This window comes from Arctopsyche grandis, chromosome 6 (assembly GCF_051622035.1).
Source record: "Arctopsyche grandis isolate Sample6627 chromosome 6, ASM5162203v2, whole genome shotgun sequence".
Taxonomy (NCBI): Eukaryota; Metazoa; Arthropoda; class Insecta; order Trichoptera; family Hydropsychidae; genus Arctopsyche; species Arctopsyche grandis.
Genome location: NC_135360.1, coordinates 6448464 through 6506272, shown reverse-complemented (window position 1 = coordinate 6506272; position 57809 = coordinate 6448464). Strand labels below are relative to the sequence as shown.

Below are 57809 nucleotides of genomic sequence, written 5' to 3'. Positions count from 1 at the left end.
TAATTTACTTTTTATCGTACACATCGCGGGCGTTATTAAATTAGTATAAATGTCAGGGGTTCTCAACCGTATCCAATATTTTCTTATTTAAATTGAAAAAAAAAACTTTCTGAGCGTATGAACTGCAGATTACATTGCATTAGTTTATATGGCAGGGCTTCTCAACCGTCTCCAAAATTTTCTTTATTTCAAATGAATAATTTACTTTTTATCGTACACATCGCGGGCGTTATTAAATTAGTATAAATGACAGGGGTTCTCAACCGTATCCAATATTTACGTATTTAAATTGAAAAAAAAAAACTTTCCGAGCGTATGAACTGCAGATTACATTGCATTAGTTTATATGGCAGGGCTTCTCAACCGTCTCCAAACAGTTCCCAGCCAGCGGTCACGTGTACTTCGAGTTTTAACATTGAATGTGACCTTTACGGCGTCTCTAAATCAAATTCACATAATTTTTTTCCAAAATTTTGTTTAAAAATGCAATTATTTTATTTCTTCTGCAAATAAGTCTTCTAGTGTACATTCGCAAGCTATATGTAAAATGAAAGTTTTTTTTAAACTTAATATTTCATTATACAATTATAAGGCAAGAATATCAAATATTAATTTAGATAAATTTAATGTATTATTTTACAATCAAGTCTCGAATTACGACTATTAGGATTTATGATGGAGAGATTTTACTTAGTGTTTAACAAAAAACAAATGTATGAATCGGACATTGTATTGGAGAAAAAAGGAGGTATGTAAAAAAGGCAGACATTAGAAATTTACAATAGTCAACCTTTTTTTTTGGGCAACGGGTTCCTTAATCCCCAGCTAAAATTATTTTTACATACCTCCTTTATGTTTCACATTAATATTGCATCATTTACAACTAACTATTATGCGTAAGAGTTGCATACAAAATTTCATTTTGACATGTAAAAGACACACGATTGATGTAAAATGCAATTAAAATGTAAATGTAAAAAAAATCACGCGCGTTGAATAGAGATGGCAAAACAATAATATATTTTGAAATTAGTTCTATGATTGACAGATGAATTGTCTACACAAATGGACGAAAATATGTAAAAAGACAAATGGGTTATAAAATTTTACTACCCTCATGTTAGAGGCTATTGAATGCATTTTTTTCTTTGCGTAAAACCCTAGGACAATAGGCAAATGGTGGGTTCGAAATCTCTTCAATGTCCTCTTCAACTTCGGTTTGTAGCATTAGAATAATAATTTTTAGCTATTCACAGTTGATAAGCTCGATCACATTTATTATAGAAAAATATACATATATCTATGTAATAAATTTATAATTTCTCTGGTATTATAAAGTTCTAATAAGGTTATCAAGTTAACAATACTTGTTCACCATCCCACCGCAAAATGCCTGTGTTGAACGTGTGTTCTCATTAATTACATAAAGCTCACTGAACAGATGAGCGCAATTCGCATTATATTGACACAGTGAAAAGCGTGTTATAAAAAAGTGTATGTATTATAAAATGTCGTGCATTTAACTATATAATTATATAAAAGGGGAAAAAGAGCTGCTCCAAAAAACGAAAACATGAAGTCGCCCAATTCAAAGAAGAGTAAAGGCGAGAGAAGAACGTATGAATTAAAATGTTAAGGTAAGGTTCTATTTGGTTTTATTAAATTGAATCGCCTATTAATCTATATTGTTTGATTTTAGATTTGGTACAGATGCATTGTTTTAAAAGATTGCACAATTTTTTATAACAAAGCTATGAATTTCGAGTGTATAAAGCTATGAAAGCTATGAGTGTTTTTTTTTTTTTTTGGGGGGGGAAGTCCCCTTCGGTGGTCCGACAATTATGGCAACCCTAAGATACGTACGTACATACATAAAAAGTAGTAATTAGTCACAGTCAATATTGTGTGCACTACAGCCCTTTACGCAAAAAACAGCTTTGTCTGTTTATTTATGAATGGCATATGTCGTTTCAAATGAGTATTTATTTCTTAAACTTACCCGGAAATATTGCGGCTGTTGGTTGTAACTTTCTCGAAAACAACAAAGAGTCAAGTTTTATTGTTATTGTTAAGAAATATTTTGTTGTTATTGTTTTATTGTTATGACTAGAAATTTTAATAATATAACTTTTAAATCAAATCGCCACCCTGGCACTTTGATTGATATAAACATTGTTTTTCGAGTACAATTAAAAAATATTTTGACTAAAATTTCACATAAAATTTTGTATTCCAAATATTGTGAGCAGAATCTCGTTCTAACACTCGAATAGTAATCTGAGCACATTCAAAACTTAAAAGACGTTTAGTGAAATTTATTGGCTTTTTTATCTAAAACCACCCAAAACTTCGAAAGAAAACATTCTTTGAACCATTGACCATACACACTTGAGGATACATAAAATGAGGGAAATCAGCTTAAATGAATAGTGATCTCTAAATTCACATGTTAAAATTTGATAGTTTTTTGACATACATATGTACATGGATTTAGAATTGCTAAAAGGAAATGTTGCTGTTGACACACGAACACGGGTTTTGCAAAATCAAGGTGTTGAAGAGGATGCATTATGGAAGTTTTTATAAAATATAAGAGAATACATCATAATTTCAACAAGTGAGAATATTTATTATTATTTGATTTTTTTAATAAATATTTGAACTACCAATATTAGGATACAACTTATTTTTAGTAAGGAAAAAAGCGAGGGGGGGGGGGATCGTAAAAATTAAACACCGACCTGGTTCTTTTTAATTTACCACTAACAGCACCACTGATAATACCTGAGCTTCAATGAATATAGTAAAAACCTTATCTTGCAATATGCAAACCGTACTTGACCAGTTTACGAAAAATTATTTTATGGGCTTTAAAATTATGGCAAATAAGCTAGAACCACAATATTTATCAAGAAGACTATCTTTCAAGCAATGTATTATAATTTTCAACCATAATTAATTATGTTTTTAAAGTCATTCCGTAGTCCGGTTTGGTGTTACATCGGCATTTTAGGATGGACTGTGGATATGTTAATAGACAATTAATATATCAATAATTTATATGAATATTAAAACATGGAAATGTCTACTGTCTTCTTTTTTATTATATACTGATAATGATGAATTTTTAAATAATTACATTTATTATTTATTACGTATTCACTCTTTTGTAAATCAAATTCAACTTTTTGCTAATCAAATTCACACGTTGAGAAAAAAAATGCATGGTTAAAATGAAATGATTGTAAATCGAATTTTATTTTTCAGCTGAAAATAACCTATTGTCTTCGAAGTATTGAAACGCATATGCTTCGACCAAATCTTTTTCTAGGAATCTTAACATTTTTTATGTAGTTAGGGTTGGTTAATGAATTTTGTATTTGTACAAAGAGTTTAGTTGCATTTTTGCAGTTGAACGAGTAACTTGTACAGTTTCTCGACTTCGAATTCTTTCGGACAAAATCATTTTTCCAGTGTTTTACTGATTAACGCGTGGTGTTTTCAAGTGACAGAAAGGTATGTAAATTGATTTAAATATATTATTGTACATAAGCTTAAACTAGCTCTTAGAAAGAAAAAACTGTATGAATATAAATTTTTAAGTTTCAACACCATTTAAATTTTTTGTCATTATTTATAAAAAAGTTATTAATTAGTTTTATATTTATGCAAAATCATTTAGTAATTTAGTATATTTGATGCGTATCTTTTGATTGCTTTTAGATTATTTCTTATCAAAGATTTCAAATTCAAGTCCGTGTGGCCTTTTTTAATTTTGCCACCAATTATAAAATGTTATTTTTATATTTAACTTGAAATCATTTGAATTCTACATTTATTACTTTCCTTTCCCAAAATATCAATTGAAATGGATTTTTACGACACTAACGGCTCACAACGGCATATATGTATGTACATATGTAAATGGCTCATGTATTAAGAAATCTATGACTTTGTATGAAAATTATATAAAAAAAAAATTTTTTCGTACGCATAATTCCGTACTCATGGAATAGATCAGGGATGACGAACATTTTTGGGTCCGCGTGCTAAATATCATCAAATATTATTTCATCGGTCATCCTATTTCTTAAACTACATTTTTTGAAATTCATTTCTGAAAAAAATGACTCACAAGCATATGTAGAAAAGAAAATTAATAATATTGCCCTCGCTAGTTTTTTTAAATCGCTAAAGATTTCTGGAACGGCGTTCCAAGTTCTCATTATTTCTTCTTCTGCATTTTTATTAATCATGTTCGTTAATCGATCACTTTCAATTATTTCCAAATCATTTCTCAAATCAACAAATTTATATTTCCATATCGAACTCGATTGGAATTGCATTTCGATGACTTCCAGATTGAGCCATTCGAAAATCTCCAAATTTCCACCAGCCATGTTAAATAAAACTTGATCAAAAATCTAATTAACTTTTGACGTGACAACGTATTTTTTTGTAATGTCACAAATAATTTTAATTATGCTTTAATTAAATTTCTTTTATAGTTCACACATTAAGCAAAAGTTCGAGCAAAAACCAAGCAGCTCATTTTATCACATCGTTTTTTGGTGAAAAATTATTCAAAGGCGATGTTGTTCTTTTTCACTTGTGTCTGAAACGGCGTATCATTGTACATATACATATGTATACATATGTAAACATGGTCAATGTTAACCACTCCACTATCAGCGAGATGTTACAGATCGACGAACTCGTAAATAGCTTCACAGTAAAGCCTAATTTAACTAAAGCCAAACTTATAAATTTAAGTTATGTTTAGCGTTCATTATTTCAATTATAGATTCATTTTTAAAACCTAAAAAAAAACAATAAGAAGGATATCTATTTTTCATTTTGTCAAAAATCTTGGTTATTATTGTAGATTATCTACGAGGGAAAAAATAATAAAATAGCGCAACTCGTATGCGCGCGCGATATTTGCCAAAAATGGGCTCGATCGGCCTTAAAGTGAAATAATAATTATATTATAATTTCTCTAGTTAGTAAAATTATTTATAATTTATTTATTTCTTTATACAGATGCAGGATATGACATTTGAAAGGACGCAAAAGAATGGAGTTTTATTAATATGCGATGGATTCTGCTACACGCGTCATCGATCGGGTATAGATACTGAAACGGAGTATTGGGTTTGCGAAAACCGAAAAATATGCAATGGACGTGCAATCACAAAATCTAACAGACGCGAGTTTCGGCAAACTAAGGAGCACAGCCACTTGCCCGATAGGCTAAGGCGTGAGATACGCCAAATTCAAGGCTTTATGCAGCAAGCGGCATCGAACGCTATCGGTGCCAGCACCACCACTAGCATAGTGCAAAGATCGTTAATGGCAGCGACTGATGTAGCCAAGGCAAGATTGCCTTCGATAAATCATTTGAAGAGAAATGTACAAAGGCAGAGGAATAAAGCACAAGTACCACTTCCTCTGCCAATAACAAGGAGCGACATAGATGTACCTACAGAGTATCAAATAACAGGTAGCACAACTACACCGGAGCAATTTTTATTTTGAGATTCAGGCTCTGGTTCTGAAGAAAGAATTTTAATGTTCACAACGAGAAAGAATTTAGAATTTTTAAAAAGTTGCCAGAGCATACTAATGGACGGTACATTCAAAACTGCTCCACCACTATTCACGCAGCTATATTCTATACATGGCACGCGACTGGAGGGCACTGACCAAAAGCCGGGGAAGGCGGTTACCTTAATATTTTGTCTGCTTCCAGATAAAAGTGGAACCACATTCAATAGACTCTTAAGTCAATTAAAAATGTATATTCAAGATTGGGAACCTAATAGGGTAATGATGGATTTCGAGAGGGCAGTCATCAATGCCGTTCAAAACCAATGGCCAAATGCGCAAGTAACGGGTTGCTTTTTCCATCTGTCCCAAAGTATCTATAGAAAAATCCAGGAATTGGGATTAACGGAATTTTATGATAATCAGGAAAATGCAATTAAATTTAAAATGGTGTTGGCTTTAGCATTCGTTCCTTCAGAAAATGTAGTCGAAAGCTGGGAGGAACTCCTCCAAATTCTCAACCCTTGGCTATTGGAACAAGAGCGAGAAATCCAACAAAAGGTCGATGATTTCCTCATTTATTTTGAGGTAAATTATATTGGGAAAATCATAGCGAATGTAAGGCGTGAACCTCGGGTAGCTTCCATAGACATATGGAATGTTCGAGACCGAATAATACATAATTATGGAAAAACAGATAACGAAGTGGAAGGCTTCCATATGAAAGTTGGCTATACAATTGGAGCCCAATTTCCAAACCTCTGGAAATTTTTGAAAGCCCTTCAAGGTCTCCAAGCCGAGACCGAGAAGTTAGTAGAAGAACTAAACTCCGGAGTTATGGGAAGACAACAGCGGCCGAAATACGTACAATTGGCAGAGAGGATAAAAAACGTCACAGCCAATTGGGCTAATCGACAAAGTTTGGAGACATACCTAAGAGGAATATGGTATAATTTTTAAACACGTTAGTTTTTATTCTAAAATATTATTTCGTTAAAATTTTGTATATAAAATAATATATAACATTCATTTTCAGGTGCGTACACAGGATATTTTTCTCGCAGCAGTCAAGTCAAGGGCGAACAGGGTTCTAGTTTATATATCTAGTCACATTCTTATGTATATTATATTTAGTTATTAATTTTAAATCCTTGTATTTTAAAACTAAACTAAACTTATTTAATATGAAAAATATTAAATTCCTTTTAATGTACATATGTATGTATGTATCTACATTATTTAAATACTGTCATACCATTTTTTAATCTTACTAATTATGGATTTTTAATATTATATACAATATTTTTATTTCCTTTTAGTACATTTTTTGTATCTTTTTTTTATAAAAGCTTCCTCTTATTATCGATATTCCATCAAATGCACAACTTTTTGCTTATTTATTTCTTATTATTTAAGAATGTATAAATTAAGTCATAATATACTCAAATTTTTTAAATGACATCAATATTTTTTATGCAGCGGTAGCTGTTGATAAGCAATTATATTATAACTAAATTTGTCACTGATGTTAGGTATTTTAAATTTTTAATTTAACAATTATTGTTTTAATCTGAAAATTGATAAATTTTGTGTTTTAATGTTTTAAATTTAATGACATGTGCATTTCAACAGTTCGAACTATGATGATTCCATTATTTGAGAGCAGATCACTTTTAATCTTACAATTAATGATGTATTATTTTAATTGAATATTGTTTATTTATTAAAATAAATATTATTACAAAATTAAGTAATAAATTTAAAAATGATTTTAAAAATACATGTCAAATGATGATCTTTTTTCTTTATCTATTTTGTATGCTCATATTATGTTTAAATAATTTTTCTTTTGTTTTCAACTGAATACAACTTATTTCATATGAAGAAAAGATTTGTAATTTTGGCTTTTATTTATTTATTTTCATTATAAGATTTTATATTACGGTTGAGAAGCCCTGCCATATAAACTAATGCAATGTAATCTGCAGTTCATACGCTCAGAAAGTTTTTTTTTTCAATTTAAATAAGAAAATATTGGATACGGTTGAGAACCCCTGACATTTATACTAATTTAATAACGCCCGCGATGTGTACGATAAAAAGTAAATTATTCATTTGAAATAAAGTAAATTTTGGAGACGGTTGAGAAGCCCTGCCATATAAACTAATGCAATGTAATCTGCAGTTCATACGCTCAGAAAGTTTTTTTTTTCAATTTAAATACGTAAATATTGGATACGGTTGAGAACCCCTGTCATTTATACTAATTTAATAACGCCCGCGATGTGTACGATAAAAAGTAAATTATTCATTTGAAATAAAGAAAATTTTGGAGACGGTTGAGAAGCCCTGCCATATAAACTAATGCAATGTAATCTGCAGTTCATACGCTCAGAAAGTTTTTTTTTTTCAATTTAAATAAGAAAATATTGGATACGGTTGAGAACCCCTGACATTTATACTAATTTAATAACGCCCGCGATGTGTACGATAAAAAGTAAATTATTCATTTGAAATAAAGTAAATTTTGGAGACGGTTGAGAAGCCCTGCCATATAAACTAATGCAATGTAATCTGCAGTTCACACGCTCAGAAAGTTTTTTTTTTCAATTTAAATAAGAAAATATTGGATACGGTTGAACATTTTGAACATTTTTGAACATTTTGTCGCTTAAACATTTTGTCGCGGGTACATTTTGTCGCGGGTACATTTTGTCGCGGGTACATTTTGTCAGTGCACTAATTTTCGGGTACATTTTGTCGTTGAACATTTTGGACTTGCACCAATTGTCGTGTAACCCATTTTCTCCCCTCGAAAAATGTATATACTCAATATATGTATGTATATGTAAGTTTTTAAAATTATTGAACACTAATACAATTTCAATTTATCAATATCTATTTCATATACATTTAAATCCTTAATAATAAAAAAAGGACCTGTGTGAAATGAAAACACTACATTTTTAAAGGGAAAAAGTGAGACATGAACACTTACAAACAGCGGCTTTAATTTATAGAATAACCAATAAAGAAGAATTTCTCTTAAAAAAAGATGGCCACTCTTATATATCATACACATTTCCACAGTTAATTATAATTATCTTAAAATATTATCTACAATTCAATATAGGAAAAGTAATAGTAGTAAATTCAATATTTATTATTATTTTTTTTATCGATTGTTGTAAAATTATAATTGCATTATCGATCTATATATAAAAATCTTTTGCAGGGTAGCTTACGTTTACATATCAATTTTTGAGTTTATAAAAATATTTTACACTTCCACTTCTTGATAAAATTCTTTGAATGGCATTGATTAGGAACCTTGTCATTTTGTAAATGTATGAACTATCTACTATCTACATATGTATGAACAATTTGAAAATTTGTACTCCATTAATTTAATTTGTCCGATTTTGTCCAAGAAACAGTCATTAAATTTATATTCAAATATAATTGGTGGTTTGTGATATTACTGTTTATTAAAATATAAGAAATGGTATCTTGCAAAGATCTCATTTTCCGTGAAAATTAAATTAGCGAACATTTGTATAGCTTATAGATTGATGTGTATATGATGCATATAAGATATATTTCATAAATTAAATAAACCATTGGGAATCCCTGAAATCGTAGTTATAAGAGACCTTCGACGAAAGATAAACCTTCAAACAGCATGATTCTTCAGGCTACAACATATTCAACTGATTTTTGTTAACCAAATTTTGACGATTTTTACATGAATTGTTATAATTTTTTCTAACGTTAAATTGATAATTTTTTGTGAAAATTATGAGGACTTGCATGTTTTTATTAATTTTTATGATAAAAGGTGAGTGTTTCAAATATTCATTTTAAACTTCATTTAGAATATTAATAATTCAATTTATGCAATATTGAATAAATTTTCAGGATTCCTCTTGGTAACGGCCTTCAATGATTACAATTATTGTGGAGAACAATGCAGAGACCGTTTTGGGACAAAGAAATATAAAACTTGTTGCTTTGAGATGATAAGAGTATCGATTATTTCTGCGGTAATGAAAAAATAAGCATTTTATTTACTTACGAAAAATATCACAGAACCTCAATTGAATAATACATTTGTGGGTGAATGATTGTATGTTTGTCTGGTATGATATGGTTTTAACTTAGAACCACTACATTTGGTATATTCTTACGTAAGTTACATAAATAATATTTAGCCGCGCCTAGGATTTCAGCCGCCTGTGTGCAAACTTAAATCGGCCGCTCTTTAATATTATCAGCATTTGTATCATATTGATAAATAAAAAAATTAAGTGCATGCAAGTAATGCAAAAATCTTACATTGTGAGAAATATAGTGTTGAAAATTTTAACCACAAGAAAAATTAACCAGGAAAACACAAAAAACCCAAAACGTTTAGTTCTGAATAGGATCAGACGATAAAAGAGACTGAACGCTTTCAAGTTCATTCATGAAAATATAGTGTTTTTACTCGCAATCCCATGTCTAAGACATTGTTCTTGAAGAATAATGTCCTAGATGTGGACATCCTTAATGAAATACATCTGGCAGTCGCAGATATAATAGAACATAAAATACCTAACTCTATGCGGACCGAAGCTATACCTGCTATCCCGTTATTTCCCCGAATTATAGTTCGGGTGTGTTACAAGTTGTAGCTTTCAACAGCAATCCACACGTATACAACAAGACAACCTAAATGCATTTTAAAATATACTATGGCCGCCTTTATATTTCCACCGCCTGTGTGCGTTGCACACATTTGTACATATAGTATGCGCGGCCCTGTATTTAGTGAAACCTCAAAGTTCCAAATTTGCATCAACTTTTTAAATTCATCAAATTACTTTTACTCAAACTGTCGAAAATAATGCACTCAATTCTTTAAAAATTAATTAACATTAGCACTGTTTTTCTTTTATTTACTTTAAGGTAAGGTTTGAATTAATTTTTTTTACACATTTTTTGTAGATAAATTCTTTTTATGGCTTTTATACGACAAATTGAAAACCAACTGATGGAAATTCCTGCTCCCATCAATGATAGAATTATAAGTTAAACTTAGCGAGATTTAGAAGAATTCAATGAATCATGTCAAAACAAATACTTTTTTAAAAATTGAATACTAAATTAGGGCAATTTCAAAATTTGTTTATTAATGAATATGTTTATTAAATAATATGTAGTATTTCATATCGAGCTAGTAGTGATGTTAATGTAATAATATATCATATAATAAAGTGTATTTTAATGTAATATTTTTACTTTATATTTCCTTCTGTAACAATCAATGTCAAATTTAAAAACTATTTGTATGCAAAGGTAATGCATAAATATAAAGATTAATAGTAAAAGAAATTTTATTGATTTAAAATTCTTCAACTACTCATTGTTTTCAATGTTCATTATTATCAACCAGCAGAATAGACTAGAAGTTAGCATATAATGCTTTTCAAATCCCACTGGCTTCTGCTGGCCAGTCCTTGGATTTGTGACTCCAGGTCGATTGTTTCATATCCAGAGTTTGCCAACTTATGACCTTCCCATTTTCTCGCAAAATCTCGAGTTTTCGACAATCTCGAATTTCACTGAATTGTATAAAATGCTGCAAATTTACAAATTTGACCATATATGTCTTTGTGGATATTAATTGATATGTATTTGTGTACTCTGTATAATACTAATAATATTTGTATCAAATGTACAATGTTTCTGGCCAGGAAGGTGCATTAAAGTTACCTGTTAGACCTTCCTGGTATAAATTAAAAGGTTGTGGCTATTTGCAGGTACTATATCGGCAAATTATTGGCTATTTTCAGGTACTATATCTGTGAATTATTGGCTATTTGCAGGTACTATATCTGCGAATTATTGGCTATTTGCAGGTACTATATCTGCGACAGGAGCAAAGCCTTCTGCGCATGCGCGTGAACTGTCACTGTCAGCGTGTTTACTGATAAAACTTTGTTTTAAACCTCTTAAAATTTAGTTCGAACTCGTAAAGTGACGCAGTATGAACGATTGAAGATTAAAATAATGAACGATTGATTAAACAAGTCTAGCATACATTAAATGTAAGAAATTATAATCGGATTAAAAGTTCACGCGCATGCGCAGAAGGCTTTGCGCCTGTCGCAGATATAGTACCTGCAAATAGCCACAACCAAATTAAAAAGATAAAATGAAATTATATACATATAAGTCCAAGAAAGAGTATTTGATTGTATAATTTCAAGTGTAAATAATAACATATGCACACATTTTGCTCAAATGTACGTTTATTAATCTCTTTATAATACAAACATGTAATAGATGTAGGTATAATATAATTTGTTGTAAACGGTTAAAACAATTGCAAAGTCAAGTAATGCACCTAAACATTACAGAGTTTGCTACGTTAACCGATTACATCCTATTATTACATATATATATATTGATATGAAAACTTCAATTAATTATTTCCAACTCGTATATTATAATAATTTTTTTTACATTTATAACTGCAATATAATTTTACATTGAATTAATGATATCCAGGTTGTATTAAGTCTTTGGTAACGGCAAACATTTTTTTTGCTATGAATGCGGACATTCACTGTGCATTCATAGACACTGGATATAAATTGTTAGATTTGGTCATTTGCTTCCTCCTCATCAGCTCAGCGCCGGCTTCCTGGATCGCTTCCCACATCTTCGCCTCGGACATGATCTGCCTCGACAAGTCTTCAACGGCCGGCTCCGACGACAAGTCCAACAACGACTCCATAGAATCTTCCATTGGAAGCTAGCAATTAGAAATGAATCATGTCATCAAATGGCTTAATTATATGTAATATTGTACAGGTTGAAAATAAAACCTTTCGGATGTTGTTCCTGGATTGTTCCTGCATGAGTTGCTCGATAGGTGGCGAGGACCTCTTGCGTCCACAGCCTGTAAATTTCATTTCAGAATTATAGAATCAGCTAATATTGCATTATAAATCTGCTAATATTGCAAACGATCAACAAGCCCCAGACAGACTGAACCACATAGATTAACGACACGTGTACCTTATGCGTGCGCACTGCTCGCACTTACACTAAGCGAAATCTACCCGAAGTCCCGACATACCTACCCTGTATACGTTCTGCGCTCCCGATACTTCAGTTCCGAATTTTGCCTTATTAAACTCGCCAGAAAGATCCAAATCAATTTGAATAATTACCATTTTTAATAATTGCATCTGTGCACATCGAAAGGTTACTCGTCATCTGATGTGCAATCTATCATTCGTGAAGTCGAGAATTGCGTTTAAAGCAGCCATCCAGTTAATCTGTGGTTCAGTCTGTCTGGCGCTTGTCGATCGTTTGCACCAAACCCAATTATACGACATTGCACGTTGAATATCAAATCACCAACCAAACAGTGTTTTCATCTCACGAAGATGTCTCACATATCTTTATGCACATCGGGGGAAATGATCACAAGACTTCTTACGTCGGCGGGAGAAAATACACCCCCTCGAGATAAAAACACTACATGCAATGGGCTAACTATTCACCCCCTCTCTTCATCTGATTTGCAATCTATCATTCGTGAAGTCGAGAATTGCGTTTAAAGCAGCCATCCAGTTAATCTGTGGTTCAGTCTGTCTGGCGCTTGTCGATCGTTTGCACCAAACCCATCATAACTGATATCTCCCGCTTGACTCAAGCAATTTTGATTAATTAAACCCACTTAAGGACAATGGGTTGGCTTCCATCGAACCGATGAATCAGTGAATCACCACAACACAATATTCAGACCAAAGTTCTGTTCATCAACCGATATGATTAGCGCTCCACCAATGAACACATAAAGTTGGTCTGATTGGACTTGACTACTTGTCGTTACATTCAAATAAAATACAAACCTGTGAAAGCATTACAGAAAGGTCTCTTGCGTGGCTCAGCTAAAATTTCTGTCGGTAAATCTTCCATTCTTTCGTAGTTTCTGTCGATCTGTAAAGCAAAATTCAACGATGAACATTCCAAAAGTATTTGATTAATAATTACGATATTTGCATTAACGGTACGAACAGGTCGTTGACTTGAGACGAATTTGGGCAGGATGGCGACACATGTCAGCACGAGGAAAGCGAACAACAGGGTTTTGAAAGCCATGTCGTTTGGTTCTGAAAATGTAATTAAAATTTGAACTTTGTACACGTAAAATTTTTCAATAAGACATAGGTGTATGTATTTATTACTTATTGTTCCATTTTTTATGGAGATGAAGATTTTAAGTTAACCGCTTAGACGCCCAGCCGACGCGCTGAGCGTATAATAGATACGGCTGTTTGCGCCTTAAGGCGCTTTGGGCAGCTAAGCGGTTAAGTAAGTCTGCTTTAGATCATCGACTTTAGAAAGTCCTTAATTAATATTATGTATTAGATGTATTATGAGCATTTATAAGAATTGTAAATAGGTTTTTGAGCTCATTTTCCTATTACGCTGTACATATTAACATTATAATAATATAATACTATGATTACTAACAAAATTAATTTAAAATTGCAAAATAGAAAATGATCAATAGATCAGTAGCTATTAAAATATATATACATAAGATGTATTGTGAATAAAATTTCGTAATAATAAAAAGCATTTAAAAATCAAAATCAAGTTAAGTAAGACGTCCATCAGAATTTTAATTATTTAATGAAACCAATGAAAACCTTGTGAAACTTGATTAATGGCGTGAATTCCTACACATAATCTCTTGTGAAATCAAACTTATAGTTTCAGACGTTTTATGAAATCGATGATTTTTTATATAAGACAATTTTATACTAACGGAACTCGAGTGCCAAATATTCCGTATTCGAGATTTTCATGACAAAAATTGTCTTTTGGGTGATCACAATGTGCGTATTAATCCAATTACCGCATACAATATGTGAAAATAAAATATGTTTAAATATAAAATTTGTTATAAATTCTTAGTAATTTAAAAAATTTACAACATACATATGTATATATGTACTTGTGTACTCATCATATTATGTATGTATAACTGTTAGCGATGCTAGATTTTTTGTAGTCATAATTTTTAGAATTTTTCAAGCGTGAAATAAAAATAAAATAGTTGTATATAAAATTTAAATGAATTTTTATTTCCACATTTGGATACACTTCGTATATCTATAATTGTTTAGGGAATGCAATTCGATTTACAATATTTTTTTATATACGAGTTAATTATATTTTATTTCAATCGAACATGTATCACTCGTCTTTATAGATCGCTCCAAAGCGACGAGTGTACTAATACAGAAACAATACAATAATACAATTAATACAAGCATTTTATGCAACGTGAATTCATACGAACATCATCCACAGTGACGTCTATAGATAAGTTTTTGCAGCATTTTATTATATAAATTGGCAAACCTCAAGACGCTGAATAACTTGAGATTTGCCAGAGAGATTGGAAAGGAAATGTCAATTTACAGAAACCGTTTCGATGAAAATCAGAAAAATAGGTAAACTCTGAAAGGAAACGATTGACCTGGAGTCACTAACCAAGGCCTGGCCAACAGCTACTAGTGGGAATCGAACCGTGACCACTCCGCTCGAAAGCATTATATGCTAACCACTAGTTCACGCTGCTAGTTATATAATATGTACATAGGGTAAAGCTATCGGTAGAAATTTAAAAAATATAGATAAAATAAAAAGTGTATACTACATATGTATAACGCAAATTACAAATTCAAATTTAGTTACTAATTTATTCTTTATTATATTTTTTATTTATTATTTATTCTTACTATTGTATTTTTTGTAATTCGAGTTCAAAAATTTAGAAATAATATACTCATGTTATAAAGGTAAACGATTTATATACAAGGGTGTGAGTGGTGCAATCTTTTATGTCTGATACTGGTTGGAATCAGACAGTAGATAGCTTAAATAAGTAAATTTTCGAACAAGTCATAACTAACACTGTTCGACAAATGACGACTTTTTTTTTATTCAGAGACGAAATATGACTTTTCTTATAGATCTATACCCATTGAACAAGAATCTGATAATAAAAAAAGTTGATTGGCTTTAGATTCGGAGATATATATTTTTTTTAAATCGCGCGATTTTTCTATATCTTGGTGTTGTTCGGTCGATGTCTCAAAATCTGTCAATTTCCTGTTCAAAATGAATATTGGAATCTATAGTCGGATATTTTATCTTTCATTTATAGTACTTTTCAGCTTTCAAATCTCTCTAAGTAGTCGTCCAGTTAAAATCAAAAGTCAAAAGTACGTATTTTCACTTGGGATTTTTCCCACTGTTGATACTATTTTATATTGAGTATTTTCTATTGAAACATGTTTATTGGAATAGTGTTCTGGCCACACTATTATTTGTTTTCGTTTAAAAGGGTTAATTGGAAGTGTGCTGAATTTTAAATCGGTAAAATTTCCAACTAAAAACTCGTACTATTATTTACTCGTATTTACACGAATCTGAATTGAATTAATAGGGATAATATATTAAATTGTGTTTATATGAGAATTAAATAAAATTTCACTTTATTATTAAATTAAATTTTCGACTATTCTTGTGGATTAATAACAAAAATTCTATTGATTACCTTACATATCTCCGAATCTCGAGCCAATCAACATTTTTTATTACCAGACTCGTGTTTACTGGGCATATATCTATAAGAAAGGTCTATAAGAAAAGTCATATCTCGTCTCTGAACCATTTTTCGTGTCGAACAGTGTAATTAGAAGTAAATGGTACTGGATAATAATTCGAAAATATGAAATTTGAAGGTGTATTGATAAAATTTTCTGCGAAATTGAAAAGTCACGGTCGACGCTTTCCTTCAAAAGAAACTTTTTAAGCATTAATCATTTGCCAACGGTTGACATTGTAAATTTGACTTAATTATGAATGGAAATAAAAATAAGTTCGACGGCCAACGACAGATATAATTAAGTTGTTATACAAATCACGCTTATGAAAAATTCATATTATCGCCTTTTGCCGCCATTGCCCTACAAAAGAAAACGAAAGTTTCAACCCCGTAAAAAACAAATTTGGAATAATTAATCAAATATGTATGATTCCGTACAAACATTATTTAAATTGTTTTCAATTAAAATTGAACGAGACTTAAAGACCGATTTGAGCGAATAATCATTTCCATAATGCTTCTATTGGTAGTTTCGATTTACATTATTACATTGAAAATAATCAATAATTCGATTTACATTGTTGCAAAAATAATCAAGTTTAGTGTTAAGAGGGCTGTACACCCGAAACCTTAATTTTGTTGCCGTTCCTTTCTTCGATATATATTGAGTGAATGCGCGCGCACATTAAACAAGGCTGTATGACAAAAAGAGAGCTAATTTCACCGCATGCCACTCATATATATTATATATACATAGTACTGTTCACCATGCACCCTTTTTTTTGATCTTTCGGCATAAGATCTTTCGATTTTCGATATTTGCCTTCTGATATTTGCTTTTTCGGGCTTTTCACATTCGGTCCCGTGAGGTAGACCCATTTTTTTAAGTTTATCATATTTATATGTACAGACATTTTTTTAGAATGTCTGTGTCTTTCATTTAAAATATTGTTACAATTAAGTTTATTTGATCCTTGTCTTGTACTTTTTAATTTGATGAATGTTTGCTTAAAGCTTATAGCTGTCCAATTTGTACTAGCCTGATTCTGGGCTATTTAACTATAAGGCAGATATTAATTCCATCAACATTAGCGTGGTAGTTCCTTGCTCCATTGAGGAGGCATCAACCAAAGCTACATTAGGTATTGATGAATCCAATGTCTGCAAACTTCTCAAAATATAAATACACTTTGTAATTCAATAGTAAATATTTACATATTTGCAGTGCACTTGATTTTAAAATATTAAAAATCCACATTAAGAGGGCTGTACACCCAAAACCTTAATTTTGTTGCCGTTCCTTTCTTCGATATATATATTGAGTGAATGTATATATTGAGTGAATGCGACAATATATATCAATATATATATTGAGTGAATGCGACAGTTGCGCTTCGACCAGATAATATGTATTTTAAATCGATAAAATCGAGATTTCGTATTCTCCAATTTTCTCCTCCGAAACTGGACCAATTTTTAAAAACATTTCATCATCGGTATGAGAAAGATATTTTCTATGCACCTGTGTGCGTATTTTTTTTTTTAAATCGACCGTTAAATAAGCACGCTAGACTCATTTCGTGGGTGTAAAAAAGAGGCGATTTTATAGATGTTTGGCGGCGTCTAACTCCTATAAAAAATAGCTAATCAAAAAAAATAAAAGCACAGATGCATGCCAATGGTGGATATTCATAGCATATTAAAAAATAATTTCTCTAGTGCCATAATTGAGGAAGGGAGAAGCGTAATACGTTTGTATGGACAAGGCGCTGGTGTCCAGCCCTCTTAAGTAATCTATTAACTATCATAAAGGTGCGCATTCAGTCTGCAGACAAGTCTCTAGCAATTCATGTGTCGTTTTCTGTTTCGAAGCGCCTAGCAACTTGACTATCTTATGTTTTTGTTTGGAATATACATACATATGTACATATGCATATACACTATCGATCGAGCAATCCTGTAATTTTCGTCTAATTTCAAAAGCTTGAAATATTATAAAACAATGTACCAGGCATTACACAATACTATTTTAACAATGAAGTATAAATATAGCGACGAGGATTAGATTTTTGTCAAGACTGTCTAAAAATAAAATTTTAATCGACATTAGAATTTTTATTTGATAAAATATTCTCAGAAACAATGTCGATAGAAGTCTTTTCATATACATACATACCATCTCTCTTAGGGTCTCTAACTACGACTAATAACGTCTCTAATCGAAATAGTAGTCTGAGACCTAACATACATATGTATATACATACTTGTCTACGTATAAAGGTCTGTTCATACCAATCCAGCTCGAACCGGCAGCAGCAGGCATCCTGCAAATACGGACAGTATTCTTTGGTACATTCTATATGGACGCATTCATAATCCATTCGCGCATGCGCATTCACACATTCATACGCGTCCATATGGAATGTATCAAAGAATACTGTCCGTACTTGCAGGATACTTGCTGCTGCCTGTTCGTGCTGGGTAGGTATGAACAGCACTTTAAACTATGGGTCGATAGCCGCCTTTACGGAAAATAATGTGAAATGTTGGCATTAGGGAATTATGTTCATCGTTATTAATAATCAAAATAAATCAAGAATGAGTTTTTGGTTAGAGCCCATTTTGAAAGTTGGCCGCAAGAGCGACGTGGTGCGGCCATTGCAATATAAACGTATCAGCGGGGGTGTAGTGGCTAACCAAGGGGGGTGTCTCACGTACACGGTTACCGTTTTAGCCCCGATAAAACTAACACACATCAAATATAATAGAAACCAATCGCCATCTCATTTCCGATACACAACCCCACCCTTTCAAGGTATTCCACCTCACCCTCCCCCTAATCCAACATGTGTCATTATTATTTCCGACATTCCAATACAACCATTCACACTACACATTATGATGTCCTAGTGGAGTTTAAATATTATATAATATTTCCCCTTTCAAACTTATATATGTATGTACTTACATACATATATACAGGATTTATTTCCCCATCTAACGCGGTAGAACGGCGTTCCGGCACCTTTTTTCTCGGCATTTTTTATGTTTCATACGAATATCTAATATATAATTTCGAAAGAGACTTTGTATGTATGTATGTATGTAAGTATCTTTGGTTGGGAACTTCTTAAATAAAAAGTTTCTATGACGACAATTCAATTGGTTGAATATTATATTTAATTCAATTCGATTGAATTTAATAAAAAAAAAAATGAATATTTACTATTAGATTCGCCATGTTTACGCGGTTTATATTACAAATACTGAGCGAAGCCGGGTAAAACAACTAGTATTCTATATAATCTAATATATAATTTCGAAAGAGACTTAGTATGTAAGTATTGTTGGTTGGAAATTTCGTAAACAAGTCAAAATTTATATGACGACGAGTCGATTTTTTTTTTCGATTCAAATAAATTTAATAAAAAAAACAAATGAATATTTACTATTAGATTCGCCATTTTTATGCTGTTTATATTACAAATACTGAGCGAAGCCGGGTAAAACAACTAGTATTCTATATAATCTAATATATAATTTCGAAAGAGACTTTGTATGTAAGTATCGTTGGTTGGAAATTTCGTAAACAAGTCAAAATTTATATGACGAGTCGATTTTTTTTTCGATTCAAATAAATTTAATAAAAAAACAAATGAATATTTACTATTAGATTCGCCATTTTTATGCTGTTTATATTACAAATACTGAGCGAAGCCGGGTTAAACAACTAATATTCTATATAATCTAATATATAATTTCGAAAGAGACTTTGTATGTATGTAAGTATTGTTGGTTGGGAATTTCGTAAACAAGTCACAATTTCTATGACGACGAGTCGATTTTTTTTTTCGATTCAAATAAATTTAATAAAAAAAAACAAATGAATATTTACTATTAGATTCGCCATGTTTACGCGGTTTATATTACAAATACTGAGCGAAGCCGGGTAAAACAACTAATATTCTATATAATCTAATATATAATTTCGAAAGAGACTTTGTATGTATGTAAGTATTGTTGGTTGGGAATTTCGTAAACAAGTCACAATTTCTATGACGACGAGTCGATTTTTTTTTTCGATTCAAATAAATTTTATAAAAAAAAACAAATGAATATTTACTATTAGATTCGCCATTTTTATGCTGTTTATATTACAAATACTGAGCGAAGCCGGGTAAAACAACTAGTATTCTATATAATCTAATATATAATTTCGAAAGAGACACTTTATGTAAGTGTCGTTGGTTGGAAATTTCGTAAACAAGTCAAAATTTATATGACGAGTCGATTTTTTTTTCGATTCAAATAAATTTAATAAAAAAAACAAATGAATATTTACTATTAGATTCGCCATTTTTATGCTGTTTATATAACAGATACTGAGCGAAGCCGGGTAAAACAACTAGTATAATATATAATTTAATTTTAATAAATTTTTTTCTAGAAAAAACTTAACAATAAGTGAGTTCCTGCACTTGTGACCTTCGCGATTTTCGACCTATGAAGGCACTGATTCAATATTTAGGACTTAATGTAAAGTCGTTTATCCACTTTTCCGTTCGATTAACCAATTCGTTGCGTATAAAGCACAACACTTAAAAACAATGTCGTCATTAATCGAAATTAACGATTGTACTGAACATTAATTTGTTTGTATTAATCGCATGAACAGATATACGTGATTTATTATATCATACAATGGTGTTTTATATCATTTAAAGATAAGTAAGTTAGTAAGTACTATACCCCAGGCCTATAGTAGATGTAAAATTTATTCAACACAATTTAGCTAGGCGACAAAATGTTATTGTCTAGCAGTAAACGGGTCGAATGTGAAATGGTGCGGTTTGCGGGTTGAATACATTTCCTATCAATATGCAAATTATTTGATAACCACACGTAATTTGATCAAAATAACACCCAACTACCTTTACAACATGTACTATCTATTCCTATTGTGTGAAATTACAAAATCTATCTCTTAATTTAGTTCACTTTTCACTAAAAACATTGGCTGAATTCCATATATGTTTGTATTATATTGTGTAAGAGTTGATATTTTAAGAAAACATGTGAATAATTTTGAATTATCATTGCTGGTGATTATTATTTAAGAAAAAATGTATATTAACATTAAATATTATATAATCAATTTTTATGTCAGTGACAGTTATTAGTCTCTGGATTTTAAAGTAAAAAAAAAACAAGAAGCCAATGGCTTTATTGAGAACCTTTTATATTGTAGGTATAAGAGTTGATACTTTAAAAAACCATGTGAATAATTTTGAACTATCATTACTGGTGATTATTATTTAAGAAAAAAATGTATATTAACATTAAATATTATATAATCAATTTTTATATTAGTGACAGTTATTAGTCTCTGGATTTTAAAGTAAAAAAAAAACAAGAAGCCAATGGCTTTATTGAGAACCTTTTATTGTCCTTTTTGTTATTTCCATTTACTATTAACAGCAATATTTCATTTGTTGATAATTGGCATCAGTGTATTATTTTAGGTCAAATAACGTTTTTATTCTTTTTTAATTATTATTTTACAATAAATTCATAATTCTGATTAAAATATGTGAATTTTACATAATTAATGTTATTAAAATACAAGAATAAAAATTTATATATGTAGGAGACAAACTTAAAATTAATATTCAATTTTTAAATAAATTCAAATTTAAAATATAAAATGATTTAATCAATCGATAGAGATGCATATGTTTAAATAGTAGTGTGTGTCAATTTACCTTGATTTGTGAGTTTTGTTCCTACTCGATCAAAGAAGTACTCTTCGAGCTGAATGATCGGTGCGAATAGTAAAACCATCCCCAACAGCCTCTTTATATAGTTAATGGGCATTTAGGTAGAGGGTTGGGGAGGAAAGGAGGGACGAAACACTCACACACACCCAAATAATATAATTTTATTCATCGCACGTGTATGGGTGACTTTAGATACAGCGTGCGCCGTAATCAACGCGCCGACCTAAAAAAGCAGAATATACTTCTCGAATATTCGCAAAAAAATATTATCTTTAATTTTAAAACATTTTGCAATCTACTGTTCAAATTATGATCATCAAACGTATTTGAAAGCTTAGACAAGTACTTTTACCGAAGCGTATAGTTTATACAGTAGCTCCACCTGATATACGAGCGAACACATATTTTACATCATGGGAAACATGAACCATGTGTTTTGATTGGTGAATTGTGAATTGGTGATTGAAATACTAAAGATAGGCAAGATTTATCAACTGACAAGTCTCTTATAAGGTCTACGACATTTGGCGTAGAGACGCTACGAAAACATTACGAGAGATAAATCACTCGAAATCACAAAAAATCACCTTTGGTGCTCTAATCTAAAATTTTTGTATGGCTTTTGGCGCTCTAGATTTAAGTTTTAAAGCGCCTTTGGCGCATCGAGCGGCGCCCTAACTTATTTGGCGCCCACGGGTGCCGCCCGACCCAGCCCCCCCCCCAAAACCGGCACTGCAAACAATGCAGCATTTTTATTACATAAGTCGATGAATTACGAGACACTAAAAATCTCGAAATTAACGAGACATCTATGAACTTGTACGTAAATTTTATTGTACATTAATCATACTCAAATAGTGGTGACATAGTAGGTAGGAAGGTATTTAGACAATTTAACTGAGGAACCGTTTCAACGATGAAATCAGAAAAATTGGCAAACTCTGATAGGAAACGATCGACCTGGAATCACAAATATCCAAGTCTGACTAGCAGCAATACAGATATACTCGGATAAAATTTTTTTCAATCGAAGTTAACTCATGGGATCGAACCCGGCGCCTCTCGGTGCTAGGCAAAAGCCCAACCACCGAGATATGCTGCTGGCTAGCATGCTGCTGGTTCCGCGACAAATCACTCAAGGATTTTACACTCAACGGTTTATAGTTTTTGATCGATGCAATGACACATGTATCAAATCATATAGAGTTCAAATTAACGTGTAAATTATGATCACTGCAATCGTTAGTAAAAGTCAGATCAATTATTTTGATAAATCTGCGGATTTTCAAAAGCTTTTATGTAGTTTATAGTACCGGTAGTACCAAAAACTTGTTTTCGGTCAAATACCGACACCACCGGTATCGGTACTTTCGGTATTGTTATCCCTAGTAACAGAGTGTATATTCGTTTTTTTGACAATGCTCTATATTGAAAATTTTTGACAATGCTTTATATTGAGTGTAAAGTCTGTGAGTGATTTGTCGTGACACCCATGCTGCTGGATTATTAGAGATAACATAACGTTCCCAACAGTGAACCATGCGAAAAGAAACCACCCACGCCGATCTTTGGTGATTATGTACATATAGCAGCATAGCTCGGACGTTAAGCTTATGCTTACCGTCAAGAAGGTGCCGGGTTCAATCCCTGAATGAAAATGAATTTTTCAGAGTATGCTGTTGGTCAGACCTGGATTTGTGACTCCAGGTTGATCGTTTCCTATCAGAGTTTGCCAATTTTCTCTGATTTCATTGTTGAAACGGTTCCCGGAAAAAAAATTGGCTAAAAATCCTTCCTACCTACTATGTCACCACTATTTGAAATTTGATTGATGTACAATAAAAATTTATGTACAATTCATAGATGTCTCGTTAATTTGCGAGTTTTTTCAGTGTCTCGCAATTCAACGACTTATAATAAAAATGCTGCATTTGTATTTGTAATTGGCCAGGAAGGTGCATTGGGATTTACCTGTAAGGCCTTCCTGGTATATATGTAAAAATAAAATAATTAATAAGTCTGATCTTTTGAGTCCTTGAAAGACAATGGCCAACACAAGTAGGATCACCCGACGACTATATTGCCAGGCATGTTGATTTTTGAGAATCCGCTACGAGACTACGACATAAAAATTGCTAGAAACGTCTAGCGATTTGATAGATTTGATAAATCTCTAGGATTTTGGTAACTACGCATCTCAAGATCTAGCCCAAATGAGATATGTAAAACTTAAAAATGAATGTAGAATAATTTGAGAGACCACAAGACTGGGATTTATAAATGTAACGACTTTTCGAAGTCGTCATCGACACATTGGTTCTATGAATGCTCAGTAATGCTTTTGTCATTTAAATTGTGTATATGTAATAGTGTAAGAGAGCTTCTTGACACGGTAAAGCGCCGTACTATGAAATATTTTCGGGCCACGTTATTCGTGTTTCCCAATTATCGCCGTCTACAAACGATAAATCGAGGGTAAAATAGAAGACAAACGTTGACTTGGGAGAAATAAGCTCTCTTGGCTCCGGAACATCAGGTCATGGATGGGACTCGGACTCGAAAGATTGTTTCGCCTTGTCCATGATAGGGGAGAATTCGCACGGGCCATAAACAATGTCTGCCCATGGTAGTCGCTTCTGTCCGAATACAGATTTGGCATTGGAAGAAGTGAAAAATAGTGTCATCAATAGGGATCGGATGGTGATCAGTAGAGTACGGATAGCCAAGGTGCCACTTATTGTTCAATTGTTGTAAATGCTTTGTAAAAAAGGTTCGGCAAACCTTTAACAATGCATTTACAACATTTGAACAATAAACTACACCTTGGTTATCCGGGCTCTAGTGATCAGGGCAATACCAATTCACAATACACGTTCCAACAGTGCTGAACGCAAAGAGAGTAATAAAAAAAGGTTTTTTACGAAGTTAATAATAGCCACAATGCCTTAAAGCATATTTCTCTAATCACTAGTCATTTTATCTCATTTGAACTTAGTAATAGAAAAACAACAACTTAACAATATATATTAAACAACAAGCTTTGTTATGAACCTCTAGTATTTGCCAAGATTTAAATACGCAGTATTCAGAACATCTTTGCTAACTTAAATGTAATTGAAAGTTAAAGTAAAAAAAAAAAAAAAATTAGTGTAAGTGTAGCTTTAGTAATTTTTACAAAGGTCTTTTATATTGTTTATATTAAACTCCATGTAGCCAAGTACTATAGACCAAGTCAATCCCTGTATTTAACAGTTCGAATTAAATATTTAAATGTTGCAGGGACAGACGTTTTTATTTTATTTTATTTTTATTTTACACTAGCTGTATTACCCGGCTTCGCTCAGTGTTTATAATATAAACCGCTTAAACATGACTAAGCTAATTTAATTAAAAAAAAAAAAAAAAATTTAAAAATTAAAAAAAAAAATTTAAAAAAAAAATAAAAAAAAAATAAAAAAAAATCAAAAAAAAAATCAAAAAAAAAAAATCAAAAAAAAAATTAAAAAAAATCAAAAAAAAAAAATCAATTTTTTTTTGCCTTCTAGGGCTTCGCCCTCGGCGCCCCCCTGAGCCTTTGCCTTCTAGGGCTTCGCCCCTCCACGCCCCATGAGCAATTGCCGTTTAGGGCTTCGCCCCCATGATCAGTTGCCTTTTAGGGCTTCGCCCCTCCGCGCCCCCATGATTAAAAGCCGTCTAGGGCTTCGCCCCCCTAAGTTAATGCCTTTTAGGGCTTCGCCCCCCGCGCCCCCAAGATTAATTGCCGTTTAGGGCTTCGCCCCCCTTAGTTAATACCTTTTAGGGCTTCGCCCCTCCGCGCCCCCATGATTAAATGCCGTCTAAGGCTTCGCCCCCATGATCAGTTGCCTTTTAGGGCTTCGCCCCTCCGCGCCCCCATGATTAATTGCCGTCTAGGGCTTCGCCCCCCTTAGTTAATGCCTATTAGGGCTTGCGCCCCATGAGGCTGGGCCCCCCGGGCCCCCTTCGGGGCCCCACGGGGCTGCGCCCCTTGTGGCGCCCCCTTTTGAGCCCCATGGGGCTGCGCCCCATGAGGCTGGGCCCCCCGGGCCCCCTTCGGGGCCCCACGGGGCTGCGCCCCTTGTGGCGCCCCCTTTTGAGCCTCATGGGGCTGCGCCCCATGAGGCTGGGCCCCATGAGGCTGGGCCCCCCGGGCCCCCTTCGGGGCCCCACGGGGCTGCGCCCCTTGTGGCGCCCCCTTTTGAGCCCCATGGGGCTGCGCCCCATGAGGCTCGGCCCCCCGGGCCCCATTCGGGGCCCCACGGGGCTGTGCCCCTGTTGGCGCCCCCTTTTGAGCCCCATGGGGCTGCGCCCCATGAGGCTGGGGCCCCACGGGGCTGTGCCCCTTGTGGCGCCCCCTTTTGAGCCCCATGGGGCTGCGCCCCATGAGGCTGGGCCTCCCGGGCCCCCTTCGGGGCCCCACGGGGCTGCGCCCCTTGTGGCGCCCCCTTTTGAGCCCCATGGGGCTGCGCCCCATGAGGCTGGGGCCCCACGGGGCTGCGCCCCCCGGGCCCCCTTCGGGGCTGCGCCCCTTGTGGCGCCCCTGGCGGGGCCCCATGAAGCTACTCGCCTTGCGCCCCCGCGGGGGTGAATCCATTGAAACGAAAAAAAAAATCGGCGCCCATGGATCGAAAAAAAAAAAAAATCGAATCACGTGTTCGATGACGTCACCGATCTACGGACGACGAAGACGACGACGACGACCAAGGATACATACATACATACAAAGTCTCTTTCCAAATTATAGATTAGACTAGCTGTATTACCCGGCTTCGCTCAGTGTTTATAATATAAACCGCTTAAACATGACTAAGCTAATTTAATTAAAAAAAAAAAAAAAATTAAAAAATTAAAAAAAAAAATAAAAAAAAAAATAAAAAAAAAATCAAAAAAAAAATCAAAAAAAAAATAAAAAAAAAATCAAAAAAAAAATTTAAAAAAATCAAAAAAAAAAATCATTTTTTTTTTTTTGCCTTCTAGGGCTTCGCCCTCGGCACCCCCCTGAGCCTTTGCCTTCTAGGGCTTCGCCCCTCCACGCCCCATGAGCAATTGCCGTTTAGGGCTTCGCCCCCCATGATCAGTTGCCTTTTAGGGCTTCGCCCCTCCGCGCCCCCATGATTCAAAGCCGTCTAGGGCTTCGCCCCCCTTAGTTAATGCCTTTTAGGGCTTCGCCCCCCGCGCCCCCAAGATTAATTGCCGTTTAGGGCTTCGCCCCCCTTAGTTAATGCCTTTTAGGGCTTCGCCCCTCCGCACCCCCATGATTAAATGCCGTCTAGGGCTTCGCCCCCCTTAGTTAATGCCTTTTAGGGCTTCGCCCCCCGCGCCCCCAAGATTAATTGCCGTTTAGGGCTTCGCCCCCCTTAGTTAATGCCTTTTAGGGCTTCGCCCCTCCGCGCCCCCATGATTAAATGCCGTCTAAGGCTTCGCCCCCATGATCAGTTGCCTTTTAGGGCTTCGCCCCCCGCGCCCCCAAGATTAATTGCCGTTTAGGGCTTCGCCCCCCTCAGTTAATGCCTTTTAGGGCTTCGCCCCTCCGCGCCCCCATGATTAAATGCCGTCTAAGGCTTCGCCCCCATGATCAGTTGCCTTTTAGGGCTTCGCCCCCCGCGCCCCCAAGATTAATTGCCGTTTAGGGCTTCGCCCCCCTTAGTTAATGCCTTTTAGGGCTTCGCCCCTCCGCGCCCCCATGATTAAATGCCGTCTAAGGCTTCGCCCCCATGATCAGTTGCCTTTTAGGGCTTCGCCCCCCGCGCCCCCAAGATTAATTGCCGTTTAGGGCTTCGCTCCCCTTAGTTAATGCCTTTTAGGGCTTCGCCCCTCCGCGCCCCCATGATTAAATGCCGTCTAAGGCTTCGCCCCCATGATCAGTTGCCTTTTAGGGCTTCGCCCCTCCGCGCCCCCATGATTAATTGCCGTCTAGGGCTTCGCCCCCCTTAGTTAATGCCTATTAGGGCTTGCGCTTCATGAGGCTGGGCCCCCCGGGCCCCCTACGGGGCCCCACGGGGCTGCGCCCCTTGTGGCGCCCCCTTTTGAGCCCCATGGGGCTGCGCCCCATGAGGCTGGGCCCCCCGGGCCCCCTTCGGGGCCCCACGGGGCCCCACTGCGCCCCTCGTGGCGCCCCCTTTTGAGCCCCATGGGGCTGCGCCCCATGAGGCTGGGCCCCCCGGGCCCCCTTCGGGGCCCCACGGGGCTGCGCCCCTTGTGGCGCCCCCTTTTGAGCCCCATGGGGCTGCGCCCCATGAGGCTGGGCCCCCCGGGCCCCCTTCGGGGCCCCACGGGGCTGCGCCCCTTGTGGCGCCCCCTTTTGAGCCCCATGGGGCTGCGCCCCATGAGGCTGGGCCCCCCGGGCCCCCTTCGGGGCCCCACGGGGCTGCGCCCCTTGTGGCGCCCTCTTTTGAGCCTCATGGGGCTGCGCCCCATGAGGCTGGGCCCCACGGGGCTGCGCCCCTTGTGGCGCCCCCTTTTGAGCCCCATGGGGCTGCGCCCCATGAGGCTGGGCCCCACGGGGCTGCGCCCCTTGTGGCGCCCCCTTTTGAGCCCCATGGGGCTGCGCCCCATGAGGCTGGGCCCCACGGGGCTGCGCCCCTTGTGGCGCCCCCTTTTGAGCCCCATGGGGCTGCGCCCCATGAGGCTGGGCCCCCCGGGCCCCCTTCGGGGCCCCACGGGGCTGCGCCCCTTGTGGCGCCCCCTTTTGAGCCCCACGGGGCTGCGCCCCTTGTGGCGCCCCTGGCGGGGCCCCATGAAACTACTCGCTTTGCGCCCCCGCGGGGGTGAATCCATTGAATCGAAAAAAACAAATCGGCGCCCATGGATCGAAAAAAAAAAAAAATCGAATCACGTGTTCGATGACGTCACCGATCTACGGACGACGACGACGAAGACGACGACGACGACGACCAAGGATATTTACATACAAAGTCTCTTTCCAAATTATAGATTAGATATATATATAGGTATATTACCAGGAAAGCCTTCGTAGACAATTAATTACAAACATTTTTTTTATTAATTAAACAGCATTTTTTATTACATAAATCACTGCATTTCGAGAGGCTGAAGAACATGAAATTAACAATTAATTAATTAATGAATTAATCCATAGAGACATCAATAGAATTAGACTTGTACATACATTTTTACATACTATACATAAATCAAATTCAGATATTTGTGACATAGAATATCTGAATTTGATAGAGGAACCGTTTCAACAATAAAATCGGAAAAATCAGCAAACTCTGAAAGGAAACGATCGACTTGGAGTCACAAATATCCAAGTCTGCCCAGAAGTATTAGCTTGGGATCGAACCCGGTAACCTCTCGTTGCTAAACATAAACGCAACCATCGAACCATACTGATGGTTCTAGTTGTAAAAACTGTATCTATAATATAATGTAATTTATTTTGAATATTTTCGAAAAGATTAAATATTCGTACATAAAAATATGGATGTAAACATGATTCAATTGAAAACAATTAGTGGAGACTATTTCAGACCTTCTTCTGAAATATACATCGGGTAGATTAATTAATTTTTCTGTTGAAACGCGATATGACTTTTGAAACAACATCAAAGGGCTTCACACACTTAATTGACTATATTGCGGCCCCTTGGAATAGAGTCGGCTTGAGATTTTCAATGGCCCCGTTTATTTTTATCCCACCACGTATACTGAATGAACCAATTAAAATCTGCCAGGAAGTCTTATTATAAAACTCGAAATTAATTCATAGTAATAAAGCCGTAGTTGAAAAATTGTGTAAAAAAATTGAAATTCTAACGAAAAATTTAAAACAAAAACAATTGAGATTATTTTTTTGGTGCTAGTTTAGTATGCGGCCTACCTACACATATCTACTTTAGTATGCGATCTACCTTCACGTTTTTACTTAAATATGCGGTCTCAGTTGTTGCGTGTGATACTGAGACTGAATAATACCGACCCTAACAACCTAATCTTAAATGAATAGGGTCAACCTTAACTTAACTTAACTTAACCTATCCTGACCGTTAAATAAATAGGTGTTGGCTGCTAAGATATGCTTTTTTTTGGGTCTACGTGACGAGCCAGAATGTTAAATTATAGAAAACACAAATATCGGAAGGCAAAGATCGAAAATCGAAAGATCTTAAGTCGAAAGATCAAAAAAAAAGGGTGCATGGTAAACGATACATACTCACGTACATACTCACTTAATTTGCGCGAGCAGGATACAACAGGAACAAGAGGAACAGGCTTTTCCTCCCGTACTAATGTGCGCGCGCAGATCTTTTGATCTTTCGCAGATTTTTTGATCTTTTGACATAAGATCTTTCGATTTTCGATCTTTGCCTTCCGATATTTGTGTTTTCTGTAATTTAACAATCTGACTCGTCACGGAGACCGGTTTTTTTTAGTGTGAAAATATTGATGAAATAAAATATAAAAAAAAAACATATTGTTACGTACGCCGCGGATTGAGCGAATTGCACTTAGACCAACGGATATCTGTTATCGGATTAACTAAGTGCATGCACTTACTTCCAAGGATTATATCTGGACTCTAAGTGCATTTAGGCTAAACAATGACCGTTATTAGTTATTTCTCAGAATCGGTACGGGGAGACCCAATGTCGTGGAAATACATATCCGAATACGTGACTATACAACAGGTAAACAGATTAGGCGTCCTGAGAGATCTACCCTTTATAAGGCGGTACGTAGGCGATATCATGTGATTCTGGACTGAGCACTGCCAGTGCGTGTATCTCCTTAATCATCAATAAATGCTGTGAAACGACTGTTGGCCTTTTACTTGGATCCTCCACCCACCCCTACGCAACAATATCATATATATATATATTAGCCAGCAGTTTGGCTTAATGGTAGCGTATATATTTAGCACCACTGAGAACGATGGTTCGAGTCGTCAAACTGCTGGTTAGATTTGGGGGTTTTGTGACTCCAAATCGATCGTTTCTCTATCAGAGTTTGCCATTGTTGTCTGATCATTGTTGAAACGGTTCCTGAAAATTGGTAATAGATCATTTCCTGTTGTCACAATTCTGTGTGTATAATTTGTAGAAATTATGCACAGTAATCTGAAATCTACAGACATCTCTATAATTTCGTGTTTATTATGTGTATAAAAATTGTAATAATAATTGTGCACAAAATCTAAAAATAATCCATAGATGTCTCTATGATTATTATTTCTGTACTTGATTAATTATTATATTCTATGTATTATTGTATTCTGACCGTTATCGTATACTCGTCGCATTGGAGCGATCTGTAATGACGAGTGTACATTGATTATAATAAAATAAAATAAATAAATAAAATCTTTGCGGCCAACACCTATTTATTTAAGGGTCAGGATAAGTTAGGTTAAGTTAAGTTTGGCCCTATAAAAAACAAAAATTACATTTAAAGCGATAAAAATCACACAATGATTAAATAGTCGACTGCAATTCAAAGGTAGATCGCATGCTAAGATAGACTGCATACTAAACTAGCACCCTTTTTTCTATTGAAGAAAAATTTATTTACTAATGGTAGTTTTAAACGAGCCCAAATTGTATATTTATGAATAAAATTTATTTTCAATGTTAAAATAGAGTCAATTAACCGGCGCTTGCTGAATAAAAAGTGCTGTTTAATACTGCTTTAATACAACTAGAACCATCAGTATGGTTCGATGGTTGCGTTTATCTTTAGCAACGAGAGGTTACCGGGTTCGATCCCGTGCTAATACTGCTGGTCAGACTTGGATATTTGTGACTCCAAGTCGATCGTTTCATTTCAGAGTTTGCCAATTTATCTGATTTTATTGTTGAAACGGTTCCTCCATCAAATTCAGATATTTGTGACGCTATGTCACAAATATCTGAATTTGATTTATGTACAGTATGTAAAAATGTATGCACAAGACTAAAAAAAAATAGTCGACTGCAATTCAAACGCAGACCGCATACTAAACTGGCACCCTTTTTTCTATTGAAGAAAAATTTATTTACTAATGATTGTTTATTTATGAATAAAATTTATTTTCAACGTTCAAATAGAGTGAAGATACGGTCAATTTACCGGCGCTTGCTGAATAAAAAGTCTGCAAATTGTATCAGTTACGGCAGCGATTACATTTGTTTAGTCCTACTCGCTCATTTTAATAACGTTACGAGTTTATAAGTCTTGATTGGACTTAATGAGAAATCTTGGAGTCAAAACGCCCACTTCGCATTTTAAAATATACATAAATACATACACATATGTACTATAACCTTGTATACATATGTACATATGTAAATATTTTGCATTTATCAACTTGACTTGAATGATTCTGGTTCGACGACAAATTTAGCGCTTTTTTTTTTGATATCAGAGTAAGCACTGTTGATGGAAAGTATCGTTAAATTTATTTTAATTTCTATGAACGATCGATGCAAGTCTTGCAGAATGTACATAGTATATATATATATATATATTCCATATAATGAATTGTCCTGTTCGCAGCGTGCAGTCTGCACTTTGACACAAAATACCTCTTTCATTTACATAAAAATACAAAAAATCTGTTTTCACTTTAAAATGTTGCTTTATAGTGGTCGTTAACCGTCCCCTTGCTTACTTACTTACTTCATATGATCTTTCTGGAAACGTTCATAATAATTAATAAGTTTTATTTTCAGGATATTGCAACATTGCTGATAACTAAAGCCCGGACCCAGAGCGTGCCGCGTATTGTTCAAATGTTGTAAATGCATTGTTAAAGGTTTGGCGAACATTTTTTACCAAGGATTTACGACAATGGAACAATGAGCGGCCCCTTGGCTATCCTACCTCTACTGATAACACGTTTGCAAGACGGAAATTCAATACAATTAAATACAATTAGCCAGCAGCATAGCTCGGTCGTTAAGCTTCTGCCTAACACCGAGAGGCGCCGGGTTCGATCCCATGAGTTGACCTCGATTGAAAATAATTCTTTGGGCGACAAGTCTGTAGCGCGGCTGTCTTCCATAGAATTTCTGAACTTTGCACGGGATTTTAAGGCTTATATGCGCCCATTTCAACTGTTTTAAGGTTCAAAATTGATTGAATATATTACTGAGTTGAATGTCATCGATTCAATTTGCTTAAAATGAATATATACCAGTCAAAAATTAGTTTTTTGTGGAACCATACTGAAACCTCGCTTATGTGACGTCACGTCTTCATAAAATTATGAAAAATGATTATTTGACAATTAATCCAAAACTACGAGATATATTATGTATTTTATTGTTTAAAATAATATTTTATGTGTTAATTAAAATATCTGGTTACTTCAGTAAATATTAAAATCTGTATTTAAGGTCGAAAACTTGATTGTCAAATTAGCGAAAAAGGTGCCGTGTACAGGGCTTGTTCGCTATATTTATTTCCGCGGGCAAAGGGTTAAGCTTCTGCCTAACACCGAGAGGCGCCGGGTTCGATCCCATGAGTTGACCTCGATTGAAAATAATTTTTCTGAGTATATCTGTAGTGCTGACCTGGATATTTGTGACTCCTGGTCGATCGTTTCCTATCAGAGTTTGCCAATTTTCTCTGATTTCATTGTTGAAACGGTTCCCGATTAAAATTGGCTAAAATCCTTCCTATCTACTATGCCACCACTATTTGAGTACGATTAATGTACAATAAAATTTATGTAAAATTCATAGATGTCTCGTAAATTTGCGAGTTTTCAGTGTCTCGTAATTCAGCGACTTGTATAATAAAAATGCTGTATTGTTTGTAATTGGCCAGGAAGGCGCACTGGGTTTACCTGTAAGGCCTTCCTGGTATAAAATGTAATAAAACAATAATAATACAATACCTGGAATAGTTCTCAATATTTATTAAAATGGATAGGATGATCCGCATCGAAATGGCTAGAGCATCGTTTATCAAAATGAAGGCGGCGCTTACAAACAAGCATCTCAATCTTCGTACGCGTTTGAGATTTGCGAAGAGCTATGTAGGTCTGAACAGTATTGCTACATGGATGTGAAACGTGGACTCTGAAGACTGGGATGGTCAGCCACATCGAAGCTTTTGAGATGTGGGTCTACAGGCGTATGCTGAAGATCCTGTGGACCAAATAAGTATCAAATGAAGCTGTCCTCGGCATGATAGGGAGAGGTAGGGAACTTGTTTCTGTCATCAAGCGGAGAAAGATGGAGTACCTCGGATACATGATACGGGGTCCAAAATACGAATTTATCCGTTTGATAACCATGGGAAAAATAGAAGGTAGAAAATGGATTGGCAGGAAGAAGTTGTCTTGGCTTCGAAACATGCGCATGTGGACCGATATGAGCGCCGAAGATATGTTCCGAGCTGCCGAAGACCGATGCGGATATCTTCAAATAATCGACGAGGTGGTCGCCAACGTCCAGATGCGGACAAAGCATTAAGAAGAAGAAGAAACTTCGTACAACTTGCGCTTCGTTACCCAAAAATCGAGTGCCAGATGTTACGTGCGCGAGATAGCTTTTTGCGGAATAATCCGTTTATCCATTTATCATTTTAAACAATAGCAGAGATCGATAAATAGGAAGAAAATATATAAGCGGCTATAAATAACGAGAACTTAAACGAATCAGAGATGAATTTATTAAAAGCCAATCAGGTGCATTAGAAAAAGTTTCTCAAAATTAAAATTAGCAGAATTAAAATTAATAAAAAAATATTTGAGGTCAAGTATGACACAATAAAGGTTAACAGATCTCGGAATGTTACATATCTATCGAACAAGAACTAGTAAAGAAAATTGACTTTGATGACGTGATAGAAAAATTGGCAGTTCAAAAAGTAGCTATTTAATAGTCAAACGCAAACAAGTTTTATCGCTTAATGTTCCAGTAATTTATGCTTATGCAACAATCAATAATAATTTAATCAAAGACTTTCACTAAATGAAATAAAATAACATGAACACATAAAAATGAGAAATTCATTAATCGTGAAAAATGTGAAATTTTAATTAAAGTGTAGTCTTATAAATCTAAAAATAGTATTACATATACTCATAAATATAATTGTTCAGGACGTTTACCCCCATTTTGGAAGTATTTTAAAAGACAATTCAATATTACCAGAATTTTTACATATGTTTGTCGTCTGTTGCTGGGGGGGGGGTCAATTTCCTCAACCAGATTTCTGTTAACTTGGATTTGTTCAATCTAAAATTTTGCTGATCTGGTTGAGGGATTGCTTATTTTGTTTAAATTTTATTTTCTTATTATTGTATTGTTTTTATCTTGTTTTTGTTCAGCCATAGTGACGAATTGGAACTACTCTGTGATTTCACTCTGGTAAAATTATAAAATAAATAAATATGTACATATGTATTTCTGTATAGATGTGAGCTCCCCTCCATTTTGGTCCTGGTCTTTTACGTTTCAGGCTGTACATATGAAGGGCTCGGGACAAGATAGTGTCAACCATCATTTTGGTCCAAATTTTTCTGAATATGCCATCTATGTAAATTAATCATTTTACATGGGATAGCATATTGAGGAAAATTTGGACCAAAATGATGGTTGACACTATCTTGCCCCGAGCCCTTCATATGTGAGTTTTCAAATGATCGTTTTCCTGCTAGCAATATCATTTGCTTTGATTACGGTTCGAACAGCATATGCGAGGAAGTGTGAACTCCTTGAAACTATTCCAAATCATTTGAAAATCTACCTCTATGAAATTTTGTATACCAAAACTGTAATAATAAAGTCAAAAAAGTACGCTAAAAACAACAACGAGATTCGTAAGTCTATATTTTCTCCTGAAAACAAATTGTAATTCTGGATTTATAAGATGGTGTTGCGATATGTATCTTAAATTTCAGTTATGATTCGAAATATATCCCATTTCAATTAACTTGAAAGTGAGAGTGGCGCCTTCACAGGTATAATAAAGGTTCATTATTAGGGTTGCCATCCTTATTGTTTTGAGCTGGAGTCTCCAGGCTTCAGCTAGTCGTGTTATTTATCCAGGAGTGTAGTCAATTCAACCAGCAGCATGGACTAGTGGTTAGCATATTATGCTTTCGAGCGAAGTGGTCACGGTTCGATTACCACTAATAGTTGTTGGCCAGACCTTGGTTTGTGACTCCAGGTCGATCGTTTCCTTTCAGAGTTTGCCAATTTTTCTGGTTTTCATTGAAACGGTTCCTGTAAATTGGCGTATCCTTTCCAATCTCTCTTGCAAATCTCAAGTTATTCAGCGTCTTGAAGTTCGCGAATTTCTATAATAAAATGCTGCAAAAAATTCTCCATAGATGCCGCTGAAAAACATTTTCCTCTTATATTTTCATCGAACATTATTATTTTGTATAATTTCGAAATGAGATTTTTTTTACTAATAACAATAATTTATATGATTAAAATAAAATTTATTTTTTCAAGCGGAAACATTAGTTGCGATCAGTATAAATAGATTTTTTTTTCTTTTGTTATTATATTCGTATATATTTATATCGAATCGAATACATATGTATAATATATCAAACCGAAACGACTAGCTATTATAGTACGGCGAGCGTTGTCTCAGATAGACTATAGTTGTTTTACCCGGCTTCGCTCAGTATTTGTAATATAAACAGCTTAAACATGGCGAATCTAATAGTAAATATTCATTTGCTTTTTTATTTAATTTATTTGAATCGAAAAATAATATAATGAATCGTCATCGTAGAAACTTTGTTTTGTTTTCGATGTTCCCAACCAAAAATACTTACATACAAAGTCTCTGTCGAAATTATATATTAGATACGAGTTGTTTTTAATGATTGTGTATAAATGTATTTTTGTTCGTGTGTAATGTATACATACATACAAAGTCTCTGTCGAAATTATATATTAGATACGAGTTGTTTTTAATGATTGTGTATAAATGTATTTTTGTTCGTGTGTTATGTATATATTTTTATTTTTCTCATCTCTTCGTATTTTTTTAGTGGTGCATTAGAGATTCCTGTACTTCCACAATGGTCTAAGCTTAAATCTCTTCAAATCGCAAAAAAATGGCTTCTGATTCTGATTTAATTAAAATAAATTAGGAATGCTTATATGTACATAGACGTTGTGGGCAAAGTCTCGTAAAGCCGCCGCATGAGCACCTATATCGAATATTCACCATTTTATCCTTACACACAAAATACATTATCGGTAACGGGCCACGAGTAATGGCCGTCGTTTGGTCGTATTAGCCGCCCGAAAACGACCAGGCATGCTTCGGAAAGAATAAATAAAAAACACAATTTATTTCTTAAATATATTATACACATTTATTTAATAATAATACTTATACAACCATGTTCATAATTTCCACTCTCTCTCTCTCTCGCTCTTTATCTGATTCTCTTACAAAATATTTTTTTTCTTCATATATTATACATAAATTATATAGTAATTTTAAATTGAGATACGATTAATTTTTAATAAAATATCATACTATATAATATTCAATGTAACGTAATGTACAATCACAACAATTTTTCTTTGTAATACATACAATATAATATGTAATATACTCTGTTCAAAAATTACCAAATGCAACTATGTAGACTCAACATTCTCAAAACAAAAAAAAAAAAACTTTTGTTTTTCTTATACACTATTTAAATTAAACAAAATATGAAAAATATTACATTTATATACAAAAACTTACATATGTAGAATAAAACAAAAGAAAATACTGAAAATGGAATACGTCCTATGCATGTGGATTAATTGAAACAACAGTATCGTTTAAAATTTTTGCAATAAATACAAATAGTTAATAATTGAAATTATACATTGGTTTTATTTAATTATATTTACAATTGATTTAAAAAATTTGTATATGAAAAATAAATTAATTCGGTAAAAAACATTGCCAAGCTATCTATCTATGTATGTATGTATGGTAAACGGACTACTAGTCATATGTGAACCAGTGACAGGACAACCGGTCGCTCTAGATCGGTCACACGTGATCACCCGTCACACTAAAACTGGTCACACCCGAAAATTGGTCACGAAAAAACTGGTCACACCCAAAAATTCGACCAATTTTTAATTTTTGGGTGTTTCGACCAGTTTGTTCGTGACCAATTTTCGGGTGTGACCAGTTTTAGTGTGACGGGTGATCACGTGTGACCGATCTAGAGCGACCGGTTCACATGTGTCTATTAATCACCGAACCGTTCGTATGTATATATATATATTCGGTGATTATTCCGCAAAAAGCGATCTCGCGCACATCTGGCACCCAAAAACTCCATCAATCGAAAGTCACACGCGCGAAACATTGCACCAACGAGAACTCGAGTGCCAGATATTCCGTGATCGAAATTTTAATCACATGCGCAAGATCGCTTTTTGCGGAATAATCCGTTTACTATATATGTATGTAGTTTTAAGCTTGGCGATGTCTACAACTAAGCAGGTTGAGTATTTCAGTCAAAATTTGCAATAAATTGACTAGAAAAATTACATAATTCAGTTTGCACAAAGGGAGAGTGGACAATTCGCACTTTCGACAAAAAAATAAACCGTCGACAAAAATTAATCAGTCGAGATTCCGTATTAATCTTTGCAGGACCAGATTTTTATCGTTTGATTTATTAGAAAACATACACGTTTTGACTTGAAATTATAATTATCATTAAGTATAAGTAAATGAAAGGTGAGAACGACATTTATTACTGGTATATATTATCATATTTACAATAATGAAACGTATATATTAATTAATATTAAAAAAAATACATATGTATAATAATTAATTAGATCTGTCATAAATATTAATTTACAATTAGTTACATATATATAAAAATATTTCATATTTGTAATTTTGTGTGGTCGTCGGGCGCCGATGGCGCCCGCATGGGTGAATGTATCGTCGCCTACAGGACAACGGTGAAATAGCCCGCAGATCGTCAACTCGGAGACCGTATCAGATACAAATCACATTCATCAATTCAAATAAAAGAAACCATAAAATGAATAAATCCTAATTAATCAATATCACTCACCGTAATCACAATCAATATACAGATTTAATATAATATAATAGTTTCAAATAAAAATATTTAGTTTTTTCCCATTTTTTTACAACATCATTTCATTCATAGAAGGCACGTTTCTAGTACGAGAAAATAAAAACAGTAATACAATACATACATAATATTCAAAATTTCATCATTTCATTTCCGATACCCTCTCGTTTCATTTCGACTAATTAAACTAACCGTCACTATGCAGCAAATTATACGCGATGCGGTGCAAACGATCGACAAGCACCAAACAGACTGAACCACAGATTAACGACACGTGTACCTTATGCGTGCGCACTGCTCGCACTTACACTAAGCGAAATCTACCCAAAGTCCCGACATACCTACCCTGTATACGTTCTGTGCTCCCGATACTTTAGTTCCGAATTTTGCCTTATTAAACTCGCCAGAAAGATCCAACTCAATTTTAATAATTGCATCTGTGCACATCGAAAGGTTACTCGTCATCCGATGTGCAATCTACCATTCGTGAAGTCGACAATTGCGTTTAAAGCAGCCATCCAGTTAATCTGTGCTTCAGTCTGTCTGGCGCTTGTCGATCGTTTGCACCAAACCCAATTATACGACATTGCACGTTGAATATCAAATCACCAACCAAACAGTGTTTTCATCTCACGAAGATATCTCAATGATCCAATACTTCTTAGATCCAATACCCCCGAGATAAAAACACTACATGCAATGATACCTTCATGGGCTAACTATTCACCCCCTCTCTGACCCTTTGCAAAATATAACATATAAAAACAACAGTGAGACACAAAAACTGCTTTTGTACAGTACAGTAAGAATGCAAACTACACATTGACACAATCACTATAAGGGACGCTTCAAATGAACCCTGTCTAGAGTTTTCCGATACCTGTACGATACGAATAGCAACACATGTATATCAGTTGATACTGAGACAGAACAGTTTGGGGTTGTTTATTTGAAGATTAAAGTGTATGAAACTTAAACGGCGTTCATCTGAACCGACCCAGACACATATTATATATGTAGGAACGGAAAATTGTACGTGAAACAGCGTGGTGAACTTTACAAGTTCCAGGAGACAATCAATCAACATCGATACAAAGCAGTGTACGTACATATTAGTTTAAACATTTTACATGTATTGGAATTTTTATCAATCGATACATTCAAAGCTACGATCACTCGCATAAATCCAATTTCACATTATCACATTTGCGTTTCGAGCACCATATATTTGAAGAAATATATATTTTTTAATTTGTTTCTCTATAAGGATTCTTTTATTTATTAATTCAAATCAAAACTTAACAACCATTTGATAACAATCGGAACGACGTCAATCTGTTAGTTCTTGTTCAAACTCATATAGTTTCTCTGGCCAACGTTAATTATAATTAACATTACACATTTTAAACAATTAATATATATTATTATACTATTACATTTAAACATATACACATACATACGTCAATTTAAATAGAGAAAAAGCGACTACTTTGAACATTGAAATGCATTATAAGTACAAAAATGTCTTAAAAAGAACAGAATAGGGTACTTGTTGGCTATACAGGCGCATCCCAGCATTGAGCATACACACTTACACTTACTAACACGGCAGTTATATGAACGGCCTCTAGGTGTCGCAAATAAGTGACAATACGCAAACAGTGATGGAAGTTACATCGAACAATATCGATAAAAACCCAAAACGCATTTCATACCAATACATTATCTATATATCTATGAATTTCACACAATTTGGTGGAGGCAGTATTGCCATATTGCAGATAGAATCTCTTCGGTACGTATAGTAAAATTATTATTCAATTTTGCGTACTGTCACTTTACTACAACTGCTGTTTATTTGTATGTATACTCGATGCTCGGATGCGCCCGTATAACCAATAAGTACCTAGCATCCGTTCTAACAGTACATATACACTAAAATGGTCTTCAATTCAGATTACATTGTCCAAACCTTTCAGTTAAAGTTACATAGTTTAATGTCTTTCTATTAAGCGTATATGGAACATTTAAAAATAGTCTCAAACTTAATAGGCTTAAAAGAAAATATTACACCATGAAACTCTCACTAAGTGATTGGTAATTTGGCAAAGACCACTCCAATATACACGCACAAATTGTACTGTTACGTAGTTTAAGGCATTCAGCGAATACTCAATCGATATCTGACTTTTCAAAACGCTTGCAAAACATACTGATGTACACCACAATGTCTTGAACAACACGTCGGAACGTCTAACATTCGCAAAGATTCCAGATTCGGTGGCTAGAAGAAGTCGGCAAAGACCTATATTTGATTAACATGTGTTAAAATTTGAATCCGAAAATTCATTAGGAAAAACTACTGAGCATTGTTATTTGTATTTTTGTATAAAAATGAATTTGAAATATGTTCATTTTTAAATAGTCTAATAGTATCATATTAATTAAACATAAGTGATAGTGAAAGGTTTATTCAACACATTGAATAAAATCTTAGTACTTCGCCATTGTTAATTCGCATCAATAATTTCAACATTTTTGCAAGAAGGGCTGCAGAGTGCAGTTTGACTGTCATCGAAGGATTATTTGGAAGACTGGGCGACAACAATGACGATGTAATGTCGGGACAGTCAAACTTCCTGGTTGAAGTGAGTGAAGCAGCAGCAATAATGAGACGCACTACAATCAACTCTTTAAGTTTTGCTCAATGAATTAGAAAGAGGAACAATTACGGAGCTGCTATATAAGCTTCCGCAGTGGAAGAGTCGAGTGCCAGGGGTTGTTGCACAGTGTTTTCAACTCATCTTTTGTGTAATAATGATATTTGGTACTTATATACAAAAGTTTGACCATAGGTGTCGCCGTGGGCAACCTGTAGTGGCACCTATAGGTCAAGGTTGATATATAATAGATAAATAAATAAATATATAGAAACTTTTTGGTATCAATATTATGAAAAAATATTGAAATACTATGCTTAAAAAAAAATGCTTGCGTAGAGCGCCAGATTATCGATTAAGATTACCGACAGCTGAATGTCATAAACGATCAATAATATTTACTGCAGTGAATGAAGCTGCCACGTCTTCTAGAGACTAAAAACACATACACAGAACGGTGTTAAAATTGACGTAAGCAAAAATAAATTAATATTTTGTCATTGTATTTAAAAAGACGCGAAAAAAAAAACTCTAATTTTTCATTGAGATTCTTCCGATGACTCGGGCGACTCGTCGAATCTTTTGACTCGTACGCGTTGACGATAGTGATATTCTTTCAAATAAGCTTTGATTCCAGGCGGCAATCTCAATTCGTTTATTCCTTGAAAGAAAAAAATTAAACAAATCAAATAAATTTTACGTATTTTCAACAAATTAAAAATATTCATCCACCGTCGGGTCATTACCGTCGTACGTAGTGCACGAAACTATCACGGCTCTGCACAGATGCTGCAGAGGGAATGTGAAGGTGCGGCTCAACGGAGCCGTCAGCATCGGTTCGAAGAACATCACGCACGTCGGATCCTTGTAATGTTCGATCAGACCTGGAAGAAATACATAGTTAAATGATATATACGATGCGAAACTATGTAATATACATACATTAAAGATGTGAGCGATTGAACCAACCTGTCACGGTGTCCGAAGCGAACACGCCGGGATCGTGCGAATCAAAACTGAATTTGTGGTTGAATTGTTCGATCCGAGCGTGGAGGGAACGCTGATATTTGCGGAACGAAACCGAGAACAGATACTCTTCTTGAGCGCTATCTCGCAGTAAAAACGTTCCTGTAAACAAATACATAATAGAAATTATACTGATAATGCAACACTATTCAAGTGTAGTGACAGAAAATTAGTATTTGAGGAGTATAAATATAAAACTCAGTACTGTACCTTCCGGTTTTCCATCGAGCAATCGTTCAGCTTCATATCTATCCATTTTTCCCCAGTAAAAACTACATCCGGTGATAGAACGAAGATCTGGCACCAAGCAATGAATGTAATCCACCTTAAAAACAACAAAAAATAAATTTTAGACATTAAAAATAGGTTGTAGCTATTTGCAGGTACTATATCTGCCAATTATTGGCTATTTGCAGGTACTATATCTGCGACAGGCGCAAAGCCTTCTGCGCATGCGCTTGAACTTATAATCCGATTATAATTTCTTACATTTAATGTATGCTAGACTTGTTTAATCAATCGTTCATTATTCTCGAGGCAAATAAATTTCGCATGTTATTATAATAGATTTATATCATTTAGCTAGTTCGCGGCTTGTACTTGTATGTAGGTATTATACGTTGTATATGATAATAATTTTCTGACAATTAATAATAATAACTAATTTGGATTATATTTTTTACTCTACGTCACTTTACGAGTTCGAACTAAATTTTAAGAGGTTTAAAACAAAATTTTAACAGTCAACACGGTGACAGTGACAGTTCACGCGCATGCGCAGAAGGCTTTGCGCCAATAATTCGCATAGTACCTGCAAATAGCCACAACCTTAAAAATATACTCTAAATCAGTGGTTCTTAACCTGGTTCGATCGAACCCCAGGGATTCGGTGAGTCAGTCTCAGGGGTTCGGCGGATGTCAAGACACCCACCCAACTCATATGATTTGGGTGCCAATTAAGAAGGGTTCGGTGAATGCGCATATAAAACTGGTGGGGGTCAGTAGCTCCAAAAAGGTTAAGAACCACTGCTCTAAATACTCGCACAACATCGAATAGTACCTGAGTATGTATACGAGCCCGCTGAGGGATCGGTTGAGTCGTCAGAAGAGCTGCAGACGGCATCTGCTGTTGGAATAAAAGCGCCCTTAATTCTCCGGGACTCACCACCTGCGAACGGACAACGAAGAAAGTTAATAAAAATACCAATAATCATAATAATCGGTGAATTTTTTGAATATTTACTTGAATCTGTGGCGAGTTGTAGCCGGGCGGTGGTTCGACTCCTTCGGCGATCTCGAGAGCTCGTCGCACTCGAGCTCTCTCTTCGCAGTCTTCGACCAGGTGTTCTTCAGGATTCAACCTAAGAAACGGCGTCAATCATATTAAACATAGAACAAGTCGACAGAAATCATAATCGACATTAACTCGATAACCGTTTGATAGATGTATCTTATCTTAAGCTTATCAAAAGTTAATGCGAGCCGCATAATATGAGTGTTGAAATGTGTTCATTGCGTGAAATTTCCAAGACAAATGCGAAATTTCTGAGACAAACGTGACAATTTTCAAATACAAATGTGTTACGAAAGAAACAAATTAGCTCAACTGCGACAGTGCAACTCATTGTTTTAGTTGAATTTAAAAAATGACATTTGGGTGATTGATTTTCTACGAGTTGAAAACAGATATAATTTCTAGCATTACATACATTTGTATCGTATGATATTTATATAATGCATATAATATGTGATGTGTATGTCTTCATAGCAATAGGCGGTTGAAAATTTTCTTATATAAGATTTGGAGACGACGCGAAGTTAAAAGCCAGCAATGACGATGAAAAGGCTAAACTACTTAGTAGAATAGAGATAGAGAGTAAGCACCTGGGTTTAGAGATAAACAAATATCCTCTTTGTTGACAGATTCGAGTCTCTATTTAAGTCCAATGCTTTAAAAGACTATAGTCAACGATGTTTATTCATCTAGCTCAATCTTAAGAGGAGGATGCTAATCAGAAATCTACAGAAGAATAGGAATGGCGAAAATGGCGATAATCAGTCTGGCAAAGATATGGAAAAACCGTTCTATAATGAGAAAAACGAAAATCCGTCTGGTGCGATCTATGGTGATCCCAATTGTGTTGCACGGAGTCGGAAATGCGACGCTAAAAAAGGGGGAAAGGGATATGTTAGATAGGGCTTTGAAACGTGGTGTTGGAGGCAGATTACATGGACCACAAGACGCACGAACGTCTTGTGTCAAAGGGTTGTAATTTCATCGTCGATTCCAAACAACAACCCTTTGAGAACCCTTTTCTGTTGAAAGCCCGCCACGCTGAAAATTTCGCCCATATTTCCAACTCGAATTATTTAGAAATCCAATAGAAAGCGGGTATAATAAAAATTGCAGCTAATCCAAACAAACCCTAGATAACTACCACCGAGGATTTCGAGTTTTGTAAAGGTGTGTTTAGACCAGTGGTTCTTAACCTGGGTTCGATCGAACCCTAGGGGTTCGGTGAGCCAGTCTCAGGGGTTCGGCGGAGGTCAAGACACACACCCGACTCATATGATTCGGGTGCCAATTAAGAAGGGTTCGGTGAATGCGCATATGAAACTGGTGGGGGTCAGTACATCCAACAAGGTTAAGAACCACTGGTTTAGACTCTCTATTAAATCTTGCAACAATATAAAATGAGCAAAAGAAGTCTATTAACCCGCTTTGCCCGCGTCACCAAATTTAGCGAACATGCCCTGTACGCGGTTGCTTTTTTGCGGATTTTGCTATCGCGTTTTCGACTATAAATATACCAGCTTTCCATACGACCCGTACAACGTTTCAGTTCCGATTCATTGTTCAAATCACGGTAAGGTAATGCATACATTCAATCGAAACCACAATAAAAAGATAGATGTATGATTATAAAATATTTTTTCTTATATACATATGTACACGGGGTCTACCTCGTTCCAACAACTTCTATATCAAGCAGCATAGCTCAGTCGTTAACCCTTTGCCCGCGTCACCAAATTTAGCGAACATTCCCTGTACGCGGCTGCTTTTTTGCGGATTTCGTTATCGCGTTTTCGACTATGAATATAGGTTGTAATATTTTTTTGAATTTTACAACCTATTTTTAATTTTCTTGACTACTGCCATCTATTGAATTTGGTAAAGTATACATTTAGTAATATTTTCAACCAAGTTATAAAACACAATAGACGGCTCTTATACAGGTTGGAACTTCCAAGACATCTATGCGTGTCTCGCGCGCTGAGGGCATGTATAGTAGTCGTACGCGGTGGAAAGGTTAATGAATGTATTTTTCCAAAACTAGTTCCATCTTCTTCATTGTTGTTAAAATGTAATGCTCACAATCTAAATGCCCAGCCACAATCTAAAATACTGAAATACTGCTATGGTTATAAATTTAGAAATTCCAGTGTAAACCTGTCTTTATAAATGTTGACGATTGAATGACACGGATTACACGACCCATGTTCAATGCCTTTTTTTTCATTGCAGTATTCTTGTTTATTTTTTACATACTCAAAATATAACGCCTATCGGCGTATTTCAGGCATGAGCCTGACATGCATTTTGCCAACATGTTGCGCAAAATGCCGATCGGCGTTGATCAGCATTCAAAGGGTGAATCGAACTGATGAATTGATGAATATTTCGAACTGAAAACAACTCATTGAGTTTCAGCAGGCATTATTACACTAACTTAGTATAATAACTTAGTCAAAAGTAAGTAAGTTTTGTTACGGTACGGGCGAGGCTTTCTACATGCTCGGTTTTTTAATTACCTCCGCAGATCGATGACGGGTGGGTTTTGAGTGGCGAGCGACAGCAATATGACATTTCCCTCGGCGGATCCGGGCACGGCGTACGAGCGCTGAGTGGCGACCCGCGTCACCGTGATATTAATCGGCAGCCGTCCAATATTGGATAGTTCAGCTAGCGTGTTCAAATCCATGTGGCAATGCGACCCCTCGCACGATATGCACTCTCGGTTCTGCTGCTGCTGCGGCTGCTGGTTGTAGGGGTTCGAGCCGCCGCTGAACACGCCCCAGCTCGGCGAGCTGTTGCGGTTCATGTTGACCCGCTCGCACGCCCAGCCCAGAGTGAGATTGTGGCGGATGACGGGAGCGTCGGCAGCCGGTACATCACCCTCGGGCTTAGCACCGTCGTCCACCTTCTTATAGGAGGTGCAAATGCACGTGGAATCGGAGTCGGGCGTTGCCGAGCAACTATCGTTCGACGATGCTTTCGCATTGTTGACTTTGCCCAGCTTAGAACCAAACCGCATCCAGTTGTTTTTCTTCTTCGTTCCCGACTTATTATTATTCTTCGACTCCTTGGCGCACGAGCTGCATTCCCTCAAATTGGCTTTCTTCCGTTTAGACTTGACGGTGAACGCTTTGAATCCACTCGCCTCCTTGTTGGCGTCGTCCTTCAGGCTGATCTTTTCCACCCGTTCGGTGAACGCGCTCACGTACCTGTTGATGCTGGTCGCGTTGCGATTCGAGTTTTCGAACGAGCAGCTCTGAACGGACTCGACCTGGTTGCCGTTTATCTCGTCGGTCGGCGCCGATCGAGCCGTGTCGTAGTGCTTGACACAGCTGTGGTTCGAGTTATGCGCGTGATTGGTGTGACAACAGTCGTTGTTGTCGTCTTCGTGCTCGTCGTTGCAAAAGTTGTAGCACTTTTTCGACGACGGCATGTTGCCGTGGTCGTCTTCGCGGGCCTCGTCGACGGCGTCCTGCGTGCTGAAGCAACTGAACGTGTTGAAGTTTTTCTGCTGGCGACCGTCCGAGTCCTCGTTCGGTTCTAGCGCGCCCGCCGTGTCGCACTCGTGACAGTCATCCGACTGCGCTCTGGTACTGTTCGACGGCCAAGTGAAAATCGAGGATATGTTTCCGCCGGAAACCGTCTGCCCCATTCTATTTGCGCATGCGGCGGACGACTACTGCCCAACTACTCCATGTATATATCATCATCCGGATTATAGTTGAAGCTGAAATCAATAAAATAATCACACGTTAAACATCGTCATATACTCGTTGGCGACTTACATAAAACATCATTATTACGAACTTGTTTCGTGTCTTAAAGCAATTTACTAAACCGAGATCTATTTCTAAGCCCGCTTTAAAGGTCAAGGAATTTGACCCATAAAGCCCTCAACATGAGGCCACCACCCCCCCCCCCCATCGAATACAGTCTAAGAGACCCTTTCGTCGGAGAACGAGACGGTTGTTTTCATGAATATCGCACAAGAACAACCGCACATCACTGTTCTAATAAAAAAAACCAAACTGTACATAACCAAGTTCTACGAAAAAGATTCTAACAGTTTGAATAAAGCTTGACCGTTGCAAGTAATTGGTGTATGTAGTGTGAGGGCCGGACCGCACCGCGCAACTCGCGAACAACTTGGTTGAGGGCGACCAGACCAATGCATGCAGGTAGATGGGACATGCCGCACTCGTCAACTTGGTTGTCGCACACATTTCCATACATTTTTTCGTGTCGCGCAACAAGTCGGCCGACAAAGTTGCACGGTGCGGCCCGGCCCTAAAGCTTAACTCATAAACGGAGGCAGGACCAGAGAGCTCGCTATGGAAATACTCAGGGCTGACGACAGATGGGGGGTACAGGGTGTGCAAATATTCAGGGCTTGGGTTCAGAAAAGGCCCGGTCGTAATATTGGATAAAATATATGGATTTTAGAAAATATAGTTTGAAATTCGTTTACATTTTGGTTATATGCAAAAAGTGGGTCTACCTCACGGGACCGAAAGTGAAATGCCCGAAAAAGCAAATATCGGAAAGCAAAGTTGAAAGATCAAAAAAAAAGGGTTCATGGTAAACAGTACTATGAAAATATAATATGTATGAGTGACATGCGGTGAAATTATCTCTTTTTGTCATACAGCCTTGTTTAATTTGGATCAAATTAAGTGAGGATGTACGACGGGGGGAGAGAGAGTTTTACCGCACGCCACTGATATGTATACTAACCGTTTTTCATATGTATGCATGGTAAACGAACATTTTCGACTTTTTAACATTCGGTGCGGTGACGGTCACCCGCAAAAACTAGGTGGATTTTCTTTTACCTAAATTCCTTAGAAATGAATCGAAAAAAACTCAATTAAATAGTATATGTTTTCGCAGAAGTATTATATTAAAAAATATTTTTTTGTTAATTATGATCGATTTTAATTTAAATACGCACAACTTTTTTCTAATACTATGTATGTTGAAGAGTATTCAGGGCTAAGGGGTGAATGAATGCTGAGACCAACCCCGGCGGCTTTTATACATGTTTGTAAGCCGCGGGGGTTTGGTCGTTTAGTTGAGCTCGCTCAATGGCTACGTCCACACTACCGATATCTACACCCGATATTTTCGAATTTTCCATATCCAGTTCCCATATTGCAACCTGTAGTTGCTATTTAGGAACTGGTTATGGAAAAATTCATAAATATCGGGTGTAGATATCGGTAGTGTGGACGTAGCCATTGGTCGGTGAGCCGAGCTCCCTGATTGGTCAATGAGTCGGGCTCTCTGATTAGACGATGAGTGCAACAATATTTTATAAACACAAGATTTACTAGGTTGGACCAATTTATTGCACCTGGGCCTGGTTTTTCTCTCGACAGTCCAAAGAACACTAATAAGGCCCAAATAATTTAATTAGGATTTGATTACGCTACAACCCTTACTAACCCTGCGAGAAAAATAAAGATATCATGCGTGAACAATAACAATAAAGTATCAAGAATTTCACTGAAAAAAAGTCGAGCTCTGAGAAAAAATAAAAATATTTTTTGTCGCAATTTGGTGTGGAGTTCGGATTCTGAATATATTTATCGCCATAAGAGCATCTTAATTATATTTTGAGAGTACCTAGTCCTGTTACAAATATATTTTATTCTAGAACAAAAACCGTGGCATACAGAACGTCCTGTATGCTACATTTAAAACTTTAAATTAATAGCAAATGATGGGAAAGTTCAATACCTTCAAATATAAATTATAAACTCCAGAAACTATGTGACACGCGAACACTTATACGTCAAACTGTTATCTATTTATAAAGGTGTGTCTTTGTGAGTGTGAGCGCTGTCAACTTAAAACCATTTATTTTACACAACTCATTGAAAATCTGAATTGAAATAATAAATAGAATCAATCATTGGTGAACTCAATGTGGGTGAAATGGTGAAATTTCAATGTTAATCGACCCTATGTAGAGTTCTCTCTGCCTAGAATATCTTTCGAAATTGCGTTAAAGAACTAGCGTTGGTAACCCCGACAAGCACCGAAATAAAATTTTACACCCTGGCAACACCAAGATGGACGTCAAACAAACGTCAAAAATCCACTTTAGGCCGTCAAAACGTCGAATATGCGCCGAAATAAAGCGAAACGAGTTGATTTTTTTTCCAGATATACGTAAGCAATGTGCACATCAATCGATACGGAACAACATTGCAATGTTGACACATTTCCGAATGCAATTGTGCAGTGAGCGAAGGACGAGCTGCATCGATCGAAACGAACAATAAGACGGGCTATATACATATAGCACACGATAAACAGTGGAAAAGTCATAATGCACAATATCCACGGAATCAAAATTGCATATAAACAGTCGTATGCACGAATGAATGAATGAGTGCAAGGGTGTGTGTGTGTGTGTGTGTGTGTGTATGTGTGTGAGCAATAGTAGCCCAGCTGAAATGTCAAAGGGACAGTTGGGAGGGGCGGCGATTGCGCCCCTCGGATCGGATCGGGCGGGGACAGGGATCGCGCCCCTCAAAGATCGCACCCCAGCAAAGGCTGAGCCCCTCACCTGCGGCCGCGGGAGCCCCCGAAGGCGCGCACCTCACGCCACGCACCTCACACCGACACTACACACTGCACGCTGCACACTGCGGGAGCAGGTAAATTGGTCGAATGCAATACACCTAAATCAATTCACCTAATGCAATTCCACTAATGACGCTTTTACCGAAAATCTATTGACCTAATGGTAAATTCACCTAATATCTTTATACCGAATGACACATTCACCTAATTTCGAGTTTCAAACCAGCAGTAGCCGAGTTTCAAACCAATAGTAGTAAATTTTATTATTTAGTAATTTTTCGACGCGATATCAATAGATGGCGTAGTAACATAGACAGATAAATGTTATAACATTTCTTTGCAAAAAGCCCTTAAACTCTATATACACCATATTGCGCCCGACAGAAGATTTAAAAAGGATTTCCCACCTAATGGCGAGTGAACTAAATTAAGGACATTGAAAAAATTAATTGCTTTTGTAGCTTTGTATTATCTTTTGCTATATATACTATACTATATTATATAGCAAACATTGTACATATTTACAATAAAATTTATGATAAAACAAAGTAATAAAAAGGAATCAAAAAAGATATACAGATTTTTTTTATTGTACATATATTAAAATTGGCTTTCCAATCATCAATATTAAAAGAAGGTGAGAAGAAAACGCATGTATAATAGACAGACTAGTACAATTTCTACGATTGATACAATTTCCATAATAAATAATTTTAAATATACGTAATAAATATAAATTATGATGAATACATAACAAATATAAATCAGTTAGTAATTTATACGTAGATTGCAAAACACAATGAAATATAAACAATAATAGCAAGACAAGAAACAAGCAATACAATAAATAATAAATAATTTATTAATCAAGTTACAGAAATAAACCAATTTATAATAAACATTTTCATATAATAAAAACTCATGAGTGGTATTACAGATGGTCAACTTATTACAGACAACACAGAACACATATATTCTTTTCAATATATGAATAATCAATATGTAAAACAACTAACGTTAAAGAAAATTGACTATTGTATCAAGTCATGTAATAAAAATACTCTTGTGTGAAGCTATAGAAGTTTTTTACAAAAAATTTGGTACGTATATAAACGAAAAGACGTTTGCTAATTTCAATGACCATCTCTTCTCCACCGATCATGGTATTTGGTTGTTCTATTAGTGACACCACACAGACCCTAAGTAAATAATGATTTCAATCAATAACTGTAGCTTGTGACATGTCTAATTGTTTCGCACAAAATTTAATGCTTATCAGCTCATTCACACAGCGATAAATAAAATTTAACATTGGAAAGAGTTTAAAAATTTGAAGCCGCATATTTTTTCGAAATCCTTTTTTAGTTCAGAATTTAATATCACATTTATAATTGGGTTTCAAGCGTGGAGCTAGGATTCTAAACGTACATTAAATCCAAATTTCAGTTCTAAATATACTAGAACGAAAAATTTAAAAATAGCATAGTATAAGTAATATTTATCAATAAATTATGGAATTCAGCATTTTTAATCTTGACATATTCTCTAACGCAGATTGCCTCCCTGCGACGATAGCTGTGAACGAAACAGCTCCCATATCAAATTTTGCTAACACAAATGTGATACTGTTCCATTAGTTGTCGCATAAATCTACTAACAACAAATTTAGGATATTCTTGGCTCGATGAGTAGGACCAACGGGTCCTCAGTAGTTTCCACAGTTATTCCAACCCTTTCCTCTTCAGAAATAGTTTTCCAATGTCTAAAAAAAAAAATCATTACCTTAATTGTTCCCATGTTATCAAAACTTAATAAATAAAATAAGTAGGGTGAAATTGATTATATTGAGTAATGAAATGTTTCGTGCTATTCTAAGATAATGTGATTGCAATTGCGAAATATAACTTCACTTAAATCATACGTGTACTTCATATTAATGGTTGTGGTTGGTGAGAACAACTGCGGGAAAGCTTTGCTAGCGTTTAATTATTACATTAAATAAAATAGTGAATTTGGCATTTTTCTAAAGTACAATATTCTAAATGAATTATTAATGGTATGAATTATTTCAAGTTTTATGGAGTGATTTGGCATACAATATAACTGTATATATGAAAGTATTGAATTTTGACATGTTACATTTCAGCACAAATAAAAGTTGCATATTATATATTTTCTTGAAATGTTCATTATGAGTATAACAAAAGTACATTTAAATGATAAAAAAGAGCCTCGTAAAAAAGGCTTCATTTTGACTATAGAACAAATGTACGACTTTTGCCGTGCAGAATCAACAAGACTTGAGTATGCATTGCAAAAAATATTTTGATTTTTCAATGGAGAAGTTATCTGAATACCAAAATCCGACATTTTGAGCAATCCAGATGTTAGGGTTTTTTGCAGACACGGGTTGTCCCTTATATTTAGATATGAATTTCTCTAGTCCACCGTATTCGATTTCCTGGTCTTCTTTTAAGTACTTTTACAACATTTTCACTGTTCTGGTAGGATAAACAATCTGCAGTATTATTAATGGTATCTGCATCTAAAACAATACAGCATTATAAATAATTGTACTAGTTCAAGAACGTATTATTTACACAGTTTCATTATGATTTTATTGATGTGAATAATTTATCTCCTGAGTGATATCACATTCATAATAATATAACATCATCAGTGATTATAATTACTTATAGGTAATGATGATAGAGTATGAATTAAAATATGAATAGAATGAAAAATCAGTCCCACCGTATCTAAAGTGGGAGGTATAATTAATTCAACATTCGTGTACATATTTTGATTGGCCAGTATCGCAATATCCTGGGCCCTGGGAAAATTAATTCTGGGTCCTATGACAAATTAAAAAAAAATATCTTAAAAATATATTTTAATGAGTTAAAAATCTATCAGAAATATTATAAAAGTACCTATATGTTAGTTGCTATTTTTTAATTTAAGATGTCGGCTGCTCTGCTGTCCCTTTCTCCTTCGTAGTGTGCGTGGGATGCGTGATGTGGAAAAAAGGGAGGAAATTGTAAACCAATGAAAACAGGGCGTAAATCTGTTTATGTATTGCGACTGTATTTTGTATAAGTTATACAGAGATCAAGCAGAGCAACCGAGGAAAGGGGGGGAGTAAACAAAGAAAGCAGAAAGCACGCGTGCCTTTTGAGGTTAGCCACGCGTAGCTGGCTACGAGTTGTTGAGTAGCTGCCTTCTGGACGACAACTGAGACAGACCCTCTGCAGACAACTGCTTCCTCTGGCGCACACCGCTATACTGGCGATACTGGAGCTGGTCGCTGGTCGCTGGTCGCTGGTCTCCAACTATCGTCACAACCCATCACCAGTGGCCGAGCTGGTGATTTCGGTGGCGACAAAAACTACGTGTTTATGCCGAAGCCGTTGGCGCGCGACTGTCAGTCAGTCTGGGGTGGCCAGCACAAAAATATATCGGACAAATCGTGGAAAATTCTCGAGAAAGTATAATTTTTTTTTTTTAATATAGTGAATTGATTTTTTAGCATATAAAATCGACAACATCAAAAGGACACAAACACTACATATGTATATCATATCAGGGGTTTATAACTTTTCATGGTTATTGTGTAGTGAAAAGACTGATTAGCTTTAATACTATTGCATAAATCGCCACCCCATGAGTTTTTTTTATATTTTAAATATTTGTATACGAGACCAATGATTAAATACTGTGTTTTCGTTGATTTCCGAATTGATATGTTGTTTTGAATTGTTGTTATTGTGGAATGAATTGTTATGTAATGACTGCCACTTAAAATCAAGTTTTGCAAGTGATGTGTCACCGCTCATGGTTATTGTGTAGTGAAAAGACTGCCAATAAATCACCACACCATGAGTTTTTTTATATTTTAAATATTTGTATACCAGACCATTCATTAAATACTGTGTTTTCGTGTTTATTAATATTTGTCATAACTATTGTGTATTAAAAAAATTTCAAAAGACTCTATTTCTTTCAATTTAAAAAATTTTACTGTGTACTTTTTATTCCCATTATTTAAATAATTAATATATATTTACTTTTTCTTTATAATTTTTAACTTCAGCAAGTGGAGACTCTTGTCTTCTACAATCTAAGACGAATTGTCGCCGGAAGATAAAGAGTGATATATATTTTCTAGTTTATTTCCGTTCGATTTCTTGTTTGAAAATAGATTTGAAATGTTGTTCAGTAAAACTCAAAGATTGTTAATGGTAACAATGCCAGCTGTTCTCTAGAGTAAGTATCAAATGAAACACAATGTTTCCACAAATCTTTGACTTTTTCTAGTGTTCGGGTAAAAAGTATATATCTATATAAGAAAAATATTAACAGAGTACATATGTATAGTAAAAGTGTATTTACCTGTTGTAATATATTCTGATTAGTCACAATATGTTTCATCTATCCCATATATAATAATTATTTCATATGACAATGGATTTAAAATATGACTTATCGGAATTAGTCGATATGTAAAATGGTAAGTGTTCATCGTATGACATTTCTTCGCTGAATTCCGTTTCTTCTATCTACTTAATGAATATGATTTATAGAACGTAGGCTTTCAATGAATGTAACACAGTATTGCTTATCACTTAATAAAACGGCACTTGACTTGCAATTCGAGTCGGCATGACACTATCAACTATTAGTTTAATGTGAGTATCCAATAGTTTCGAAAAAATCAGCAGCATCGGCAGCAGCAGTCGCATCATTTTTGAGATTTGTATGTAATAAAAGGCTCGTTTCCGGTTTATAAAACTTATTGATTATTTATTATTTATGTAATATTAATTGAAGGACTATATTTTTTCGATAAGAGTAGACATTTAATTAATAAGTCCAAAAAATAGTGTAAGTTCGAGCGTACAAGTTAATACAAGTTATAGATATAAAATTTCAGTTCGATACACGGTCTAGGATATATAATAATTCAAAGAAAAATAATGCTACTTCCGGCAGATTTGAAAATGAAAAAAAAAATTATAGCGCAACGATTAAAATTTTATTACACAGTAAAAAGTTTCAGTGTTTCAGTTTCAAAGATATTTAATGGTGTTTGAATTATTACTAAAATACACAGCCAAACACGCACATTTTTTAAAAACAGTGATCGACTTCATCTATTAATAAAATATAAATTTTAAAATACAACTTAATATTTTATTTTGTTTTAAATAATCTTGAAATTATCAATGCAAAAGTGCCATCTATCCGTCAACGTAAAACAACCTTCATTCGATCAATTTGTATTAGGTAAACTGCAGTTAGGTATGTATGACATTAGGTATGGTCGTCGTTCGGTATGTTGATATTCGACCAACTCGCTTAGGTATACTCGAATTAGGTGAATTGCATTAGGCGAACTTACAGTGAATCGCACACTGCACACTCAACCACACACACACACCAACACATGCATCTGTCACACTACACACACTATCCAGCTTCAATTAATTCAATAATTCGAAATTTTGAATTAAATCATACTTACTTTTTTTTTCAATTTCATATCCACCGTAGTGCCATGAGATCGGATAGTTTTGGAAAAGTGATGATATATTGATTCTTATTATTAGTACTATTTTTATTAAATGTTCACTGATTTCAGTGGTCATTTAATATTAGCATTGACTATTTTCTATGAATCGCCAAAAAGGTCAAAAGTCTCTCTCAGACTAATTATAAATAGGGTAAACGCGTTACATCCCAAAATGTGAATCACTACCAGGATAATCGCAGACAGAATTCGGTACAGAAAACTGTCCAAATATTGCTCAGTAAATGCTTTTTTTTTTTTTCGAGTTTTATTATGATCAAATCTTAAATGACGTTACGGACTTGTATGTCCGTATCAACATGCGAAGTTCATATGTCTAGTTGTTAATAATAAAAATCTCGTAAAAAAAAAAGCATTTTCTGAGCAATATTTGGGCAGTTTTCTGTACGGCAATTTTCCTGTGCGACAGGAGTCGGCGCGCGCGATTTTCGTAGCGGCGGTTATCCTGGTAGCGATTCACATTTGGGATGTAATCACCGAACCATAAATACAAGTGTAGGAATCAGTGGCGGCTCGTGACAATTTATAGAGGGAGGGCTGCAGAGATTAATCGGGCTGTAGTAGCTCGTTGACCATACTGGTGATCAAATGAAGACAAAAATAGCATTTATATGTCTATACTGGGAGGTCTGCAGACCTGCAGCCCATATGAACGGCAAAAACAACATGCATTTGTACTATACTGGGAGGGCTATAGCCCCGCAGCCCATATAGACGAGCCGCCACTGGTAGGAATATAGCACAACATGTGCTATTCCGAATCAAAATCAGTGATATCATCTATTTCACAACAATGCACAAGTCGTGCGATGGCATCATCGCGCTCCTGTACAAACATGCAGAGCTAACCTCGCCTGAAATTATCTTCTCTACTCAAGGGCAACCGAGGCCGTGCCTACCATTTTTACAAATGTTTGTAACGTACACAGACGGCTGAAATAAATGAGTCTAAGAAATTGTATTCCTTAAAAAATACGAATCAAGACATCGTACTTTATAAAATGCATTTAGGTTATCTTGTAACACACACCCGAAATATAATTAGGGGAAATAACGGTATAGCAGGTATAGCGTCGGTCCGTATATAATTAGGCCTTTTATGTTCTATTATCTTTCGACTGCCTGATGTATTTCTTCAAGAGTGTTGAGTATTGGTTAGTCATCGAAAGAACAATATCCTGAACCGAGCAACCTTGAGGCACTAATCTGACCTCCATACCCGTGAAAACTTCCAAAGGTATGATTTCGTCACCCGGAGACAAAGGATAGCCTCGAGCTCCAGAATGCAAATTGACATCATTCAACCAGTATATAACCCAAAGCATCAGACTCAGATGTCAGTTCAGCCAGCCTTTACGTTGAAGTGGGCAGCTAGCCCACTTTCCCGCGAATACATTATACTTTTGCAATAATAAACGATACTCTTAAAAACTCGAACGAGTTTTCATAGACCGTGCCACTGGCCAACACCCCTTCCTACGTCCTACAATTTCAACAAAAGACGTCTAAGAAAAAACTTCCAAACGGCTGAAATAAAAAGTCAAAACGTCCGGTCCATTTGTTCAATAATATTGT

The 57809-nt window shown here is 35.5% G+C and overlaps 2 protein-coding genes across 2 annotated transcripts; both read right to left on the bottom strand.

Annotated features, from left to right (window-relative positions):
• Positions 1–12154: 12154 nt before the first annotated feature.
• On the bottom strand, positions 12155–18551 carry CCAP (Crustacean cardioactive peptide). The gene is made up of 8 exons (XM_077431831.1): positions 18521–18551; positions 18422–18443; positions 16873–16900; positions 16667–16748; positions 13597–13739; positions 13455–13542; positions 12420–12493; positions 12155–12346 (listed from the first exon to the last, which is right to left on the bottom strand). Exons 1-8 carry the CDS (start codon positions 18549–18551, stop codon positions 12155–12157), a joined length of 660 nt encoding a protein of 219 aa, XP_077287957.1.
• Positions 18552–39128: 20577 nt separating this feature from the next.
• Socs36E (Suppressor of cytokine signaling at 36E) lies at positions 39129–56098 on the bottom strand. Its single transcript, XM_077432139.1, has 9 exons — positions 56058–56098; positions 50628–50706; positions 46570–47780; positions 44000–44117; positions 43817–43924; positions 42967–43081; positions 42700–42858; positions 42477–42614; positions 39129–42391 (listed from the first exon to the last, which is right to left on the bottom strand). The coding sequence occupies exons 3-9, from the start codon at positions 47703–47705 to the stop codon at positions 42270–42272; spliced, it is 1896 nt and encodes a 631-aa protein (XP_077288265.1). The 5' UTR covers positions 47706–47780; positions 50628–50706; positions 56058–56098; the 3' UTR covers positions 39129–42269.
• Between the last annotated feature and the right edge of the window lie 1711 nt (positions 56099–57809).

What these genes read in the sequence shown, in the direction of transcription:
- CCAP (XM_077431831.1), bottom strand. Translation starts at nt 18,551, where the DNA reads ATGCCTGCTGCTGCCGGTTCGAGCTGGATTG. An exon ending in TATATATCGAAGAAAGGAAC is followed by an intron (nt 16,749 to 16,872) that starts GGCAACAAAATT and finishes AACTACCAATAG; the next exon opens with AAGCATTATGGAAATGATTA. An exon ending in GTACCGTTAATGCAAATATC is followed by an intron (nt 13,543 to 13,596) that starts GTAATTATTAAT and finishes TTTGCTTTACAG; the next exon opens with ATCGACAGAAACTACGAAAG.
- Socs36E (XM_077432139.1), bottom strand. Translation starts at nt 47,705, where the DNA reads ATGGGGCAGACGGTTTCCGGCGGAAACATATCCTCGATTTTCACTTGG. An exon ending in CCCGTCATCGATCTGCGGAG is followed by an intron (nt 44,118 to 46,569) that starts GTAATTAAAAAA and finishes GCCGTTTCTTAG; the next exon opens with GTTGAATCCTGAAGAACACC. An exon ending in GCTCGATGGAAAACCGGAAG is followed by an intron (nt 42,859 to 42,966) that starts GTACAGTACTGA and finishes ATTTGTTTACAG; the next exon opens with GAACGTTTTTACTGCGAGAT.